The sequence below is a fragment of the Salmo trutta genome, chromosome 24, assembly GCF_901001165.1.
Source record: "Salmo trutta chromosome 24, fSalTru1.1, whole genome shotgun sequence".
Classification (NCBI taxonomy): Eukaryota; Metazoa; Chordata; class Actinopteri; order Salmoniformes; family Salmonidae; genus Salmo; species Salmo trutta.
In genome coordinates this window covers 28,870,598-28,942,686 of record NC_042980.1, presented here as the reverse complement: position 1 = coordinate 28,942,686, position 72,089 = coordinate 28,870,598, and the positions used below count along the sequence as shown (strand labels likewise).

General features: G+C 43.9%; 2 protein-coding genes across 7 annotated transcripts; both read right to left on the bottom strand.

The window, feature by feature from the left end:
* Positions 1–13,239: 13,239 nt before the first annotated feature.
* On the bottom strand, positions 13,240–23,895 carry LOC115161051 (tumor necrosis factor ligand superfamily member 11). 2 transcript variants are annotated; one of them, XM_029711738.1, is made up of 4 exons: positions 23,576–23,895; positions 21,240–21,275; positions 15,586–15,745; positions 13,240–15,404 (listed from the first exon to the last, which is right to left on the bottom strand). In XM_029711738.1, the coding sequence occupies exons 1-4, from the start codon at positions 23,768–23,770 to the stop codon at positions 14,941–14,943; spliced, it is 855 nt and encodes a 284-aa protein (XP_029567598.1). In that variant the 5' UTR covers positions 23,771–23,895; the 3' UTR covers positions 13,240–14,940. The 2 variants fall into 2 exon arrangements, with proteins under 2 accessions (XP_029567598.1, XP_029567599.1); XM_029711739.1 differs by having other exon boundaries at positions 15,610–15,745; positions 23,576–23,892.
* Positions 23,896–38,696: 14,801 nt separating this feature from the next.
* Positions 38,697–67,235, bottom strand: LOC115161050 (A-kinase anchor protein 11). Of its 5 annotated transcripts, none has more exons than XM_029711733.1 (14): positions 67,146–67,235; positions 63,623–63,719; positions 63,384–63,494; positions 63,246–63,299; positions 63,020–63,151; positions 59,376–59,622; positions 55,575–59,236; positions 55,267–55,425; positions 54,837–55,162; positions 50,594–50,740; positions 48,787–48,870; positions 44,168–44,214; positions 43,215–43,411; positions 38,697–43,088 (listed from the first exon to the last, which is right to left on the bottom strand). In XM_029711733.1, exons 2-14 carry the CDS (start codon positions 63,680–63,682, stop codon positions 42,915–42,917), a joined length of 5,400 nt encoding a protein of 1,799 aa, XP_029567593.1. In that variant the 5' UTR covers positions 63,683–63,719; positions 67,146–67,235; the 3' UTR covers positions 38,697–42,914. The 5 variants fall into 5 exon arrangements, with proteins under 5 accessions (XP_029567593.1, XP_029567595.1, XP_029567594.1 ...); XM_029711735.1 differs by having other exon boundaries at positions 59,376–59,619; XM_029711734.1 differs by having other exon boundaries at positions 67,100–67,228.
* Between the last annotated feature and the right edge of the window lie 4,854 nt (positions 67,236–72,089).

Sequence of the window (72,089 nt, the reverse complement as noted above, 5' to 3'; positions counted from 1 at the left end):
CTATTATTGTTAAACACCCCTTCTTCCCCTCAATTCATAATAGTTCAATAAGTCCATTGCCAAATGTTGGAATGGATATTCTACCAAAAAATGTTTTGTTTAAGTAATTATCCTAACCTTTTCTATCATACTTCCCCCCCTATTGATACATGGCTCAGCCCATGTATGAATATTTCTGCATATCTAAACAATGTTTTTGGTAAAATTAGTAAATTATCCTTATGTCAGACATGTCCAATTCTCCCTGGGGCATTCATCCTTGGCTATCCTGTAACAATTCTCTGTCAAGTGTCTTATCGTCTTTAAGATTTAACAGAAAAATCGACATGTCTATAGTCTTAATATCAAGATTATTCCATAGCTACTTAAATTTATCTCGATACCTTCAATGATCCTGGATCACCTACAGATATCATATATTCCTGTCCCGTTAGCTTAGAATATATCCTAAATACTTGACATAAGTCTACCATTAATAAACTTATTCAACAACAAAATATAATATTACTATTATATCAATTCCACAGCCTTGTTGTGTTCTCTTCCACTGAATACAACAACATCTGACTACCTAAAGGAAAACACTTATCTAAATAATGTATAAAAATACTACTACTGGTCAAAAGTTATTCAAATAACATAATCAGATCAAAATGACTAATCTGAACTACTCCACAAAGGAAAATTATTGTATCCTTATCGTCATTCTGTCTTCTCATTGGTTCAAATTACCAATGTGTCTAAAAACTTTAAACTCCATCCTAATTAACAGTTATATAAATTCCCTTAAAATTAGTATTACAAATGACCTTAAATTCACTATCCAAATGGCTTTCCAATGAGGCTGATCAGACCGCAAAGGAGGGGTCAAAAGTCATACCACCCTTTCAGAACCGTGTTTCTTACTACAGTAGACATATGAAAGCTACGAGCTTTATCTACATTTTGTATGCCAGGTTCCCATGACTTAATTAAAACTCAGAAAACAAAACTACTATGATTCCATGTGTGTGTAACTTCTTTAAGATATCGCAGCCCTACAGCAAATGGAAATCTCACCAAACCCAAAAGAAATAGTACACACAAATCCTAAACATAGTATTTTAAAAACTCCAACAAATAGTTATACACTATTTGTTGTGTGTGGGTATTTGCTAACCCTGGTTACAAACAAACAAACCATTTCCAGGCTTTTTCAATTTGGTAGAAATATGTCTCCATCTCCCATAACAGTCAGTGTAAAGTATGGTTTCTGTTCCAGTTGTAATGCAAGGTCAATGGTTGCCAATTCAACACCTCACAGTCTGTGTCCTCTGAATCCTCACTGTCATTCCCCTCATCTAGTCATGCCTGTTCTTCCTCATCCTCGGACTCCTCTCGCTCTCTCATTCGCCTACGTTCCCTCTTCTGTCTATCCTCACAGACCCTATTTATTTGTTTAACCATTGATTCCAATTTTTCAACATTTAAACAACCATCAAATTCGTACTGCTTCCTCCATTTCGGGCTAAAATCCTCTTATCTTTTCCCAGCATAAAACGTTCATCTCCTGTTAATACCGGGATCCCCTTTGAGGAGTTACGAATTTGCAAAACGTATGATATGTTAATAATTCTAGCTAGGTGGCTAACGTTAGTTAGCTGACTAACATTAGCTAGTCTAGGGGTTAGGGTTAAGGTTAAGGTTAAGTTTAGGAGTTAGGTTAAATGGTTAAGGTTAGGTTTAGGGGAAGGGTTAGCTAAAATCATTAAGGTTAGGGGAAGGGTTAGCTAAAAGGGTTAAAGTTAGGGGAAGGGTTGGCTAACGTGTTAAGTAGTTGCAAAGAAGCAACAAATATGTAAGCCGTTGAAAAGTACCTAATTGGCTACAATGCTAAAGTTGTCCATGATGAGATTCGAACTCACAACCTTTGTGTTGCTAGACGTTCGCATTAGGGTTAGCTAACATGCTAGTAGTTGCAAAGTAGCTAAACAGTAGTAAGTTGTTGAAAAGTACCTAATTAAATAAAATGCTAAAGTTGTCTGTGATGAGATTCAAACTTACAAACCTTTGTTTTGCTAGAAGTTTGCATTATACGACCACCCAACCACCCCGATCAACCTCCCTACCTTCGTTTCTGTCTTATGTAACCATACCAAACGTAACATATTGTATTTTACTAATTTCAGAATCTCGGATTTACATTTACTATGTTAGGTGTAGCGCATGGGAAGGAGTAGGAGGTTTGATTTTAAGATTGATTATTCATTCTGTTTCAATGGAACTTCAATCAACTCAGAGCTATTGCAATGTAGTCACACCCCGCTGAGATTAATGTGGAAATCCACAAATGACTGCAATGTGCATATGTGCACACGCACAAACTGATGCAGCCTGACTGTACTTACTGACACAGAGACACACACAAACTAAAGATTCCTACTGTCTGCACCTAACCACCTGTATATAAAAGTTTAAATGTTATTTAAGGATAGGAAAGGTCATTGGATAGTATAGTTTGAGGAAAAAATAAATGTACAGTAATGAAAATGACTGACTATTTTTGTTGAAAAGGAAAATAATAGATTTCACCAGCGAAAACAGAGGACAATTCTATTTTTTATGACATACTGGAATAATCTGCCATGTGGAGAGAGAGAGACGTATGTGGTTTTGAGGAGCTGGTTTTCGGGCAAATGGATGACAGCCAGTAAGTGATTGGAAGTCTGGTCTCTGTTGACCTTACCTCACAGGACATGAGAGAGGTCATCTGTAGCACCACATCGTTAAATGGCTACCTCACCAGGGACGTTTAGCAACCCTCCATCATTACCTCACTGTCTCCCAGATGGGCCGGAACCTACTGGTGGATCTCCTCAGACTCCCTCAAGGCAGTAGCTACAGAATGGGTTCTAACAAGAACCATTGGTTTGGTTTATCCAATGGATCTCGGCTCAGGAGAATTACAGAAGCCTTTAAGGGGTGTTGGAGCTCAAAAAGACTAGGAACCCCTGCTCCATATGACCCCAGAAGGCAGCATGTTATTTCTCTATGGTTCAGTGTTCAGGTTGTGAGCATGGAGGGGAAATGTGTGGAAATGTGTGTGGTGTTCAGAGAAGATCCTGCCTGTTCAGTAATTTGGACTTGTTTCAACTGTAAGTTTGTCGAGTTTTTCCAATGCAAACATAGTTTAACTAGGTAGGCCTAATTGCAGATGATCTTGACTTGTTTCACTTCAGCTTGTTCAAGACTACTGAAGGCTTGTGTTTTTAAGTGTTCATCATTCCTGATCAAGGTCCAAATCCATTTACAAAACCACAACTTTCTTCTGAACCTGATGAACCTGTTTTAAGCGCTATCGAAAAGTGAAATTCTATGCCAAAGGTGACGGCTCTTAAACTAGTTATAAAATGAGTGTGCTGAGAGCTCAGTGGCATGATCAGAGAACACCGGCTAGGCCGCTCAGAGACAGGAGATTCCACAGACAAGACCACGAAGATCAGAAACTGCTAGACTGTGTTCCAGATGACGAGCAGGAAATATGCATCAAACCTCAAGCAATAAACAGTGCAGTTGGCTGACATCGGCCTGGTTTGACACAGACATACTGTAAAGAAAGATCCACAGGGGTGATTTGAATTCCCCTTCAGAGTTACAGCAAAAAGGTCTCATTATGAGTTATGGTAGAACACAATGGAAACCTGCCTGTTGCCTTTCCAGCTCCACTGGGCTTGTCACGTTCATCTTCCTTATGTTGAGAAGAAATGCTGTGTTGTGCATTGGCTACAGAGAAACATGCTTGGCAACAACACTGCTCTCATTTTGTGTTTTAGGCTTGGAGCAATTAAAAACATCTGTATATATAACACGTAGCTACTGAGGGCTACAAATTGTATCTGGCAGTCTTAGTCTCCATAGTTATTAAGGGGAAACATAGATTAGGGGATATAGCCAGTGTTTGCATGCGGCAGTGGGTAGCTGTCTGTGCAAGCAAATACCAAGCTGGAGATGAGCCATCCCTACTCTGGATCCAACAATCTCTCTCCTCCCTCCGCATAGGATGGAAAGAGGGGAGGGATGGAGGGATGGAAGGGTGGAGGGAGGGGGGAAATCAGGACCATATGAATGACATTCCTGGTCCTCTGGCTGGGCGTGTAGCTTGTTGTTGGTGGTTTGGGAAGTCTGGGAGCCGCTGGTTTGGGTCTCAGACGTTGACATTGTCCTGGCAGAACCCTTCACTGAGTCACTGCCATTGCTGCAGTACGTCACACAGGTCACACTGTATACACCCACACATTTGCACACGCGCATATGTGCGAACTCACAAACTGATGCAGTCTGAGTGTGCTTACTGACACAGAGACACACACACAAACTAACACACACTGACAGCTAGTAAATACTGTACTGACTTTTTTGACATGCTCATCTGATAGTCTTCTTCTTGGCTCTATTTAGTCTTGTTCTTACAGTGACATTATGCTTGCAGAAGGACTGCACACACTGCCAAGTCTAACTAAACCCACCAGTGTCCATCAGTAGAGAGATGTCTGTTGGCCACTGACTCCATCCTGCATGCACATTCACCAATGTTCCTCAGCATATGTACTCATCCCCATCACCATTAATACCATAATCATCACCATCATCACAATTAAAACGATCACTGCACTGTGCGTGGAGATATCATTTTCCAACAGTTTGTGTAGTTGTAGTAAATCAAACAGGTGTTTATGGCTGAACCTTTGGTGACCTCCGCATGGTTTACCTCAGTGAGTGAATGAAGACGCTGAGTATAAAATATCTTTGTTACTTCCCAGAACCAAGTGCTGATGTGTATCCTGAAATGTAAGCATGTTGCTGTTTGAAGTGCCAGGCCTCCCCTGAGATAAGTTAGAGTTTTAGCCACACGGCAGGGATTTATGGGTTACTACAGTAGAGGAGAGAGGGGTAAGTTGAACCATGGTTAACATCCAGCAGCATCAATATGTAAAGGGAAATATAGCATTCTTTCTAACAAAGATACATATATTGCCGGATGTTGTGTATCCCTGTAAATAATTAGAATCCATGTAAATATCACAAGTGACACTGATTCTTACAAAACTAGAGACTGTCATTCTCTTTATATTGTGAATCACCATGTCTTATTAATTGATGTCATGCCTATTTATGAGTGCTTTTTAATCATGTGTGCTGTGTTTACAACGATTTCCTTTTCCCTTAATTCCTTATATTCTTACGTGTGAAATTGGAATGCATCGCATGGAGAAAAAAATATTGCTTGCATGGTATGCTGTGATTCTGCAGATTGGCATGGACTAAAGTGACATTGAGACAGCTTTTGCCAATTCCCTATAACCTCCTCCCTCCCCAAACAAATTCCTAAACAAGCCCCAGAACTAGAGTCAAAAGGAACTGGAACTTACTTTCAGGGCGCCCTTCGGACCAGGGACCTCTCGACTGACGGACGTCAACATCGTTGCTGCTCCTCTCCAGCTGCTGTGGGAAAAATACACAAATCACAACACTCCATATAGCACTACTAAAGGAAAGTGCTTGTTTCAAACGTGTGAGAAACAGCCCAGCAAACAGCCACCAACAACCGAGCCAGGCTACCAAGAGTTAACTCATACAACGCTCTCAATAGAACAACTAAAGGAAAGTGCTTATTTCCAAGGTGTGAGTGTGAGTGACTCCAATTGCTGGCCAGTACATGCTGTAATTGTATGTTTTGTGTCCCCCATGACTACAGACACCGGGGATACACCCGACACAGCTGTGAGAGGCTACACCAAACGTTACCACTCAGCCGGGCCAGTGCGTAGCGAGGAACAGCCGGCAACCTGCTACTGACAACAGACTCACCCATCAACTTCCGGACCAACCATTGACTAACGACCCCTGCTCGGGAGGAAAAGTCGAACCCTGCTTGGGTAGAGCCAAATGAACATTGGCCACCGCTCTGTGAGTGAATCAACTGCTGTGTTAGTTTGACTTGGTGCTCATAGTTAGCCTGTAGCCATAAATCCCACCCTTTTTCTACCTTTCTAATCTGTCTGTAGTGATACTGTGTATTGTCATTTTTGGAAAAGCTGAGTTTATAAAGAACCTTTCATTGTACTTTGGCCTGTCTCTGTGGTTGTTTGCCGTGGGATTTTAGACCTGCCTCTGCAGGTACCTGTTTTTATTTTGTGTCAATGTACCTCAGTGTCATTAAGTCTATATTTCCATCTCTTACTGCTGCTTGAATTGACATCTTCTCTCTTCCTCCATGGCGCTAGACCCCTGCTTGTTTTTCATTGGTTTACATGGGGCATGATATCTGCTCTGTAACAGTAATGCATCGAGTTCATATGCATGACACATTGCAAAAATATTATGCATAAAACTGACCAAATGTAATCATTTGTATGGGGTATAGTGGCCATTGGCTCAACTTGCCTTTCCAAGGCAAACATTTTGACTATTAGCCCACACAGCTACAAGGATTCACTTTCATGCTAGGTTTAGGACCTCATATTGTAGCTTATAGAGACCCCACTGATGTATTAAACAATCTACTTTGGTTTAGATACAAGCATTATGAAACCTATAATGCAAATGTGGATTCAGTTTTTTAGACATAACTTGCTTACTTCTTCTTCTGCGGGTTTTAGAGGACTACAACCCAAAAGGTGTATTGCCGCCACCAACTAGACGGGTTGAATCCCCCCCCCAAATTAAAATCCATACGTAACAGTGTTGATGTAGTCATACCCCAATAAAAATAGTACATTGCCAAAACAAACACATCTGACACTATTCCTCCTTTTTAATTCTCCATATCTCTCTTCTCAGGCTCTAGGACCTGAGGGTGGTACGGCTTGTGCCAATATTCCATGTAACTCCTTCGCTGAGAAATCTTTCCGCCCCAGGAACCGCTCTGCTGCATCCACTATGATTCTATCTTCCTGGACCTTCTCTCCACCTTGGCGGTGCCATTAATTACCATAGCTATAAAGGCCACAAAGTCTACCTTCTTAACCTTTAAAATGTCAGGAACCTGTAGTCTGCAGTGAAGGCCTATCCACTACCATAGACTCTTCTGGTGCACCATTCAAATCCTCAACCTTTTTCACAGCTGCTGCATATGAAATGCTCTGTACAACCCTGACTTTGGCCACCTCATTCTCTTTCACCCTTGTGGGGCATTCAAAAGACGTGGCTTCGTGGTTCCCATCACAATTGCAACATGTCACATATTCATCACTTTTATAACACATATGATCTTTTCCACAACTTGGACATCTCGGCTTCTCCCTTCTGCAAACACTTGATACATGACCAGAAGCTTTACAATGATCCCACTGCATTGGTCTTGTGATAAATGCTCTGATTCTGTAGTTAACTAACTGCACGTGAGTAGGGAGAGACTCAATATCAAAAAACAAAACACGCTTCACTTTTTCACCACACGATTCATCCGACGCGCTTCAATCAACCCAGGAATATTTTTCATATCTTCAAAATTGACTTCCCACGAGACGCCAGATATAACCCCCTTGATGGGTGCCCTGTTCAGAAGAGACGCACACGACACTTCAAACTTATCAAATCAAAATATCTAAACAAGCCCGCCTCTCGTGACCCTCACAGCCTTCACTTTACCCAGCACTCTCTCCATCAGTTTGGATAACTAAAATGGTTTCTTCAAGACTGGTACTCTGCTCAGCTGCTCATCATTAACAAACTGTACTCCTAGTAAATACGAAGGGTCATTCTCATCACTGTACACTACTTTTTCCATTCTTTTGGACAATACTCCAATTCTTCTTGATTCTACCGCCATTGTATTCAGAATCCACTTCATCCGCTTCTGCCATCTTTCGTTCCCCCACTGTGCTGTCCCTCCACCGCCTGCACTGAGTGAAAGCGTCAACTTGCGGGATTGTCACTTACTTAGCGCTTTTTCCATTTGGTTTCTTCTTTCAGACTTCTTGAAATTATGAGATGTTCCAAAATGTTTGGTTACATGATTCATTTTGTGTTGAAACGAGGGGAGGCTCCACTAGGCCTTTGGCTCAACTTACCCCACTCTCCCCTAACTGCTTCCTGGAGAGCATATCAGCATCACACCCTCAGGTGTTTACACCAACACACTATCTACTATAAGAGTTCCTCATCCTTTTTACAATAATTTAGCTGTTTGATAGTAAAAGGAAGTACATCACCATTCAATCCAGACCCACCATCACACACACTCAACCTTTTACAGCCCCCGGCCTTTCATTCACACAATGCTGAGATCACAGACCAACAAATAACTGCCAAAATAAAGGAATCACCAACAAAGTGTCTTAATAGGGCGTTGGTCCACCACGAGCCAGAAGCTCTTCAATGCATAGATTCTACAAGTGTGTGCAATTCTATTGGAGGAATGTTGATGGTGGTGGAAAACGCTGTCAGAATCAGTTGGGCTGAGATCTAGTGACTGAGACAGCCATGGCATTTGGTTTACATTGTTTTCATGCTCATCAAACCATTCAGTGATCGCTCGTGTCCTGTGGATGGGGGCATTGTCATCCTATGGTAGTCAAAACAATGACCTTGAGCATGATGGGATGTTAATTGATTAATTAACTCAGGAACAGCACCTGCTTTCAATATACTTTGTATCCCTCATTTACTCAAGTGTTTCCATTGTTTTGTCAATTACCTGTAGGTTGAAATGCAGATGAGCACATGAAGTGTCTGACTGACTAATTGACTGTTTTAGTCACCGGTTGTTATTTAATCTGAGTGGAGCGCACCTGATCCAGGGATTACAGTGAGATTAATGCAACATGTTTGTGTGACTCAACTGGGGATTCCCACTCTCTTTCTCTGTGTGTGTGAACCCCACGCTTTCCTGTTTTGACATTATTACAACCCAAAAAGACCTCTGGGTATAATTTCCAGATGTCTGTCTGTGGGCAATTGATCACAAAAAGTAGCACAAGGGGTTTTCAGGGACTTGTTTATGGAATTTGTTCAATTAAAATGTCATTGAAATAAATATTGAGGGTGTATCAAACCCAAACCAATTTTTTTGTGATAAATGTAAACCTCGATCCAAGCTAAACAGATTGTGATGGAGACATGTCATATTGGTTTGATGCTCTGCAGTCTGAAGCCATAACTAATGCTACTGACATGTCTGTAAGATTTACAGGAACAGAGATGAGGACAGATGTAGACATGATCTCACCAGGCTGACTGAAGACCACACAGGCTCCTGCTAAGCCCAACAGGTGGTGAGGAGAGGACACACATATCGTAAACCCCTCTTTCATATCTTGTACGGATTTATCAGTTGTAGTCCGTCCATCTAATGAGTAACTTTAATTCAATACAACTTTATTAATCCCCGAGGGGCATCTAAGGAGTCGGCCAGTAAGTAGTCATCCAACTGGAGCTCCATTGTCCTGAGATATATATAAATATATATATATGTACGTAGACGTCATCAACTCACCCAGGCTCTGACAAGGGCCCTTAACAGTCCTCTTATATTCGCACGCCCAAACGTCTACACAACGTCCTGTAAATCTCCCACTGTTATTGTTTTAATTGTACTAATGTTAGTATTATCACAGTTGTAAAAATGTCAGCTTCAAACAGCCAACTATGTCTGGGCTCTACTGGGGCAAAGACAAAACCAGAGAGCATAGTTTGTGAAAATAGCTGGCCACGCTGACTCAGCGCCAGAGGAGTGAGTGTGTGTGTGTGTGTGTGTAACCGTGCAAATTGCTAAAGAACCTGACGGTACATAACAAAGCATCCAGCTGCTTCGTAATCAGCTATTTCCCCCATACCACAGAACCTCATTAAGTCAAGCACCCATAGTTTTCTAATGGCAAGAGGAGAAGCTGTATCAATGCCTCTGATATTTACTGAGGAAAACACCCCCGTAGTTACAAAACACCCCTAGTGTTTCAAACCTACTCCACCTCTCAGCTGAGACATTATTCTCTTCAATAGAGGAGACATTAAAATCATGTCTGTGACCTGAAAGAACTAACAGTTATTTGGAATAGTCATGAGTCAAGTTGAATATGTCTTTGGAGTGTATTTAGTATATAGTCACGGAACAGTCAACTCCCTCACACTGGAGACGTAGTGAAAATGCCAGTCAGCTGTAATGCATCTCTCAAAGGACTGTAAAAGGTTTTATGTCCTGTAGTGTAAATTCCATATTGACATGCCTTGGCAAATGACCCTTCATTGCTGTAGAGCTTTTACATACAGTATGTGAACAATTTTATTTTTATTTAACTAGGCAACTCAGTTAAGAACAAATTCTTATTTACAATGACAGCCAAACCCTTGACGACGCTGGGCCAACTGTGCGCCGCCCTATGGTTCTCCCAATCACAGCCAGATGTGATACAGCCTGGATTTGAACCAGGGACTGTAGTGACGCCTCTTACACTAAGATGCAGTGCCTTAGACCGCTGCACCACTTGGGAGCCCAATAAAGTGAGATGCTAAATTCTTCAGCTTTGCCAAATGTGGATATTTATGTATTTTTTTTGTTTTTTTGTGTGTGTGTGTGTGTGTGTGTGTGTGTGTGTGTGTGTGTGTGTGCCCGCACACACGTTTTGGGCAAGCCTGGCACAAATTTTACTGACACAACACATTTTAATGGTTTCTTGTCAGTTCCAGACATTGGGAAATCAAGTGACTTCAAAATATAATGAATCATTGTGGAAGTGTGTCCTCAGTCTATTTAAAATTCAAATGCAATACCCTTGTGAAACGCACATTTAAAGTGTGCAGAGAGCTGAAGGTACTATAGCTGCCAAACATTGTGAAACTTTGTAAGCATTGTTCATGAAGTGCATGGTTTGTCTAAAAGGGTTTGACAATTTCTGAACAACAGTCTCTTGGCGCCAAAGTACCTTTTCTGACTGCACAACCTCTCATATGCAGGAACCAACCTCCCTAAAAATGTGCAATTGTTATCCGACAGATTTAATATGAGAAGAGTGGGACCGTTTTGGAGCAGAATATATAATCCTAGAAATCAGATCTCTCTGAGAGAAATGTTGTAATTCAACCTAAACAACTCCATTTACACCTTACCCACATTTTCCATTACAAATCACTCCATCATCAACACAGGGACGGCATTGTTTAGCAACGTGCTGCAAGCCTTTGAGGTCCCTCTGTATGGAAGTGTAAAGAAAAGAGTCATCTCCAGACCATATGCTTGTTAAACATCTCTCAGACCGGACCCAGAGAACCAGCTTCACTGTTCTGGTCACATACCCCAGGAACACACTACAACCACCCACATTTCCCATACACACACTACATGTACAGTATATTCCATACACATATCCCAAACACACCCATGTAATAAACGTAATGAATGTGAGTCATTTTCATTGTCTCCAATCTGGTTCTGTTTACTCCCCAGGTCCCCTGTGGTTCAGATATCTACACTGAGTTATTGGGAGAGTGGGTTACACCATATGACAACAGACGAGGGTTACACCATATGACAGTAGCTGTAGGGTAAAGACGAGGGTTACACCATATGGTATAATGACTGGAGCTGGGAATGACCAGGGTAGACCTTTGGTTTGGTCACATGTCATTTTAAACTTTCTGTTTAAGTCCGTAAAGGATGATGTGACACATCATCTACGATTCATAGCGTTATGCATTTATGTTAAAATGGCGCCAGAGGAGATGGCCGCCATTTTACGGGTCATGACCTATTTTATGGGTTTTTTTGTGCTGTTGTTTTTAAACTTTTTTGTAGATAATGTTTCTGCCATCGTTTCCTTCTGGACTTCAGAACAGCGATTACTCACCTTGGACGAGGATTTTTTCTTTAATGAATCGGATGTGAAGGATATACTGCTCTTCCCAGACCAGGCCCAAATCCCCGTAATTTGTAAGAAGGGGAGACGCCGCTACAGAGGTCGACGAGCCAGATCCTACCAACGGGACATTAACTGTAATACCTACATGTTTCAAGCAGACAACGCCCCTAATTTACAATAACAGGGCTGTAGTGGAGTGGATCGAGAGCTTCAAGTTCCTTGGTGTCCATATCACTAAGGACTTACTGTATCATGGTCCAAATACAGCAAAACAGCTGTGAAGAGGGCACGACAATGCCTATTCCCCCTCAGGAGGCTGAAAAGATTTGGCATGGGTCCTCAGATCCTCCAAAAGTTATACAGCTGCACAATTGAGAGCATCTTGACTGGCTGCATCACTGCCTGGTATGGCAACTGCTCGGAATCTGACTGCAAGGCACTACAGAGGGTAGTGTGGACGGCCCAGTACATCACTGGGGCCAAGCTTCCTGACATCCAGGGCCTCTATCAGGTGGTGTCAGAGGAAGGTCCTAAAAATTGTCAAAGACTCCAGCCACCCAAACCATAGACTGTTCTCTCTGCTACCGCACGGCAAGCGGTAGCTGAGCGCCAAGTCTAGGACCAAAAGGATCCTTAACAGCTTCTACCCCCCCCTAAGCCATTAGACTGCTGAACAGTTAATCAAATGGCTACCCAAACTATTTACATTGACCACCTTATTTTATTCTTATTTAATATATTTTTCTGCACAGACTCTCTTGCACAGGCTCAATGTACACTGACCGGACTCTAACCACACACATACTACACTGATACTGCAAAACACACACACACACGGTCGCGCCCGCATATGTGGGCTCCTGAGTGGCGCAGCGGTCTAACGCACTGCATCTGCTAGAGGCGTCACTACAGACCCTGGTTTGATTCCAGGCTGTATCACAACCGGCCGTGATTGGGAGTCCCATAGGGTGGCGCACAATTGGTCCAGCGTCGTCCGGGTTTGGCGGGGTAGGCCGTCATTGTAAATAAGAATTTGTTCTTAACTGACTTGCCTAGTTAAATAAATATAATATTGATGCCACACATTCACATTCCTTCACATTCTTCACATATGCTGCTGCTACTCTCTGTTTATTATCTATGCAGTGACTTTACCCCTACCTACATGTACATATTACCTCCACTACCCTGTACCCAAGCACATTGACTCGGTACTGGTACTCCTTGTATATAGCCTTGTAATTGTGTTACTGTTTTTCTTTTTAGTTTGTTTAGCACATTTTTCTTACTTTTTTAAACTCTAAATTGTTGTAAGTAAGCATTTCACGGTAACCTTTTGTGTTCGGCGCATGTGACAAATTGATTTTGATTTGATGATAAAATAATCGAACAAACGTCAAACCTATATAGAAAAGTAATGATTTTATTAGTTAAACTGACATAAATAAACATCACATTTTTGAAAAAAATTACAAGATGAAGATTTTTTTTTAAGTTTGCTACAATCTTATGATGGACAGTATATTCTGCTTCGGCTAGGCAAGTGCACACAGAATTGTCAAAATAAAAAATACATAAATACAGATTTCAACATTAAGCCCCTGTGTTTGAACAAAAAAAGCGCATCTACTGATAAACTAAGTACTGCCTACTGTAATACAGACATAAAATATACATGATTTTAAAGCAGACAGATCATTTAACCAATGGTACATATCTGCATTTTTATGTCTAATAAATAAATACATTTAGTGCATATTCCCATTTACCTTCTCGAAGAGTAAATTGAAAAAAAGAAACTATAAATTAAAGGTGGACCAAAGTCAATCTGGATCCGCTAGTTTCATAAAGACAAGAATATTTGCTCTCGTCCCCTACGGTAAGACAGGCCAGCTATCTTCAGTTTGCGTCGCTACATCAGTTGTTTTTGATTATCATTACTCGTATAAACCACCAAAGACAGGGCAAGGAGAGTTCAATACTATGTAGTTTGGGGAAAAACAAATCAAAATAAGAAAACAAACGTTTGATCCAAACCACAACCATGTTCCCCTCAGTTACTGTGATGAGGGATTACACCAAGTCTCTCCTGGATAAACTAAATCAATGCAGTTACTGTGATGAGGGATTACACCAAGTCTCTCCTGGATAAACTAAGTCAATGCAGTTACTGTGATGAGGGATTACACCAAGTCTCTCCTGGATAAACTAAGTCAATGCAGTTACTGTGATGAGGGATTACACCAAGTCTCTCCTGGATAAACTAAGTCAATGCAGTTATGGAGCCATTAGCTGCCTCTTCTGTACTCACTTTTCTGTATTTTCTTGGAAAACAAAAATGAACAGTTTTATATCTGTTCTTACACAGCACATTATGTAATGTTAAATGTTGCCTGAACGGACAATAGTACTGTGTTCACTACTGAATAACATCCTATTCACCCTCTAACCTCCACTTCATCCTTTCCCAAGAGAGACCGAGGAGCATGATTGGTGAAAACTCTACTCAGTTAAAAACAAAGTACCCCAGCTGTGCTTCTGTTCAAGACGATGACAATGTTTAGTAAACTATGAGGGGCCAGGCTAGGGATGAGGAATGACTGTGTCGTTAGCCGATAAACAGAAACATTCTCAATAGGATTCATACTACTACGCTTGAAAAAAACATTGTACAAACATTTTCAAAAGCGCTCCCTGGAATGACAAATATCAACAATCTTAAGTGGTTGATAAAATGTTGTATAAAATCAGCTGTATAAAAAAGTCTACTAAAAAGCATCCAGTGTAGTTTTGGACCATAAGGAAAATGGTTGTCTTGTTTAAAGTATGTGTGCACGGCATATTATGTGGTTTGTTGAAGGCCTAGTGAGTGACCAGAGGTATCCATAACACCTCATCTAAATAACTGCCTATCCTCATTCTCTATCGGGTAAGAAGGCTATCTGGTGAAGAGCAACATAGCCCATACCCTTTTCAATACAAAAACAAATCAAACACAAATTCAGTAATCTCACATGCAGTTAAGTGCTCTGTCTCTCTCTGTGGTTGTTTGGCAGTTACGCCTGCAGAACATCCAGTAGCACATCCTCCTCCTCTGTATGTGGGTTCAGTTCCCCATCTTGATCGCCCCAAAGTACGTCCCCTCCGGTTCAGGGTCCAGCATCCAGGCGTTGGACACGTTAACAAACAGTCCGTCCCCGTGCTGTAGCATCACCCCCCTGCCCTGCTGGGCACAGTACATGTTATACTGAGAGTTATTCCAGCGCATGGTGCTGCCTGTCTTCATCAGCACCACAGACTTGCTGGGCGAGGACGTGTGTTTCTCCTGGGAGATGTACTGGATGAGCTGGGCGTTGTTTACGTCCACGGTCTGGGGTGTGGCGAGGGCGTGTCCAGGGGCGTCGCTGGGCTCTGTCTCAGGTTCCAGGTCGTAGTAGCGGAAACAGGTCTTGGCGTAGACGTAGTACAGGCCTGGCTCATCCACCAGGAGACGGCCGTCATGGTAACGCATCTTCTTCAGGTGGCCCTGCGCCTCGTCCCAATGGATCATAGCTGCTCTCAGCTCCCCCTCTGGAACAATAATACATCAGCAAGTCAATCAGTTGATCAACTAATCAGCAAATAAATCAATCAGTCAATCCATCAGTCAGTCAGTCAGTCAAAGATCTGTCACATAGTTTTGCCATTGTACTGTAAAATGAATATTGGTTGCAGTAGACTAGTTCTAATCTAGCTGTAAACTGTGGCTTACTGTTGGCTACTTCTATGAGCTTACTCTTCACGTAGTCGATGGTCACTTTGATTGGTAGATGAGCTGATGGAAGCCCCTCCCTCCCCTGGTTTTTGCAGCGTTGTCTGCCTTTTCTTGGGTCCCTCAGGGCGTCAGCAAGGATCGGTTCTGTCTGCACTTCCTGTGGAAATGGAAAGGAAATGGTCCTCAACGGAACGTTACACATGCCAGAGCAGGGTGGAACTGTAAAGGCCTGGGAACTCCGGCATCAACAGTTTTAAAAAAGTAGTCACTGAGAGGAAGGATGGATACCACAGGGTCATTTTGTAGTGTAGCTTGTACAGTAGTTTGACATCCTTCCCTTCAAATCAGACAGAGTGAGTGACCGTCCAGCTGCAACCCACTATCTGGAAGTGATTTATCATTAGCCCAATCATAATGCTTTCTAAGCAGTTGCGACATGTTTCAACAAATGCTTATTTCATTGTCTATTTTAATTTGTGTGTGTGCTTGCATGTGTTTCCCACACACTTCTCCCAGTAGTTCTGCCAAGTGAACCTCTAAGCAGCACCAGTCATTGTGGTGTGGTTCTGTAACCCTAGGGCTGCTGGTTAATGTCACCTTTCAGATGATGTTCCTTTCACAGTTCTGGCACCACTTCCAACTTGATTAGATTCAACCCTGGAGTGGTGCGATGACATACGTATCACCAGTCTGAGCTATAGTACACAGACTGGAGACAAGACGCAGCACATAGACAAACAAAACAGAGTCTCTATGCAGGTAAACAGACAGTTACCCAGCCTGCCTGACTGAACGGGTCCGTGTGAAGACCGACCGTCTGCTAGAGACACTTACTTCCAGAACAGAGACATCCTGTAGATGTTTCAACTTGTTTTGTAATTTCCTACATTTTGATCAGCCCTGGTATGCCTGATATGCCATCTCCCCTCCATCCCCAGCCAATGTTGAAATGGAAGAATGTTCTTACATTTCCTGAAAACCACACACAACACCTCTGAATAGAGATGGCACAGAACATTAAATATAAAACAGACTATTGCCCTGAAATGATCATCACTGTGGTTTGCAGCACCATTATTGCACCTGCATGACACTAATATTAAGTCTTCTATATTTACTCAGAAAACAACAGGAGCAGACAGACTTGTAGACATTGAGTCCAAGATTAGTACTGTCTCTCTGCTAAAAACCATTTGCGTTTAAACATGTTTACAGAAAAGTGGTTTCGAATTAGACAGGGTAAACAAGTCTGGCCAAGGCTACGGCGAAATAATGGTCTAACTCCCCCTGGCCCAACACTGTGGCATTTGGCCTTGATTTGTGGTGAGACACTCGACCACAATACCCCCTTCCAGGAAATAGAGGATTACGTTAGCTGGATAGATACAGAGCTGGGATGGTTACTGGTCTACTATATAAAACTTACTACTTCAGTGTATTCAGACCCAGGCCTACGGCTGTTTCTGTTTCATTAATGTCATTCATTAATGTCATTTATTGGCCAAATTCCCATCACCTGGTGTCCTAGGTCTGAATCAGTCACTGATTTAGAGGCGAAGGGTCAAAACCAGTACACTCTGTGTGTGGCCATCCAGGACTATAGTTATCCACTCCTGTGTTGTACTATACTGTTTTACTCTATTGTATCACCTTTCACACAGTTCAGTCCACAGTGCAATAGAAGACTACAGCCCAGCACTGCACAATAGTGTGCAACACTGTACAATAGACAACAGCCATGAGTCATCCATTCCAACCCATTGAGCTCTGAGTATCCTGTGCTCTCTGACCCTCTGGCCATCAGGCTGACCACAGGTCCCACTGTAGGCCCAGCCTGGCTCGATCCTGCATCAAATCAAAGGGCACCTAACAAAAGCAAACATGAGACATGACAGCTCTTAGTAAGGCCTGGTCTTTTAAAAAAACACAAATTTATCAGCAAAGTAACACTGGTCCCAGGGAAGACTGTCACAACACACACACACACTCTATGATAACACAGTAGGAGCCAAACGGACCTGTCAGCCTCACACCTCATAAAGCCTAGAGCAGGGTTCACTCTGGAGGCTGGACCAGGGTTGAGACTACAGCATGGGAACCATCCCTGTCTGAGATGTCACTGTGGAGGCTGGACCAGGGTTGAGACTACAGCATGGGAACCATCCCTGTCTGAGATGTCACTGTGGAGGCTGGACCAGGGTTGAGACTACAGCATGGGAACCATCCCTGTCTGAGATGTCACTGTGGAGGCTGGACCAGGGTTGAGACTACAGCATGGGAACCATCCCTGTCTGAGATGTCACTGTGGAGGCTGGACCAGGGTTGAGACTACAGCATGGAACCATCCCTGTCTGAGATGTCACTGTGGAGGCTGGACCAGGGTTGAGTCTACAGCATGGGAACCATCCCTGTCTGAGATGTCACTGTGGAGGCTGGACCAGGGTTGAGACTACAGCATGGAACCATCCCTGTCTGAGATGTCACTGTGGAGGCTGGACCAGGGTTGAGACTACAGCATGGGAACCATCCCTGTCTGAGATGTCACTGTGGAGGCTGGACCAGGGTTGAGACTACAGCATGGGAACCATCCCTGTCTGAGATGTCACTGTGGAGGCTGGACCAGGGTTGAGACTACAGCATGGAACCATCCCTGTCTGAGATGTCACTGTGGAGGCTGGACCAGGGTTGAGACTACAGCATGGGAACCATCCCTGTCTGAGATGTCACTGTGGAGGCTGGACCAGGGTTGAGACTACAGCATGGAACCATCCCTGTCTGAGATGTCACTGTGGAGGCTGGACCAGGGTTGAGACTACAGCATGGGAACCATCCCTGTCTGAGATGTCACTGTGGAGGCTGGACCAGGGTTGAGACTACAGCATGGGAACCATCCCTGTCTGAGATGTCACTGTGGAGGCTGGACCAGGGTTGAGACTACAGCATGGAACCATCCCTGTCTGAGATGTCACTGTGGAGGCTGGACCAGGGTTGAGACTACAGCATGGGAACCATCCCTGTCTGAGATGTCACTGTGGAGGCTGGACCAGGGTTGAGACTACAGCATGGAACCATCCCTGTCTGAGATGTCACTGTGGAGGCTGGACCAGGGTTGAGACTACAGCATGGGAACCATCCCTGTCTGAGATGTCACTGTGGAGGCTGGACCAGGGTTGAGACTACAGCATGGGAACCATCCCTGTCCGAGATGTCACTCTGACGACACAAAGGCCTCCTTAGTCCAAGGCAGGACAGAGCAAAGTGAGTGGTTTGTCTAAGCACTCTTTTGGGGCAATGAGAGCAAAGCAGAGCTGCTAACTTTCTTTGTGTTTTACTTCCTGGAAAGATTTGGCTGTTGCCGGTGGAAACCTGTGCCAGAGAGATGGTAGAACATTCCAAGAAGTAATTACAGAAACTCCTGTCTGACCTCAACAATGGTGCATTCCACCACTATATACCACTGTTACTGATGAGCAAAGGTTTACTCAAGACAAACTGACTTTGCAACTGCCTCTGCCAAACCATTATATCATCTGATTGGTGCCCCACTACAGTACAGCAAACTACAGGCCAAACTGACTCTAGACCTACCCCCCCAATCCTCATGTTATTAGGGTGATGACTGGCTTGACCTCTCTACAGGCCCCAGACCACACTGGGGTTAGGGTTTGAAGCTGGATTTGGCATAGGGTGTAAAGCTGCTGGGGTATGCACAACAAGCTTTCTGCTCCTCACTTTAAAAACAAAAGCATGGGAACAGCACGACATAGCACAAATTTGAGAATGGGTTACCTTGTTTTTGTTTTAATATAAAAGTTTGTTTTTAAAGTTTTAAATACTGAATTGTACACCACCCCATGCTGATAATACTGTTCCTTCCTATTTGCAACTTATAGGAGGAAATGCCTTGCATCAAAACATTGTTGGAATGCCTTTACTCAACCTACAAGGTGGAATGTTGTAACACTTTTTTTCCCTTAGTGAAATTCAATGGCTGAACATGCACACCAAGGTGGTTACCCAGCAGTTTCCCCTAGCTTTTACTGATATTCTGGTTTGACCAAACAGGACTGCCATAGGCTAACTCACACACAGGACAAGGATGTTACGTGTCAGAGAATCAATGAATGAAGCCAAAAAGGAAACAGAGCCTTGGAATTTATATCCTGTAGATCAGGGATCATCAACTAGATTCAACAGCAAGACAATTTTTTTTCTTTTTTGTTTCTTGAGTGGATGGTCAGGGGCCCGGAACATAATATACAAATAATTTGTAGACTGCAAATTGACCGCAAGAACCCCAAACAGATAATATTTGACTAAAACATAATAGTTTCAAACCTTGTTTACATTTGTATGCAATCACATACCGTATATCTCTTTATTATGCGTGGGAATACTTTGGAGCAAATTTCCAAATGTAAAATCCCTTGGAGCTGATTTGCTGGTGCTTTTACAGTCTTATGTCCACCCAAAAAAGAAGTATGTGGACACCTGCTTGTCGAACATCTCATTCCAAAATCATGGGCATTAATATTGAGTTGGTCCCCCCTTTGCTGCTATAACAGCCTCCACTCTTCTGGGAAGGCTTTCCACTAGATGTTGGAACATTGCTGAGGGACAAGAGCTTTAGTGAGGTCAGGCACAGATGTTGGCCTGGCTCGCAGTCTGCGTTCCAATTCGTCTCCAAGGTGTTCGATGGAGTTGAGGTCAGGGCTCTGTGCAGGCCAGTCAAGTTCTTCCACACCGATCTCGACAAACCATTTCTGTATGGACCTCACTTTGTGCACGAGGGCATTGCTGAAACAGGAAAGGGCCTTCCCCAAACTGTTACCACAAAGTTGAAAGCACAGAATCGTAAAGAATGTCATTGTATGCTGTAGCATTAAGATTTCCCTTCACTGGAACTAAGGGGCCTAGCCCGAACCATGAAAAACAGCCCCAGACCATTATTCCTCCTCCACCAAACTTTACAATTGGCACTATGTATTGGGGCAGGTAGCATTATCCTGGAATCCCACGAAACCCAGATTCATCCGTCGGACTGCCAGATGGTGAAGCATGATTCATCACTCCAGAGAACTGCTCCAATGGCGGCGAGCTTTACACCACTCCAGCAGACGCTTGGCATTGCGCTTTGTGATTTTAGGCTCGTGGACAGACACACTGAAGATCACTTAGCTCTTCATTAAGGCCATTTTACTGTCAATGTTTGTCTAGGGAGATTGCATGCTTGTGCGCTCGATTATATACACCTGTCAGCAACGGGTGTGGCTGAAATAGCCGAATCCACTAATTTGAAGGGGTGTCCACATACTTTTTTATATATAGTGTATATATAACTTGGGGGGGACAAATTATTTGCCCCCCCCCAAAGTTGTATGTATCTATGTAATCCTCTTTCACAGTAATTAGCCTATTTATCTGGTATTTCCTCCAAAACAGCAATTACCTTCTTAATTACATTACCAGATAAATACCATCTGAAAAAAAATTAGAATATAAAGTGTCATCCGACAATCTCCTGAGCTTTAATGACAAACATATGCCTATTAATTGTACCTTACCAGGAAGTACAGAACAACATACAGTTAAAAACCCTCTTTGAACCAATGAGAGGGCTGGTTATTATGATCAGACAGGGGTCAACTCACCTCTATTGGCTGCTGTGGGGCAGAGGAGATGTCTACCTGGAAACAGAAACAAACACTGGCGTTAAGAAGACGAATATTACCTAACAATCCCCCTAATCTATCAGAGTAAAACACACACATTGTTGACAGGTAGCCCCAAGGGTGTCACAATGAATTGACTGAAACCTCGAAGACCATGTGAATTGACTCTCTGGCCAACCATTAATGACATGAATTGATCAAATGGTTAAAGAGGACATATTGTAAGAACTGAACTTTATAACTACAACTTCCATCCCTGCCATTATTGTGCTTTCTAGCATGGACATATAGTCTAGTGAGGCACTGTATCCGTAGGTTCCAGGTGCCATTTCTCTGTACTGGTCATCACCAGACCTCTTCAACCATTACCTATAATACCCATTCCCATCCTGATTCCCATCCCTATAACTCTATCTAGAACCAGATGTCCTGTACATCCTGGTCTCTCAGACCCTCAGAGTCTGAGTGTTTAGAAACAGCCTTCAGCAGCACATTCCTCCTGAGGCAAGGAGCTGTGCTGCCTCCTGCTCCCTCATCAGATACAGTAACTCCTACAGGTGTTCAGACAGGGAGACTGGTGTAGTACCAATATCTGGTACTACACCAGTCTAAAGTGCTACCCTATGGGTCTGTCGTCGGGAGGACCGTTTATTCAGAGAACGGCTCAGTGTCTCGTTTTTCTTTCTCTTCGCTGAGTGGAAAGCTAATTCAGCCCAATCAGATGCTTTCTCACTGCAGGACCAGGGAAGGCCAGTCTGAATGGGAGACTTTTAATATGGAGTTTGATGGCTCACAGCAGAGATCTTCTTTCTGCATCCATTTCCTAACACAACCTGGTCCTCGTGCCAAATACAGCTCTAAGACACTCTCTCTTTTCCTACTCTGACTTGTCTCCAGGAGTTAACAAGCTACCGGCACACACCACAACACTTTATTTATGGCAAAAGATGGGTCAAACAAACATTGACATTATTCTGCAGCATGCTCGCTCTCTCTCTTTCTCTCTCCAAACACACACACACCACATGCTGGACTTCATTAGGCCTGCGTGTGAAGACTGATGGAGCATCGTGATGGAACTGAAATGTTTTCTTGTTGTTTGGCTTGTTGAAACATGAAACCATTCAACTCCACAAACCACCATACAGAAAAAATAACAACCCAGACCGAATGTTAATGCTGTCTTATACAAGACTGATTGTGCATGGTGATAGGGGTAGCTGACAGGTTAGCCACCTGACTGGCACTGAAGCACATAAATGTCACTGAAAAGTTATTCTGTCTCTTTATGCTGAGGGCTAATGGCTTGCCTGGAGAAGACCTGGAGATAAGAGAAGTGATACAGGTTTATTTTGTATATGGTTGCTTAGGCAATACAAATGTAGTATTTTATTTTGCCAATAAAGTATTTTTGAACTTTGTTTTGAATTTCAGAACAGCTAAAAATCTTTAGGAGAGATTCTTGGTGGGTTTCTGAAACCTGGCTATAAACTGTTGCAGCCCACCTCCCCAAACTACATAATAAACTTTAAGAAACATCTGTTTATTCTCAGTATTCAACGGATACCTCTAAAAACCTCAAATAACAGAGTAAACACCCCCAAAAATGCCTGCAATAAGTAAAAACAGCTGTATTTTACAAACAAGATTGCTTGAATGACAGCTTTACAGTATGTTCACTATCCCCATCTGCCTGGCTTTCGCTGTTGAGATTTATTGTTGTGAAAACGGGAGATTGCTTTGATAAGGTCTGTAACAAATGGAAAATACTGTATTGCCGAAATAACTGTTAACTCCCTATAATCTGGGCGGGAAATCTCAGCAGTACAGAGAGATGATAGATAGATGATAGATAGGCTATGTAAAACAGAGCGCTGACAGCTTGTTTTACTGTTGGGGACAAGTTCACAGAAGTACGGTCACTTGCAGCCCAGAGAAAGAAGTACGGTCACTTGCAGCCCAGAGCACAGATTGTTCTAAGAAAGTGCTCACGCTCATCAGCCGCAAGTTTCTCAAGAAGTGGCGAGCCGGAACTGAACCTGCGAGGTTCAAACCTGTGCTCTTCAAACTGCAATATGTCTTGGTAGCCTATTCCAGGAAAGCAATGCGGAACTGACAACTATTTAATAAACGACAATGTTGCATATTCATATTGTTACGGCTATTGTTAGGTTGCTTATTTAAAATCAAAGTGAAAGCAGGCAACCCGCAGCTCCACGTTAAAATGTTGACGGGCACTAGTGTCGCAACTCGCATGTGTGTCGCATAGGCCTAGTTATATTATCACCCGTTGTGCACCTTGAAAAGTGTCTTACCTCTTGAAGATAACCTGTCAAGTGTAACAAGATCGCCACACTCGATGCAATCTGCAGCAATCCCATAACAGCAAGAGTTCCGAATATAAGCGGTCTATAGGTGGGTTCCGAGCCATGGGACGTGTGGTAGCGGGGCTGAGCGCTCTCTGTGTCGGAGTGGTTCCTCAGGTAGCCTCGGTAATCATTAGCTGCCATGGTGAGACCTGGTGCTCTGGATGAATAGACTACTTTGAGTGGAAGGAAGGAAATTCTGACCGAGGAGAGCTATAAACAGTGGGTGGGCAGAAGACTAGCGGCTCCCTTTGTAGAGAGACAGCCAATCAGACGAAAGTAATCTCTAGTATAGTGTGTGTGTGTGTGTGTGTGTGTGTGTGTGTGTGTGTGTGTGCTGCCTGTCAAGACGCACGCACACACACATTGCCATAACAGGTTAAACTAGACCGGACTCTTTATAACACACAGCCCAAGATCACTCCTGCCGCGATGGAATGATTGGTATGGGGACATTTGCTGGATAAAAAAGAGTTATAAGCACTTTATGACCATAGGAGTCTGGCAGTTATTTTTACCCTAAAGGTTTTCTTTGCAGAGTAAATGTTCCCTAGTTGATGAATTGTCTCATTAGAGAAGTCATTCCCAACCCAAATATCTCTGTTGAGGGATTCACCATATAACACCGGATATGACACCGGATGTGTGTGTGTGTGTGTGTGTACCTCTGTGCATGCCAACACCTCAACCACATACTGTCTTCCACTCATCGAATGTGAACACTGACACAATAATGACCACAAATTGGAGCTGTCACTGTGTCTTACTGGTGTTCGACACATAACGAAAAAGACATTACAGCCAAAGACTTTGAAATTTACATACAGTACCAGTCAAAGGTTTGGACACACCTACTTATCCAGGGTTTTTATTTTTACTGTTTTCTACATTGTAGAATAGTGAAGACATCAAAACTATGAAATAACACATATGGAATCATGTAGTAACCAAAAAAGTGTTTAACAAATACATTTTATATTTGAGATTCTTCAAAGTAGCCACCCTTTGGCTTGATGACAGCTTTGCACACTCTTGGCATTCTCTCAACCAGCTTCATGAGGTAGTCACCTGGAATGCATTTCAATTAACAGGTGTGCCTTGTTAAAAGTTAATTTGTGGAGTTTCTTTCCGTCTTAATGCATTTGAGCCAATCAGTTGTGTTGTGACAAGGTAGCAGTGGTATACAGAAGATAGCCCTATTTGATAAAACCCAACACACGTCCAGGCTGTGTAAGGGCTATTTGACCAAGAAGGAAAGTGACGGAGTGCTGCATCAGATGACCTGGCCTCCACAATCACCGGACCTCAACCCAATTGAGATCGTTTGGGATGAGTTGGACCGCAGAGTGAATGAAAAGCAGCCAACAAGTGCTCAGCATATGTGGGAACTCCTTCAAGACTGTTGGAAAAGCATTCCAGGTGAAGCTGGTTGAGAGAATGCCAAGAGTGTGTAAAGCTGTCAAGGCAAAGGGTGGCTACTTTGAAGAATATAAAATATATTTAGATTTAGCACTTTTTTGGTTACTACATGATTCCATATGTGTTATTTCCTAATTTTGATGTCTTCACTATTATTCTGTAATGTTGAAAATAGTAAAAATAAATAGAACTCCTGGAATGATTAGGTGTGTTCAAACTTTTGACTGGTACTGTACATTTAAAAACATTAACATGTAGTGTGTGTGTGTAACAGTGTAGGTTCCGTCCCTCTCTTCGCCCCAACCTGGGCTCGAACCAAGGACCCTTGCACACATCAACAACTGACGCCCACGAAGCATCGTTACCCATCGCGCCACAAAAGCCACGGCCCTTGCAGCGCAAGGGGAACAACCACTTCAGGTCTCAGAGCGAGTGACTTCACTGATTGAAACGCTATTAGCGCGCACCCCCGCTAACTAACTAGCCATTTCACATCGGTTACACTCACCCCCCTTTTGACCTCCTCCTTTTCCGCAGCAACCAATGATCCGGGTCAACAGCATCAATGTAACAGTGTAGGTTCCGTCCCTCTCTTCGCCCCAACCTGGGCTCAAACCAGGGACCCTTGCACACATCAACAACTGACACCCCACGAAGCATCGTTACCCATCGCGCCACAAAAGCCGCGGCCCTTGCAACGCAAGGGGAACAACCACTTCAAGTCTCAGAGCGAGTGACGTCACTGATTGAAACGCTATTAACGCACACCACCGCTAACTAACTAGCCATTTCACATCGGTTACACGTGCATCTATCAGTTATGCATAGGGTACATGTCAGTACATACACACAACAAGTAGGTTAAGGTTAGGAGTTAGGTTAAAGGATTAATGTTAGGGCTAGCTAACATGCTAAGTAGAACCAAAGTAGCTACAAAGTAGTAAGTAGTTGTTAATTAGCTAAAATGCTAAAGTTTTCCATGATGAGATTCGAACACGCAACCTTTGGGTTAATTTTAGTGATTGAATTCAATGATGAGTATGAATGTGTTTAGCAGAATGCATGCTATTGGGCTATTAAAGTCAGTACCAAACCCAATAAACTTTACAATCTAGTCCAATACAATTCAATAAAATGTTCTGTCCCCTTACGGCAATTGGTTCCTCTATGCTGCCTCAGCTTCTTTACTGTGAGCATTACAGGGTCTAAACTGTATATAATATCAACATCCCAGTGGTCCTCCTCTGGCCAGGATAATTATACTGGAATAACCTCCCTGCTCTACTGGAATAACCTCCCTGCTCTACTGGAATAACCTCCCTGCTCTACTGGAATAACCTCCCTGCTCTACTGGAATAACCTCCCTGCTCTACTGGAATAACCTCCCTGCTCTACTGGAATAACCATGCTCTACTGGAATAACCATGCTCTACTCTGTTTTCTGATGACAGCAAAAGAAACAACATCATAGTATTTGAAAACCCAGCAGAAAGAAAAACTCTGTTTTGAAACAAAGGTTATTTTAGGCAGACACTGTGACAATAGAAAGGGGGGATGGAGAGGGGGTAGGTTGGTGAATTTGCAAAATCCAAGTGAATCTCTGGGTGCCAGTGGAGTTCATGGGAGAAATGTGGCTATTTTACGTCTTTAGCCCTAAACCAGAAAACCTCCTGGCGCTAGAAACAAGTAATACTCCGTCATTATGGGCTTTTTGATTTTCACAAAACCACACACACATGATTTCAGTTATGTGTAGTAGAACTATATTTAATTTGTATGCAATGGATGCTACCATTGTAGGTGAGCAAAATACATCCTACTTCAATAACCTTCTGACCTTAGGTTTGACCTCCCTGACATGGTTTGCAAACCTGCCTCCCATTGGTAGACATTTACCTGCACTCATCTGATAGGAGAGGCAAACACTGACTTTGAGTAAAGCCAGAGTGTCTATGTATCCGGATGACTCAACACTACTGTATACACATCAGCTACTACAGCAACTGAAATGACTGCTACACTTAACAAAGAGCTGCAGTTAGTTTGAGTGAGTGGCAAGTAGTACGTTAGCCCTAAATATTTCTAAAACTAAAAGCATTGTATTTGGAACAAAACACTCACTAAACCCTAAACCTCAACTAAATCTTGTAATAAATTATGTGGAAATTGAGCAAGTTGAGATGACTAAACTGCTTGGAGTCAGTGGCGGTTCTAGACCATTTCAACTGGGGGGGCCAAGCTGGGGCCAGTTGTACTGTTAGAGGGTCCAGTTACATTAGACGTTATTGTTGTCATATCGTTTTCTTCACTGCATTGCAGGCATTAGCAGGCAAAAGACCATGTTCATAATCATTAGTGTTCCGCGTTGCCACTGTCTAATAACGGATGAAAAAAAGAACAATAACACATTTTTGCTATGTAAAAATTATTTCATACTCCACATTTAGGGGGGCCACAAGGGGGTCCAAAATTGTTGTCACAGGGGCACTGGCCCCCACTCTATTCCACGTCAAATAACTGACGTAATCAGTTAAAAAACATCTTATGTAACAGCGGGGACTGTGAAGCAACACAAACATTGGCACAGACGCATGCATACACACACATATACACACGATAACATATGCACTATACATACATATGGATTTAGTACTGTAGATATGTGGTAGTGGTGGAGTAGGGGCCTGAGGGCACACAGTGTGTTGTGAAATCTGTGAATGTATTGTAATGTTTTTAAAATTGTATGAACTGCCATAATTTTGCTGGACCCCAGGAAGAGTAGCTGCTGCTTTGGAGCAGCTAATGGGGATCCATAATAAATACAAATACAAACCCCCTTCCCTTCCTCCATGACCTTTTGAACTTGGCTGCCTGTGCCCCTGGCCCTGTGCCTCTGGCCCTGTGCCTCTGGCTCTGTCTGTGGCTCTACCCCTGCCTCTAACTGTGATCCTGTTAGCTCCTCTCCCGGTCAGGGGTGCTTAATACACCGTGAGAACCTGTGTTTAGCTGTGGCTTTCCTGCTCTACCCTCAGCTATTTCCCCCCAGCCCAGGAACCTGGACTAGCGGCCTGCGGTACAACAAAGGTTTGGGTGGTGTTGTGTTTGTGTGTGTGGTATTCCTCTGTGTTTTGCCATGTGAGCTGTTCTGGTCTCTGCCAGAGAGGAGAGGGGCGGACCGAACCCAATGCTCCTTTCCGGGGTGGGGGGGGGGTGGCTAAAGCTGGAGAGAGAGAATTCTGTGTTAAATAGACCCCCTAGTGTTCTATTAGGGAGATTGGCAGGAGTGGACATACATACAGACCTTTATAACCATTCATATGAGTTTAACAACTCACCTGCAACCAGTAAGCCTTGTCCTAACCTTACCCACAAAGAATATATATAAAGATGTTCTACTTGCTCATCAATTCTGACAATATCGCCACTGACCTTTCTACCGTGGCCATATAGTGACCATCTGATTACTAGCCCTCCCATAGAGCACAGTCTAAAGTAAGAGGTGTGGGGTTAAAGGTCAGGACCTCATCCCTAGTATGTCAGACTGTTAAGTCACAGTGAGAAGAGGAGGTTCCGGTAGTCTAGACTTCTCATGGCTATTTCAGTTTCAAAACAACCAGCGTGATTTCACTGGATTCAGGTTATTTTGAAGCCCACAAGTGGGCAGAGATTTTAAATTAGAGTGGCCAAATAGTGTATAATAAGGAAGTGGATGTGTATTTATAGTTTGGGAGTTTTGGTCTGTGATATTTGTAACCCCGTCCCCAGGCTCAATTGCTACCACACATAGAGAGCCAGCTGGGTGGACTTGATAATATTGGTGACATGCGTTTTTGTGTGCAACATTTCCCTCAATTGCTAATGGAGTAGCTTGTCCTTGATTTGATTGAGCAGTCTAGAAAATGTGTCATTTGAGGGTTTCTGCTAACCAGGTTATTTGGAGGTAAACAGTTGTGTACCCAAGGTATAATAGATGTGTGTCCTCAATTTATTCAGAGTCTGAATTAGAGAATGAATTACAGTTGCCTTGTCGAATGAAGAGTCACGACATGCATTGTCGGTCTCTCCCCTCTCTCCCACATCCTCTGTGGTAACAATTTCATCCCCAATCTGCCATCACACACACACACACACACACACTTGTGCATAAACACAACTTTTCAGAGAGCATACAGAGGTAGACAGACTCCACCAAAGCTCTGTCTTCTGTCTCCTGGATTATTACATAGCAACCTGCTTAGCAACTAGGATATATACAGTGAAGTTCAACCTCCACTCCAACACACACACTCTCCGTCCACATCTCACATCACAATGCTCAGTGGTTTAATCAAAACTATACATTTTAAAAAGAACATTTGAGAAATTGTAGTCTAAGTAGGGATATTCCTGCTTATTAGACCCATGTACACTGTACAAAAATAAACGCAACATGCAACAATTTCAAAGATTTTACTGAGTTACAGTTCAAATAAGGAAATATGAAAATTGAAATAAATTCATTAGGCCCTAATCTATGGATTTCACAACTGGGAATACAGATATGCATCTGTTGGTCACAGAGACCTTTAAAAAAAGTAGGGGAGTGGATCAGAAAACCAGTCAGTATTTGGTGTGACCACCACTTGCCAAATGCAGCGCGACACATCTCTTTTGTATAGAGCTAGTTGATCTGGCTGTTGATTGTGGGCTGTGGAATGTTGTCCCACTCCTTTTCAATGGCTGTGCGAAGTTGCTGGATGTTGGCGGGAACTGGACCAATCTGTCGTACACGTTGATCCAGAGCATCCCAAACATGCTCAATGGGTGACATGTCTAGTGAGTATGCAGGCCATGGAAGAACTGGGACATGTTCTGCTTCCAGGAATTGTGTACAGATCCTTACGACAATGGACCTCAGGATCTCGTTACGATATCCCTGTGCATTCAAATTGCCACCGATAAAATGCAATTGTGTTCGTTGTCCATAGCTTATGCCTGCCCATACTATAACCCCACCGCCACAATTTATTTAAATGTATTTTATTTAACCTTTACTTAACACTGTATCATATCTCCAGGGCTGTGGTGTTTGAAGTGACCACAGAGAGGAAGAAGAGGTTAGGTTAAGAGGTTTTGGGAGGGAGATTGATGTCATGTACCGGGCAATCGGTTCACAATGTTGACATCAGCAAACCACTCACCCACACGACGCCATACACGCTGGCTGTCATCTGCCTGGTACAGTTGAAACCGGGATTTAACTGTGAAGAGCACACTTCCCCAGCGTGCCAGTGGCCACTGAAGTTGAGCACTTGGCTACTGAAGTCAGTTACGACACCAAACTGCATTCAGGTCAAGACCATGGTGAGGACGATGAGCTTCCCTGAGACGGTTTGTGACAGTTTGTGCAGTAAATTCATCGGTTGTGCAAACCCACAGTTATCAGCAGCTGGTCTCAGACGATCCCACAAGTGAAGAAGTCGGATGTGGAGGTCCTGGGCTGGCGTGGTTACACATGGTCTGCAGTTGTGAGACCGCTTGGACGAACTGCCAAATTCTTCAAACGACGTTGAAGGTGGCTTATGGTAGAGAAATTAATATTAAATGCTCTGGCAACAGCTCTGGTGGACATTCCTGAAGTCAGCATGCCAGTTGAATGCTCCCTCAACTTGAGACATCTGTGGCATTGTGTAGTGTAACAAAACTGCACATTTTAGAGTGGCCTTTTATTGTCCCCAGCACAAGGTGCACCTGTAATGATCATGCTGTTTAATCAGCTTCTTGATATCTGTCAGGTGGATGGATTATTTAGCAAAGGATAAATGCTCACTAACAGGGATGTAAACAAATTTGTGCACACAATTTGAAAGAAATACTCTTTTTGTGCTTATGGAACATTTCTGGGAACTTTTTATTTCAGCTCATGAAACATGGGACCAACACTTTAAATGTTGCGTTTTATATTTTTGTTCAGCATAGTTTTAGATTGTGGGCGGGTTTATGAGTGGGTGAGTTGGGGTGGTGAATGCAGAACATTATTAGAGCAGACAGTGGGTTGTGGATAGAATCACAGTCCCCTGGTGGAGATACAAACATGACATCAGAATCACATTCACTGTTTATTTACTAATGATGTTTCAGTATTAATGCTGCTGGTAGGGTTTCCTACCATGGGACAAAACGTTTCAAGAGAGCAGTATCACACCATGACCATGACTCCCATCAGGATGTGTATGTGTGTGGAGAAAGAGAGTGTGAGTGTGTGTGTAGGGGAAGCAGCAGTCTACTGCCCTCTGAATGACCTCTGGTTGAGAAATATGAATGTCTACAACACACACACACACACACACACACACACACACACACACACACACACACACACACACACACACACAAACATTTGCCTGCAAAAAAAACAACACGAACACACACCAAGAGAAATGCATCTCAGCTGAAGAATGCTGTGGGTCTGAGGGCTGCCCAGCCTGTAATTATCCTACTGATGTAGTTGTGTGTGTATGGTAAACATCATCTCTGTGATTCGCCTGTCAACATGACATAAACACAGCCGGTCTTTGCTTCACCAGGACCCCTGCATTACATCACTTCTTTCATCTGCCTCTTCATCTCTCCATTTTACTACTCCCTCATCCCTCTCTCCCCTCTGAAGGTTTCCTGCCTGTGTGGATTGGTCACACTGTGCTCCAACTGTAACACTAACAATAGTGAACCCATAAGCTAACTACAGTAACTACAGCAAACATCGATCTAAACTGCTGCCTGTGTCACTATGTTTGGCCAATTGTCATTACCTGCCATAGTATATTACGACTGCTTATGGCAAGTGACAGAACACCTGCTGCTCTGTGTGAACTGTGAGAGAAAAACAAAGAGAGAGAAAAATATATGTGAGAGGCTGTTACTGACTGGAGGGATGTGAGGAGGCATGTTCTGTGTGTTTGTAGCTTTGGATTTTTAAGTTGACCTACTTAGTGCCGTTCATCTTCAAACCACATCTCTCTGGTGAAACATTAATTCAGACAATAGGATGTCTGCTGCCAGGCCAGTTCCAGCTCCACTACAGTAACCTGCTCTTCAGAATCTGGGAGGTACAACTCTGGGGCAGGATCAACAATGACATCAATCTCCCTCACAAAACCTCTGAACCTAACCTCTCCTTCCTCTCAGTGGTCACTTCAAACACCACAACCCTGGAGATATATGGCTGTGATGTGTGTGTAATGTACAAGGTGTGTGTGTGTGTGTTTGGGATGTGCAGGGAATGTGATAGTGGCCTGATGTCATGGAAAAAGGTGAGTTGTTGAGGGGTATGCCTTTTTAAAACAAAAACACACATTTACCAAGCACGCATGGATGCACACACGCAAACACACACACGCCGAGTCAGGCTTGGCATCATTGGCGCATACTGTGTAGGTTGATCAGAGGAAAGGAACAGACAGTTCGTTTTTCAGAGGATCTAAGTGAAACTGAATTATTATCCCTCCCCATCTGCTGTTTTCAGTCACCCTAGTCAAAACATGGGCTTCAGTCACTGGTTAAGGGAAAACACTAACAGGCCCACTTGACAGAGATATTTCCCCTTCCGCCAAAGGTCTTCTCTTTCTCATCTCATCCGTTCACACGGTGATAATGACGAGAAAGTGTTTCCCTCCTTTTAACATAGTCAGCTGCTCCTCTAACCAGACCTCCTATTTCCCTCAGATGAAAGAAAACACTCTTCCCAGGTGTTGGTGGTTTCCATAGTAACCAGGGTCAGGTCGTGTTCGTCGTTGGGGCTGTGAGAGAGCCACTGCTCGTTTCCGTACGGAACTGCCCTGAACACAAACAACACACACGTATGGTGCTTTCAAGACAACTGGGAACTCGGTAAAAAAACAAGGTCAAATCATGATGTCAGTGATCTTCCGGGCGGAAAGTCGGAGCTCTAGAAAGATGCCCGAGTTCCCAACTTGAAATTCCGAGTTGGATGACCGTTCAAAGCGATTATTCCCAGTCGGAGCTCATTTGTTCCCGACTTCCCAGTTGACTTGAAAGCACTGAAGTCGGAAATCGGGGATTTTTGTGTTACCGGTTGTTTTGAATGCGACAACACACACAAACACTCACCGTCGCACTCTCTGAACTCTGAAGACTTCCTGGTTACCACGACTACTATCCACTCTGTAGGCAACTCTAAAACAATGTTCTGTGGTCACTCCTGAAATCAGATAAAACAGTTGGAATTTGTAAGTGTTCTCACTGATAAACAATTACTAACACTGAGGAGTGGTGGGCATTGTTCTCTTTATGTGTTGAAAGATGAGTGGTGACTCGGGGATCGCTCATTAGGATGTTTCATCTATGCTCCAACAGTCATTAAGTCAACATGATTAAAGGAGACTCATGTAAATATGTATGACATAATTTATCACACCATCAATAATAATTTTCATATAAACTTTTAGATGACCCTGTAAGAAGAAAAGTTCTTAAAATGTGGACGCCGCAAAACAGGGCTACGATGCTGTTACATAAGTGAAGTGGTCTGTTAACCATAAAACCTTCATAGATTTATTAAACCCAGAAAGGATATGAATCTATTTGATTTGCAGAAAATGCATCCAATGTGATCTGCCATGTTTTTCACCTCTGTAGAGAACACAGGTCACCCACAAACTCCCCAGCCTTTCTGCGTTCCCTAATTAACGAAACACCCACACAGAATTATCAAGACAAAAACTCCACCCACACAAGAAAAACAGAAGCGAGGGTGAACAATAGAATAGTGTGTAGAATAGATTATGCTTCCAGGAAAAGGAAAATACAGTGCATTTGGAAAGTATTCAGACTCCTTGACCTTTTCCACTTTGTTACGTTACAGCCTTATTCTAAAATGGATTAAAAAACAACAATTTCGTCATCAATCTACACATAATACCTCATAATGACAAAGCGAAAACAGGTTTTTAGAAATGTTTGCTAGTTAATAAAAAATAAAAAACATACCTTATTTACATAAGTATTCAGACCCTTTGCTATGAGAATCGAAATTAAGCTCAGGTGCATCCTGTTTCTGTTGATCATCTTTGAGATGTTTCTACAACTTGATTCAGTCCACCTGTGGTAAATTGAGATGATTGGACATGATTTGGAAAGGCACACACCTGTCTATATAAAGGTCCCACAGTTGACAGTGCATGTCAGAGAAAGAACCAAGCCATGAGGTTGAAGGAATTGCTGTAGAGCTCCGAAACAGGATTACGTCGAGGCACAGATCTGGGGAAGGGTACCAAAAGAATTCTGCAACACTGAAGAACACAGTGGCCTCAATCATTCTTAAATGGAACAAGTTTGGAACCACCAAGACTCTTCCTGGAGCTGGCCACCCGGCCAAACTGAGCAATCGAGGAGAAGGGCCTTGGTCAGGGAGGTGACCAAGAACCCAATGGTCACTATGACAGAGCTCCAGAGTTCATCTGTGGAGATGGGAGAACTGTCCAGAAGGACAACCATTTCTTTAGCACTCTACCAATCAGGCCTTTATGGTAGAGTACCAGCCAGAAGCCACTCCTCAGTAAAAGGCACATGACAGGCCGCTTGGAGTTTGCCAAAAGGACTCTGACCATGGTCTGATGAAACCAAGATCAAACTATTTGGCCTGAATATCAAAACGTCAACCTGGCACCATCCCTACGGTGAAGCATGGTGTTGGCAGAATCATGCTTTGGGGATGTTTTTCAGAGGCAGGGACTGGGAGACTAGTCAGGATCGAGGGAAAGATGAATGGAGCAAAGTACAGAGATCCTTGATAAACAATCAATCAATCAAATGTATTTATAAAGCCCTTTTTACATCAACAGATGTCAAAGTTCTATACAGAAACCCAGCCTAAAACCCCAAACAGCAAGCAATGCAGATGTATAAGCTTGGTGGCTAGGAAGAAACCTAGAGAGGAACCAGTCTCTGAGGGGTGGCTAGTCCTCTTCTGGCTGTGCCGGGTGGCGATAACAGTACATGGCCATTAAGGCCAGATTGTTCTCCAAGAAGTTCAAACGTTCATAGATGACCAGCAGGGTCAAATAATAATCACAGTTGTTGTAGAAGGTGCAACTGGTCAGTACATCAGGAGTAAATGTCACTTGGCTTTTCATTCAGAGGTCGAAACAGCAGGTGCAGTAGAGAGAGAAAGTTGAAAACAGCAGGTCTGGGACAAGGTAGCACGTCCGGTGAACACGTCAGGGTTCCATAGTCGCAGGCAGAACAGTTGAAACTGGAGCAACAGCACGACCAGGTGGACTGGGGACAGCAAGGAGTGATCAGGCCAGGTAGTCCTGAGGCATGGTCCTAGGGCTCAGGTCCTCCGGGAGGGGAGGCAGAGAATTCGAGGGAGGATACTTAAATTCACACAGGACACCGGATAAGACAGGAGAAATACACCAGATATAACAGACTGACCCTAGCCCCCCAGCACATAGAATATTACAGCATAAAACTTGCTCCAGAGCACTCAGGACCTCAGACTGGGGCAAAGGTTCACCTTCCAACAGGACAACAACCCTAAGCACACAGCCAAGACAACGCAGGAGTGGCTTCGGGACAAGTCTCTGAATGTCCTTAAGTGGCCCAACCAGAGCCCGGACTTGAACCCAACCGAACATCTCTGGAGAGACCTGAAAATAGCTGTGCAGCAACGCTCCCCACCCAACCTGACAGGATCTGCAGAGAAGAATGGGAGAATGTCCCCAAATACAGTTGTGCCAAGCTTGAAGCGTCATACTCAAGACTCAAGGCTGTAATCACTGCCAAAGCTGCTTCAACAAAGTAATTTGAAAAGGATCTGAATATTTATGTTTCAGTTTATTTATAAAATCCATTTAAAAAAAGGGTCTGAATACTTTCCGAATGCACTGTACCTGTCTATTTGTGGAAAAATCCCCCTGATTAACTCTTTAGTCATATCCCATTTGACCTATTTGCTTATGGTCTTGTCTACACCCAGTGATCTGTTTTTGAAATAAAATTTTAAAAATCATTTTATTTGGAACGGCAAGCCAGACCAAAATTAAATGGGCCTATTTATATAATGAATATGAAACAGAGGGCAGAAATTATTAAATATTAACGCATTAGACCTCTCACTAGAAGCTTCAGTCATACAAAAGTTGTACTTAAATCCAAACTGGTTCTCTAGCAGATTAGTCAGAAGGTCTCACCCCATGTTCAAGAATGGCCTTTTCCCCTTTATTCAGATTACAACCTCTCACTCGGTTATTTGAATATAAAATAATCTCCAAAATATCTCTATTTTTAAAAATAGCCATATAAAGTTGGTTGCAATTTCAGTTTAATCCACCAGAAAAGACAGAACAAATAATACAACAAATAGTGTGGTTAAACGCAAATGTACTAACTGATAAAAAATAAAAAAATTCAAGTAAATAAAATAAGTATAATCTTTGTAAATTATATCATAAATAGGATTGGTGGAGTTGTCACACATGTTGCTAACAAAAATATGGAAATTACTGCTCTACCCAAAATTACAACCAACTAATTGCAGCATTACCACAAAAATGGAGGAGGCAAGCAGAAGGGGGAAAATGTAAAGAACTTGTCTGTTGGCCCTGCATTAAAGACCAAACTTGGTTAAAGAAAATTATGACAAATAAAAAAGTATACCAGTTTAAGTTAAGGAACAAAAAAATGTACAGCTACAGATTGCAAAATAGTTGAGATTTTCGATGTACCGATTCCATGTTACATGGTTTATGAACTGATAAAAACAACGCCTGATTCAAAACTTAGAATTTTTTGCAACCAATATGTTATATTGGGGATACAACCATCCCAGCACCGCAAAATCTGTTGCGAAGAGACAATCATTAGAGCATTTGTTTTGGTGCTGTCCATATGTAGTTTGTTTTTGGTTACAAGTCCAGGAATGGCTGAAGAATTGCAACATTTACCTGGAGCTAATGCTGCAGATAGCAGTACTGGGTGATTTGAAAAGTCATAGACAATCAATAACATAATACTTTTAGCAAAATGTTTATTTAATTTACAATCTGTAGAAACTATGAGAATAGAAAGGTTCTGAACTTTTGTAAAACATCACAGCACAGTTAAAATAGGGCAAATAGAACTCCAATATGGATGGTGTTAAGAGAGAGATTGGAGGGGTTGAGTGGAGCTGAAGGGTGGGACTAATTTTTTAAAATTATTTAACCTTTATTTAACTAGGCAAGTCAGTTAAGAACAAATTCGTATTTACAATTACGGCCTAGGAACAGTGGGTTAATTGACTTGTTCAGGGGCAGAACAACAGATTTTTACCTTGTCATCTCGGGGATTCGATCTAGCAACCTTTCGGTTACTGGCCCAACGCTCTAACCACTAGGCTAATAAGATAACTCATGTAAAATATACTGTGTCCATAAAATGTATATAGGTTCAGAACTTTTGTGAAACAGCAGATAAATATGGCAAATAGAAATGGATGGGAGGGGTTGAGGGATAAGAGTAAAAACAAAACTATTGTAAAATACATTGTGTCCGTAAAATGTATTTAGTATGTATACGCGGAAAGTAAAAGCCTAAGTGTTATTGTTCATTAGTTTACTCCAATTCGGGGAGGGGTAGTAGGGTTACTGGGAAAGAATAAAGGGAAATAGATTTAAAAAAAGATGAATAGATGATGTAGCTGGAGTTCCCCTCACAGACACAAAGCCCTGAGCCTGTATGTAATGGATTCCATAGGCCTGACTTAAACCCCCCTCCTCCTCTCCAGTGGTCTCTCCCCACAACCTTGCCGTTTGTTGGTGTAAGGAGGGAAGTGATGTCACTGGCCTGTTGAATCACGGCCGACCCAGGGGTGGATTCCAGACCTGGGCCCAGCCCGTCTGACGTCAGAGGCAGACCACACCAGTCACAGCCTGAGAGTCAGATATCAATAATGTAAATAACAAAATACCGAATACGCACCCGAGAGGGTGAGGCGCTGACTAACAGAACTTTGTGGTTCCAATAGCTCAGTTGGTTGCACATGCGCCGCTCAGGCCCTGAGGAGTCCGATGCCCATGATCAAATAAGAACGCACACCCTACAACATGAGGTGCTGACAGACTATGATAAAGATATGGAAGTCCTCATTGCAGCGCAAGTTCATTCACTTGGTCCCACTTGAAAATCCAGGCTTCTCTGACTGGCAGAGATGTGCCTCTGTTACATTCCAAAGCTTGTGTATCACAGTGATAAGCCTGCAAATAGCTCCCCCGTCAGAAAGACAGACACTAGCTACCATTCATCTCAGGCCTCTGGGGCAGAAAAGCACAATGACAGTAACACTAATGCCTAATTACAGACATATGGATGGGAGGGAAACCATGTGTAATTACATACAGTACCAACAATGGCTGTCTGTGTGGCAGCATGGATGAATAAACACCTCCAAAAAACACTTGTCAGGAACAGAAGAGTTCGGCTTGGTTAAGTAATCTCACGGTTTCCTCTTAGAATTACAAATGATCCGTTTGTGGTACAACCGTTGACATGACGCAAGTGAAGCTACTGCTTGTTTGAATGGCAGTTCTGAGAAAAAGCACCCCCCCCCACTCCAAAATAAGCCCAAAACACCTGGACGAGGTGCATGCAAGACCAAAAGCAAGTCTTACTTAAAGTCAACTTTAATGATTTCCAGCATAGCCTAAAAGGGACAACATTCTCTACATCACACAAATCTGTATACTAGGTAGATAATTAGGCAGAATCAGAATACCAGAGCACATGAAAAAGCTTTATTGTTACACACAGCTTAAACAATGACAAATAGTGCTTCGACGTCAAGCTTAGAATGTGTGAGCTTTTTAGCAATGTCACTAGAAGGGGACTAGTAGTGTTCTCACTGTTATAACTTACATAAATTAGCATTAAATATCTTATTTGACAAGATTTTACAAAGAAGCAGGAAAAATACAGGATCGAGTAAACACAGGTTGCCTTCTGCTGTGCAAGACAGGATGATAGTAACACTGCAACACTGACAGTAACAAAACAGACGTATACACCTGATAGTACATTTGATACTGTGGAGTCATTTCTCTGCAGACGCACATTCAGCTTTAAATAACACATAGGGGCAGGCAGGCGGCCAGGCAGGCGGCCAGACAGGTGGCCTGTGAAGGAAAACATAGGAATGTACAGGTACACTAAATACATTGATCGATACAGGAGGGCCAGACAGATGAGCTGTCTATATGTTTACAATCACAGGACTCAGGAAACTGATATAATGTAGCATAGTTGGCTAACTCTTACAGGTTCTATATACTCTCTCCTCCATACATTCCTCTTTGATTACATAGATTTTCTCCTATTAATACCTACTTTTCCCCTATACATTTTGGGAATGTTTTTTTTTACTACACCTTTTTAAAGTACTTTTGATTAAGTGTTCAGATACGTTAAGGTAATAAACAATGTGAAACATTTCCTTCATATTTCACATGGATCAGCAACATTTGGCAGCTCAGAGAATCAGTGTTAATACACAAGGCATCAGCAGTGGCCTACTATTGTACTGTATGCTGTCAGGGAGTTTGACAAGGTGGAATCTATACTGTATGCTGTCAGGGAGTTTGACAAGGTGGAATCTATACTGTATGCTGTCAGGGAGTTTGACAAGGTGGAATCTATACTGTATGCTGTCAGGGAGTTTGACAAGGTGGAATCTATACTGTCTGCTGTCAGGGAGTTTGACAAGGTGGAATCTATACTGTATGCTGTCAGGGAGTTTGACAAGGTGGAATCTATACTGTATGCTGTCAGGGAGTTTGACAAGGTGGAATCTATACTGTATGCTGTCAGGGAGTTTGACAAGGTGGAATCTATACTGTATGCTGTCAGGGAGTTTTAACTGGGGATATTGCACAGCTGAAGTGTCATTGGGGCTCATTCAAGGACAGGCAAGTCAATATAATAATATTCAAGTGATGAAGAGCATGAGGATCAGGCCATACTGCTACTAAACACAGAACAGCTCTGCTGATGGTGTAGCTATAGTACAGTGCAGAAATATAGAAAGGGTTAATGAACTAGAATCTGTTCCCTTGTTACCGTGACGGCAGCAGCAGGACAGACAAACTCAACGGTTCAATGTGGGCATGCAGACCATGGTATATTTAAGCAATAAGGCATGAGGAGGTGTGGTATATGACCAATATACCATGGCTAATGGCTGTTCTTATGCACGTCACAACTCAGAGCGCTTGGATACAGCCCTTAGTCATGGTATATTTGCCATAAACAACAAACCCCGGAGCTGCCTTATTGCTGTTATAAACTGGTTACCAACATAATTAGAACAGTAAAAATAAATGCTTTGCCATACCCGTGGTATACAGACTGTCAGCCAATCAGCATTCAGGGCTTGAACCACCCAGTTTATAATACAGCGTAGAGATGCCACAGCATGGTCAATATCCCCATAATTTCACATTGTCTGAAATTCCCTTAATAATACAAATCATCATCACAGCGTGTCACAATTCCAGAGAATCCTTTAGGGTCTGTGTGTGTTGGCTACTGTGGTTGACTGACTGTGTGTGACTAAGGTTAACCTTAACAGGATATGGGTCCACTCACTCAGAAGTGTCATCACATTGTGGTATCATCTATAAGGAGGCAGAAGCCTGGGGCAACCAGAGTGGAAATGCCCATCCTCACCTCACCTCCCTAAAAGTGCATTCATAGCAGGAGTAGTGCCGGATGTGTGTGTGTGTGTGTGTGTGTGTTTCTGTGTTGGGGGTAAGAGAGGGAAGTTGCGGGGGTCAGATGCCCTAAGCTGTGTGTGCCCTGAGCTAAAAACCGGTCAGTTGTGGTGGAGAGGTGCAGACTGAGAACATGTCTTTAATTAGGACAACTACTGTGTGTGTGTCATAGGATGTTCCCAGCAGTGGACAAGGCCCTTCTAGATAACCAGCGCATCACATGGATAAAGCACGCACGCTATAGTAGGAAGTCTCTACTGTAGCTAATGGCAACATACAGCTCACTGATAATCAAGGCTTCCTTCATATAATAGAGCACTTTCTCATATTTCACTTCAATCTTAAAAAAATCTTAGTAACATCCTTTAGAAATAAAATGTTTGATAAACAAATCTGCTGCTAGGTTCATTGTGTATTTTACACAGAGCATGGGAGACACAGATACTATATCATGAAATGTAACCCATTATATTGAGACCACTCATATGTTGTAAACAATGATCTTTTCAAAGGACATGTGATCTTAAACTCAGTTATACTCATCGTAAAGGCGGTTAGAATCAACATGCACTTGTATTCATGTGAGTCTATTTGTGTGAATATTCGTGTATGTGTAGTCATTCGAGGTTGAGTGTATTCATGTGAGTGCATTCGTGTGAGTGTATGTGTATTCGTGTGAGTGTATGTGCATTCGTGTGAGTGTATTCGTGTGAATGTATGTGTATTTGTGTATTCATGTGAGTGTGACTGTATTCATGTGAGTGCATTCTTGTGAGTCTATTTGTATTCATGTATGTGTATTCATGTGAGTGTATTCATGTGAGTGCATTCGTGTGAATGTATGTGTATTTATGTGAGTGTGACTGTATTCATGTCAGTGCATTCATGTGAGTCTATTTGTATTCATGTATGTGTATTCATGTGAGTGTATGTGTATTCATGTGAGTGTTGTTGGTCCCCAATCATGTGGAAACACCATCACAGAGGAGAGCTAAGGTGATGACATTATCTGGCCTGCAGCTATGGGGATTCCCTAACAGAAAACACTCAATTCATCACTTCTCCCTCCTCTCCCTTTCACTGACATTTCTCAACCCCTAGCTCTCGATCTAACACGGTTCAGCCCCCCGTGTCCGTATGTCTGTCAGGTTTCCCTTTCTCTCTGTAACAGAGGTTAAGGTTACTCTCTCCCTCTCCCCTGGAACAGAAGGTTCCTGTCTGTAACAGAGGTTAAGGTTACTCTCTCCCTCTCCCCTGGAACAGAAGGTTCCTGTCTGTAACAGAGGTTAAGGTTACTCTCTCCCTCTCCCCTGGAACAGAAGGTTCCTGTCTGTAACAGAGGTTAAGGTTACTCTCTCCCTCTCCCCTGGAACAGAAGGTTCCTGTCTGTAACAGAGGTTAAGGTTACTCTCTCCCTCTCCCCTGGAACAGAAGGTTCCTGTCTGTAACAGAGGTTAAGGTTACTCTCTGTAGCACCAGGGAGGGAGCGCTTTAACAAAGCCAGTCGTCAACGACAGCACACTAATCAACATGTGATATACAGACCAATATTAAAGGGATACTTTGGGATTTCGGCAATGAAGAGTCAGATAAACCAATGGATACCGGATATGCCTCTGCGTGCAGTTTGAAAGTTGCTAACTAGTGTTAGTGCATTTGCTAACTAGCATTAGCACAATGAGTGGAAGTCTATGGGTAACTGCTGGCATGCTAGTCATTGCGCCAATGCTATCCGGTTGTTCATCTGACTGAGGAAGTAGAAAATCCAGAAGAATCCCTTTAAAAACAACCACAACAAAACCAGAGAAGAGAGAAGAAAATACACAATTGCTTTCAGTCACGGCATTCAAGATGCCCACAATAATAAGAATAGCTGTTTTTAATAGCGCCCTCTGGGTAACGATGGGGGTACAGCCCTATAAGGGACAGGATCCACAGTACGAGGAGGATAGATTGGGGGTTCGGCAGGTACGCTGCACATCACTGAGAAGTGACGGGAATCTTCATAGGGTTTAGTTTAACAGGTAGTGCTCACTATGTAGCAGGCTTCACAGATATACTGTACAGTAAGCAGTGTTGGGGAGAGGTAAGGAGGGAGGGGAGGTAGGAGAGGTGCAGTCAGCCTAAGCGTGCTCCAGGAGCCACGGGAAGAGGGGAGTGTGGTGGGATGCTCTCCCCGCCTCTCTGGGTTCAGACTGGGGTGGGGCGTGGGTCTCCTCACAGTAACGCAGCAGGGCTTGGAGCAGCTCTCCCACCTTCCACTTCCTCTCCTTCAGCCTCTGGACCACCGCAGGCAGCTGGAAGGGCAGACAGAACAAACCTCAGCAAGCAGTAACTAATACACACCGCAGTAATGACTGAGGTACCACTGTGTGTGTGTGGGGGTGTGTGTAATCCTTTGGTCGTGGGTTAAGGTTACTCACCTGCTGCAGCTCCCTGCTGTCACTAGGACTCAGCTGAACCATGGGCAGGTCAGCCATGGAGGTTGCCGCCCACTGCAGCATGCTCCTGAGCTGTGGGTCAAAGGTTATGTGCTGTGGGTCAGGGGTCATCTCCCTGAGCTCAGAGTTTACCACCAGGAGGTGCCTGTAAGCCTGAGCCTGGCCCACACGCACTGAACCTGAAGGGGGAGAGAAGAGATATCAGCTTCCTCGCACTCCTGTCTCTGTCTGACAGTCGTCCCTATAGTACAGTAATATATCATCCCAACCAGCTCTCCCTGCGTTTCCTCTCCTCTGGTGGTGGGCCAAGCATGTTTCCCACGCTCCCTCCCCCACTTGGCTGGCTGGGCCTGACACAGCCTGGAGCCTTAACCCCTCAGTCCACTGGGGAATCTGGTCTGACAGGCAGAGACCTCAGGCAGAGACCTCAGGCAGAGACCTCAGGCAGAGACCTCAGGCAGAGACCTCAGGCAGAGACCTCAGGCAGAGACCTCAGGCAGAGACCTCAGGCAGAGACCTCAGGCAGAGACCTCAGGCAGAGACCTCAGGCAGAGTCCTCAGGCAGAGTAGATGAATGAGTGGCAGTGTGGCTGAATGTGTGGGTGGTGGGTGAATTCCCCTCCTAGCAGCACAGACACACACACAGTGCCAAGTCTAACCACTCTTAATCTATAGCAGGGAACTACATATTACCACACAGGACTTAGGACAGGGATGTCTTCATGCTGCTCAGGTGCATGCTGAGGCGGTTCTGTTTGTAGTGTGGCTGTGCAACATGGTAAGGTATGTAGGTAAGGTATGTACTGTTTGCAGCTGATAGGGACCAAGTTACTATCAAAAGGTTTCATGTAGAAATTAGAAAGATAATATAAAGCAGCCTATTTGCCATCGATATCCGGTGCAGTTAATGATAGAAGTAACTAACTATGTCATACCGCAGGATTCATCCTTGGTCTCGAGCTCCTTGTCCTCAGTGCCTTCGCTGTGGAATGAGAAATATTACACTGGTAAGAGAACTGACCAGCACAGGACCATTGTAGACACAGAGAGAAGAGAGGGAGAGAAAGAGCGTGCAGAGAGAGAGGGACAGCAGATAGAAAACAGGAAGGAGAGTGAGACAGAGCAGATAGGAGAGAAGAGAGAGGAAGAAGAGTGAGAGAGAGAGCAGATACAGAAGAGAGAAGAGAGGAGTGAGAGAGCAAATAGAGAGCAGATAGAGAGAGGAGAGAAGAGTGAGCAGATAGAGAGAGGAGAGAAGAGTGAGCAGATGGGAGAGCGAGCAGGCAGACTCTGGAGCCACACAGCATGCAAGAGGATACTGCGAGACAGACCGCAGCTCCCAACATGCAAATTGGCATATAGCAAATCTGAATTCCATATAGGTTATAGTGCACTACTTCTGTCTGCAGTACTATCTATTCCTTAGGACATTACATTAGTGAACTAGACCTGGGCAATATTGACAAAAATCCATATCGCGATAAATTGCCTGAATTAATGCGATAACGATAAATAGAACAATAAGTTTATAACAGTAATGTGCATGACTGTTTTAATTATCCTTTAAAAGTACTAGTTTGATGGTTGTAGCCATCAACTGTCCCGTTAACAATCACACATATTAGCAAACTTATTTCATTTCCAAAATTCACATTTCTCTAGTACAGGCTACTTCTCGTAATGAACAATATCAGCATAATCCCTGCGATAAATGATTGGTATGGTTGGTGTCGATCATTTGATTTATTGTCAGCAACTCCCAGCATGCTCATCTCTCCCAGTCCCCTGACTTTAGCTCTCCCCAACTGACCATGACAGTGGAAACAGTCAGAGCTTCTCTCATAGTCCTACATTCCTACCCTAGTGACTATTCACTCTTCACTATGCTTAACCATTAGCAGGAGACTTATAAAATCATACTTTCCATATCTCTACTGTACATACACTACCAGTCAAAAGATTTAGAACACCTACTCATTCAAGGGATTTTATTTATTTTCACATCGTAGAATAATAGTGAAGACATCAAAACTATGAAATAACACATATGGAATCATGTAGTAACCAAAAAAGTGTTATACAAATCAAAATATATTTAAGATTCTTCAAATAGCCACCTTTTGCCTTGACAGCTTTGTACACGCTTGGCATTCTCTCAACCAGCTTCACCTGGAATGCTTTTCCAACAGTCTGGAAGGAGTTCCCACATATGCTGAGCACTTGTTGGCTGCTTTTCCTGCTTTTTGCTCATCCCAAACCATCTAAATTTGGTTGAGGTCCAGGGATTGTGGATGCCAGATTATCTGATGCAGCACTCCATCACTCTCCTTCTTGGTCAAATATCCCTTACACAGCCTGGAGGTGTGTTGGGTCATTGTCCTGTTGAAAAACAAATGATAGTCCCACTAAGCACAAACCAGATGGGATTGCGTATTGCTGCAGAATGCTGAGGTAGCCATGCTGCTTCAGTGTGCCTTGAATTCTAAATAAATCACAGTGCCGCCAGCCAAGCACCCCCACACCATAACACCTCCATGCTTTACGGTGGGAAATACACATGCAGAGATAATCCGTTCACCCACATAAGGACATGGGGTTAGAACCAAAAATCTCCAATTTGGACCAGACCAAAGGACAAATTTCCACCGGTCTAATGTCCATTGCTCGTGTTTCTTGGCCCAAGCAAGTCTCTTCTTTATATTGGTAGTCTTTAATAGTGGTTTCATTGCAGAAATTCAACCATTAAGGCCTGATTCACACGGTCTCCTCTGAACAGCTGATGTTGAGATGTGTCTGTTACTTGAACTCTGAAGCATTTATTTGGGCTGCAATTTCTGAGGTGCAGTTAACTCTAATGAACTTATCGTCTGCAACAGTAGTAACTCAGGGTCTTCCATTCCTGTGGCAGTCCTCTTGAGAGCCAGTCATCATAGCGCCTCATGGGTTTTACGACTGCACTTGAAGAAACCTCCAAAGTTCTTGAAATATTCCGTATTGACTGACCTTCATGTCTTAAAGTAGTGATGGACTGTCGTTTCTCTTTGCTTATTTGAGTGGTTCTTGCTATAATATGGACTTGATCTTTTACCAAATAGGACTATCTTCTGTATACCCCCCTTACTTTGTCACAACACAACTGAATGGCTTAAACACATTAAAAAGGAAAGACATTCCACAAATTAACAAGGCACACCTGTTAATTGAAATGCATTCCAGGTGACTACCTCATGAAGCTGGTTGTGAGAATGCCAAGAGTGTGCAAAGCTGTCATGGCAAAAGGTGGCTATTTGAAGAATCTCAAATATATTTTGATATGTTTATCACTTTTATGGTTACTACATGATTCCAAGTGTTATTTCATAGTCGATGTCTTCACTATTATTCTACAATGTCGAAAATGGTAAAAATAAAGAAAAACTCTTGAACGAGTAGTAGGTGTTCTAAAACTTTTGACCGGTAGTGTATACATAATGCAAATATTTACAGTGTGATGTGTCAAGTGGTAAACTTGTAAAACTAAATCTACAGTTGTACATTTGTTTACAGAGCCCAGGACGACAGACAACAGATTCCATTACACTTGGATCATTAACCTCTCCCAATGTCTAGCCTATACGGTATATAGATAGGACTTTCCTCCTGAAGTAGGGTGGGTTTCTCATTGTACTGTCTACTGGCTAGATATCCCTTACCGCAGGACTAGGGTGGGAGGTCTAAATGAGTCTGTTGTCATCAGTTTCCACTAGTTGAGGAGAGTCTGAGGAGAGCTCTGGTCAGGGTGTCTGCTTCTCACTCAGACATGCAGCATGCAGACAGACAGACAGAGAAAGCTGCTTCAGCCCTTCCCACAGCTACTTCAGGACACATGCAGTAGGCTTACACACACACACACACAAGAAAAATTATGTGAACCCTTTGGAAATACCTGGATTTCTGCATAAATTTAATCTGATCTTCATCTAGGTCACAACAATAGACAGTCTGCTAAACTAATAACACACAAACAGTTATATGTTCTCATGTCTTTATTGAACACACCGTGTAAACATTCACAGTGCAGGGTGGGAAAAGTATGTGAACCCTTGGATTTAATAACTGGCTGACCCTCCTTTGGCAGCAATAACCTCAACCAAACTTTTTCTGTAGTTGTGAATCAGACCTGCACAACGGTCAGGAGGAATTTTGGACCATTCCTCTTTACAAAACGGTTTCAGTTCAGCAATATTCTTGATGTCTGTTGTGAACTGCTCTCGAGGTCATGCCACAGCATCTCAAAATCGGGTTGAGGTCAGGACTCTGACTGGGCCACTACAGAAGGTGTATTTTCTTCTGTTGAAGCCATTCTGTTGTCGATTTACTTCTGTGTTTTGGGTCGTTGTCCTGTTGCATCCCCCAACTTCTGGCGAGCTTCAATTGGTGGACAGATATCAAGACATTTTGCAGGAGAATGTAAGGCTAAACTTGGGAATTTGTTTTTCCGTCGATGATAGCAAGCTGTCCAGGCCCTGAGGCAGCCACAAACCATGATGCTCCCTCCACCATACTTTACAGTTGGGATGAGGTTTTGATGTCGGTGTGCTGTGCCATTTTTTCTCCACACATAGTGTTGTGTGTTCCTTCCAAACAACTCAACTGTAGCTTCATCTGTCCACAGAATATTTTGCCAGTAGCGCTGTGGAACATCCAGGTGCACTTTTAAAAACATCAGATGTGCAGCAATGGTTTTTTTGGACAGCAGTGGCTTCTTCCGTAGTGTCCTCCCATGAACACCATTCTTGTTTACTTTTGTAACCATTTCCAGCTTTATGTAAGTCAACAATTCTTAATCTCAGGTCTTCTGAGATCTCTTTTGTTCGAGGCATGGTTCACATCAGGCAATGCTTCTTGTGAATAGCAAACTCACATTTTGTCATCTCATTGATTGGACTCCAGGTTAACTGACTCCTGACTCCAATTAGCTTTAGGAGAAGTCATTAGCCTAAGGGTTCACATACTTTTTCCAACCTACACTGTGAATGTTTAAATTATATATTCAATATAGACAATTAAAAATACAATAATTTGTGTGTTATTAGTTTAAGCACACTATGTTTGTCTATTGTTGTGACTTAGATGAAGATCAGATCACATATGATGATCAATTTATGCAGAAATCCAGGTAATTCCAAAGGTTTCACATACTTTTTTCTTGCCACTGTACACACACACAGATTCCATTGACTAGGCTAATTCCACTAGTGTGTTGACAAAGTGGCGACACACAGTGACAAAGACATGCTCTGTCCTCTATGGTTATCTAGAGGGATCTGTAGAGGGTAGAAGCTGTTGTCTCATACACAGATACACAGTCACATTCTACAGCTTTGCTGATCACAGCTCTGACATCATGCAGTGATTAGGGGGTGTAAGCAGAAGTTGGCCCTAACTACTGAGACAGGGTCAGATGATGTAATGGTAACGGTTAGGATATGGGGATAGGATCTGATCCTAGATCTGGAGCTATAAAGAGACTAGCGGTTAGAATTAGCACTGTTAGCTGTATGTACGGACCGACCTGTCGGAGGGAGAGAAGGACAGGTGCTCTTCATACACCTCTCCCTCTAACCCCAGGCTGCTCCAACTACTGCTGTTCCCATTGCTGCAAGAGACAAGACCATTGCTCAACACTGGGAGCTAACACTGGGCACACACAAACACAGTCTGAGGCGATGGAAACACAAAGGTCTTCCTAAGCGTTATCAAGCAAGTCTGTCTTACCTGGAAAAAACAACTGTCCATTATTAATATTGTCCATCTAAATGTGAGGCTTGGTATAGGCTTGGTCCTGAAAGAACTGTCAATCAAAGCAACAACTGATGACTGCTAATGATGTGAGATCACTGCATTCTCCACCAGGACATCCAGACGGCAACTAGAGCACCACATCCATCACAACACACTGTATCACTATAATTAGTCCCCATTATCAGGCTGGCTGGTACCTGCTCTGGTATGGAGAGAATGATGTGGCAATCTAAAAATAACTCCACCCATGTCAATTAGCTCATTAATGACCCAGCTAAAATGGAAGTGTCTCGGGAGCTGTGGTTTGTGAGAGTGGTATGCTGAAAGGTCGTTCAAGTTTGAATCGTTTTCAAATGGAGCCGTACCTTTCCTGGGTTATTTTGTTTATTTGTTGACAAATGGGAGATGGTTGGATAGGTCTTTTGATGGACTTTGTTCCTGTGGAAAGGGCCTGGGGCAGAGAAAGAGTTAGGCTGCTACAGACACAGCCTTTAGTAAATATTATGATACCTTCACTAGGCCCTGTTGGCCAACGTAACTAGCTGCTCTCCTCACACATTCTCCCTTTCACTATCTGGGGAGAGAAGTGTACATGTGTACTGGGTCTGTTCCATAGAGATCGCAGACTGAGACTTGGAATGTCAAGAACTCTACTCCTACCCTGAGACTATAGACTGGTGAGACCACGTCACTCTCAGAGCATTACACCAGATTCACACCAACAGACCTGCGTGTGTGTGTGTGTCTATCAGAAAGGAAAAGACATTTCTCTTAAAAAGCTAGACATTATCCTTATGCAGTTACTCAAACAATCTCAGCAGAACTCGGCATTTAACAGCCATTTAAAATCTAGAACATTGACACGAGGAGAGACTATATTTGCTCAAATCAGAGTTAATCGTTTCATGGCAGGGGAAGGTACTAGAGCCCTCAAACTCAACTCTGGACCTCAAAGCCAGTTCCTTTGCGTTTTTTTAATCGTTCCCCTCTAACCAGGGATTGATTTAGACCTGGTAAGAGCGTAATAGCACTATTCTAGAGGTTTCCAAATGATACATTTTGCTGTCAGTGACCTAGTGACTTCACATCCTCCAGAGGCCTGCTAACGACAGCCTGACAGGCAACATGGAGGAACCTGTCTGGTACCGATCTCAACTCAGTCTCACAGGATCAAACCAGCTAATCACTAAATCACCACAGTCACCTTAAAACCACATGGGAAACACCATTTCATCTCTCGACTGAAAAATACATCTATTTCTCATTGGCAGTGTAGCCAAAGCGATGACTGACTTGCATTCATTAGTTTCAGCATTCATTTAAGTCTAGGCTGAATGCCACAACCATAGTCGAAAGCTCTACTATTCATATCATCCATCTGTGGACATTGAACATGGGTTAGAGTCATTCGCTGGTGTGAGAGAGACAACAGTGCTCATAGACAATAGAGAAGTGTTTCAAGAGGTGAATCATTAGTCAGCTAATCTAGACTAGAGACATTTAATTTAGCCTTCAGAGAAACTAAAAGAACAGAGCAGAATAGTTTGCGACTACATGATGTTCAGTGTGTTCTCTACCTGTCGCTGAGGTGAAGGAAGCTGCTGGTCTCGTCAGGGTGTTCGTCCTCGAAGCTGAGGCGGGACCAGCTGCCCAGGCTGTCATCTCCCACACTCAGACTGAGCTGCTGGGACACCGAGGACTCTGTGGCCTCCCTGCCTGGGAAACTACCACAGGGACAGGGGAGGGAACCAGACACATTAATAAATCATTTTTATACATAGGGATACAGAGAATAGTTATCAAGATGGTGAACCCCTTCTTGGCTCCTTTACTATGGTTGCGTAAGCTGGTCAAATACGGAAAAGAAAAATGTTTGGACTCACTCTACAATGAATTGACCAATATGGTGCGTCACAAGAACTTGCCTTACCTATTACTAACCATTGCAGTTAACCCATAAGGAAATCCATGTGAACAGTCATAGAAACTTACAGAAATTGTCTCCGCATGTGATTGTAACATTAGTGCTAGTCACAGAGAGGTGGTGTTGTGTCTTAAAAATGTTTAAAAGGAGAGCCTCACACTCTAGGAGCTCAGATGCAATCATTTAACCTAATAACAAGCTGTCTTTATCAGGGTATAATGACAAACACTGCCTGTCACTAGTTTATATAGTGTCAAAGGACACACACAGGTGTGGCTTGATATCATTGGTTGATTTACAGATATAAATAGAACATATAAGAAGCATGAATGGATAACCTACGATCATAGATACAATTTAGGCCTATAAACATGTACAATGAATAGGAAAATCACAGTAATCACAAGAATGGCTTCAGATCAAAGTCTACGTTGAGACTGAAGGGAGCAAGGGTCTTTAAAGATCCAGGCAGCCTCTCGTTTTAACAATACATTGTCAAGATCACCCCCTCTCCTAGACAGGGTGACGCGTTCGATGCTGAAATAGTGAAGGTTTGCTTCCAAAAAGTGGGCCGCAATTGGTTACGTCGAGATTTTGCACCTAATGGTGCTACGATGTTCCGAGATTCATACTTTTAGTTCGCGCTTTGTTTTACCCAAATCATTTTTACCACAAGGACCAGTTAGTGGCAACAAAAAGTATGTGAACCCTTTTGGAATGACCTGAATTTCTGCATACATTGGTCATAAAATTTGATCTGATCTTCATCTAAGTCACAACAAAAGACAAAAACAGTCTGCTTAAACTAATAACACACAAACAATTATACATTTGCATGTCTTTATTGAACACACTGTGTAAACATTCACAGTGCAGGGTGGGAAAAGTATGTGAACCCTTGGATTTAATAACTGGCTGACACTCCTTTGGCAGCAATAACCTCAACCAAACGTTTTCTGTAGTTGTAGATCAGACCTGCACAATGGTCAGGAGGAATATTGGTCCATTCCTCTTTACAAAACGGTTTCAGTTCAGCAATATTCTTGATGTCTGTTGTGAACTGCTCTCGAGGTCATGCCACAGCATCTCAAAATCGGGTTGAGGTCAGGACTCTGACTGGGCCACTACAGAAGGTGTATTTTCTTCTGTTGAAGCCATTCTGTTGTTGATTTATTCCTGTGTTTTGGGTCGTTGTCCTGTTGCATCCAACTTCTGGCGAGCTTTAATTGGTGGACAGATAGCCTTACATTCTCCTGCAAAATGTCTTGATAAACTTGGGAATTCATTTTTCAGTCGATGATAACAAGCTGTCCAGGTCCTGAGGCAGCACAGCAGCCCCAAACCATTATGCTCCCTCCACCATACTTTACAGTTGGGATGAGGTTTTGATGGCGTGCTGTGCCTTTTTTTCTCCACACATAGTGTTGTGTGTTCCTTCCAAACAACTCAACTGTAGCTTCATCTGTCCACAGAATATTTTGCCAGTAGCGCTGTGGAACATCCAGGTGCACTTTTACAATCTTCAGACGTGCAGCAATGTTTTTTTTGGACAGCAGTGGCCTCTTACGTAGTGTCCTCCCATGAACACCATTCTTGTTTAGTGCTTTACGTATCGTAGACTCGTCAACAGAGATGTTAGCATGTACCAGGGATTTCTGTAAGTCTTTAGCTGACACTCTAGGATTCTTCATAACCTCATTGAGCATTCTGCGCTGTGCTCTTGCAGTCATCTTTGCAGGACAGCCACTCCTAGGGAGAGTAGCTACAGTGCTGAACTTTCTCCATTTACAGACAATTTGTCTTACCGTGGACTGATGAACATCAAGGCTTTTAGAGATACTTTTGTAACCCTTTCCAGCACATCGATCACTCCAGTGTTAATGCTAAATTGTAATTATTTCTTCACTATGGCCTATTTATTGCTTTACCTCCCTGATCTTACTACATTTGCACACACTGTATATAGTTTTTTTAGATTGTGTAATTGACTGTACGTTTGTTTATGTGTAACTCTGTTGTTTTAGTCGCACTGCTTTGCTTCATCTTGGCCAGGTCGCAGGCCTACCTGGTTAAATAAAGGTGAAATAAAATAAATAAACAAACACCAGGCAATGCTTCTTGTGAATAGGAAACTCAAACTGTGAGTTTTCTTTTTAATATGGCAGGGCAGCTCTAACCAACATCTCCAATCTCGTCTCATTGATTGGACTCCAGGTTAGCTGACTCCCGACTCCAATTAGCTTTAGGAGAAGTCATTAGCCTAGGGGTTCACATACTTTTTCCAACCTACACTGTGAATGTTTAAATTATATATTCAATATAGACAAGAAAAATACAATAATGTTTGTTATTAGTTTAAACACACCATGCTTGTCTATTGTTGTGACTAAGCTGAAGATCAGATCAACTTGTATGACTAATTTATGCAGAAATCCAGGTAATTACAAAAGGTTCACATACTTTTTCTTGCTACTGTCTAAGATAAATAACTGCCTTATCGGAGCATGTGATAACACCTTTGATTTGGATCTGTTTCCCTGTTTGAGAGTGTTTGAAGGATCTACATTTGTAAGTGCCATTGCATTGAGCACAGCCATTACACTTGTAGTTTCCATCCGGTAGAGGTGCAAATAGACCTTGCGCAGGGGTATTTTGGTGTGGTAAATCAGAGTTTACCAATTGATCTCTGAGATTTCTGCCCCGCGAGAATACGACCAAGGGAGGCTCCGAAAACACATGACCGATACTGTTATCGTATTTTAGAATGTGCCAATGTTGTGAACGATTCCCTTAATTTGTTCAGAGCGCTTTGAGTAGCGGGTAGTTAGAACGCAAGAATGCTTCTTTTTGCGAGACTGTCCTTGAAAGAGATCATGTCTCGATTTGTTTTGGATTTTCTCAATGACAGTATTAATCTGAACATTTTTGTACCCCCTCTCCTTGAATTTTCTTTGCGTCTCAGACATATTTCTGTCGAAATCTGATCGTTTTTTGATAAATTCTTTTGATTGGACAGAATTGGCTGCAGGGCAAACTGTTTTTCAAGGGAAGCGGGAGACAACTATCAGCCCTCAACAAACTGTTAGGATCAGTAGGTTTCCTGTAAAGATCAGTGTATAGAACATTATCAACAACTATCAGCCCTCAACAAACTGTTAGGATCAGTAGGTTTCCTGTAAAGATCAGTGTATAGAACATTATCAACAACTATCAGCCCTCAACAAACTGTTAGGATCAGTAGGTTTCCTGTAAAGATCAGTGTATAGAACATTATCAACAACTATCAGCCCTCAACAAACTGTTAGGATCAGTAGGTTTCCTGTAAAGATCAGTGTATAGAACATTATCAACAACTATCAGCCCTCAACAAACTGTTAGGATCAGTAGGTTTCCTGTAAAGATCAGTGTATAGAACATTATCAACAACTATCAGCCCTCAACAAACTGTTAGGATCAGTAGGTTTCCTGTAAAGATCAGTGTATAGAACATTATCCTCACACAAAATCAGAAGACAAAGAAAACTGATTTGACGTGTCAGATTGCATAATAAATCTCAGGTGCTCAGAACAAGGGTTAAGAAAAGCATGGAATGCCTGGAGCTGTTTTGCATCACCCCTCCATAGAACAAAAATATCATCAATATACCGTTTACAAATAATAATGTTAAGCAATCATTTTTGAGAGGACTAAGAATTGACTGTTTCTCCATGTAACCCACATACAAATGAGCATAGTTACCCTTCGTCTGAATAAAGAAATCATTTAGAAACATGAAGTAGTTGTGTGTGAGTACTATTTCAGCCAATGTTAAATTGCATGCACTGGAAGGTAGTTATATTCCATGGTTTCAATACCGGTGTTGTGCCTTACAGACGTTGTCACAGTGTATTGGTACCTGAGGTTGGTGGTCTGGCATGTGTTGGATAGTGCTGACGTCATGATCTCGGCGGTCAGGCTCTCGGCGAAGCTGTACCCGTCGTGTCCGATCCCGCTGTCGGCGTTCAGGCTGGTGTTGCTCAACTCGCGCTTGGCCCCCTCCATCGCCGTAGTGACCATCTCCTCTGCGAACACGGCCCTGCGGTCCAGATTGATGTGGATCTCAGGGATCTCCAGGCCGCATACCCCCACATCCCCTTCCAGCCTCCCCCTCCTCCTCTGGCCTGCTCCTCCACCGAGGAGGTGCTGCCTGTTGGGCCGTGAGCAGAACAGACACTCCCTGACCTGGAAAAACAAACAACATGCATACTCAAGGACTGTACCTAAAACAAAAAATGGTGGGTGCTAGATCCTCATAAGTAATCCATAGAAAACAGAGACTTCCTGACCTGGCAGTACTGGCAGGTTGTTTCCCCCAGTGCAGAGCCCACTGCTCGCCTCTCAGAGTGGTGGTGTCTGTATGGACCCTGCTGGGCTGGGTTTCCTGCCGAGGCCAGGCCCATCTCCAACGTGTCATCCACTATGTTCCTGGCATAGTGCTCCAGGACCTGCAGAGACAAACGCTGGGAATTAGAGCAAGCTGATGTGATGCTACAATGCAATGATGATAGAATGAATCAGACTTCTTAATTTAACATCTCCATGTTAACAGTATCTTTCCCTATTCAAATACAAATATGAAATAAACCAAACTAACCTCCATGACTCCACTGCTGTAGCCGCCGTCGTACAGGCTGCCTGTGCTGTGGTACTGCCTGCTATTCCCCTCCTTGGACAGCAGGGGGCATGAGAAGGAGTTTCTGATCAGGCTCTCTGCCATGTCCTCCAGCTTCGACTTCTTATACAGACACGAGTCAGTCCGGGACTTGGGTAGTCGGACCGACGGCACACAGAGTTTGCGTGTGACATCGCAGGTGATGTTGCACGCCAACGACTCTGCGAAGTTCACCAGCTCCATGTACTCCCTCTGGCTCCCATCGTCAATGTCTCTGGAAGGAGATCCCACTCTCCCTGCTTCGTCCCTGGGTACGGATGGCTCGGCATTGGGTCCCCTGCAGCCATTCTGCTGGAGCCTCCTGGAGTGGTGGTGCCTGGAGGAGGAGGGTCTCTTCATGTTGCGGGCAGCATGGGCCAGGCCCAGTTTGATGGAGCGGTAGGCCAGACGGCTAGCATACTGATCCAGGACCAGCTCCCTGCTGCCTCCCTCTTTCTTTAGCACCCTGATGAGGTAGCCAGCGTACTCATCTGTCACACTCTCACAGCTGGGGTAGTCAGAGGACAGGCCAGAGCTGGGGGTAGAGGTGGATGGGTGGAGGACAGACGAGGTGTCATTGGACCACTGTTCAGCCAGACGACCCACCCTGCAGTCTTTGCTGTGTTCACTGGGCTGCTCCTGGCTGCCTTGTTTGAGCGCACTGTGGTGACACTGACCTGACCACATTATCCTCTTCACGTCGCTGATCACCTCTCCCGCCACCTCGCCAGCGTATATCCACAGCGTGTTCAGGGTCTGCGCTGAGAACTGGGCCATGCCGTCTCTCCGCTCCTCCCTGCCCTCCACCGTCCTTCTACCTTCATCATCCACTCCTCCCAGGGTGTCTATCTCTGTCGCCATGGAGACGATGTGGCACGCCAGGCGCTCTGCGTAATGGAGGGCTCCCTTGTCGGCCATCTTGTGTCCTCCATCCAAGAGGTTGAGCTCTGGCTGCATACGGCTTCCTGTCTCAGTTACAGAGTTAACCCCTTCTACTCTACCCTCTTCCTCCTCCTCCTCCTCCTCCTCCTCGTTCCCGTCTGCCTCCTCAGACAGAGACCTCATCAGTTTGAGCATGAAGTCAGCCTTGTCTGTCTCAGAGGTGGATTCTTTGGGCTCGGGCCCTGGCTGGTAGTGTGGGGTGGGAGGAGGGGTGGCGGTGGAGAACTCCTTGGCCAGTTTGCCTTTCAGCTTCTTGGAGAACTGCTTGATCTGTTTCTCCTGGGACACCTCGCTGGGCTGCTGGGGGGTCGAGGGGGGTGTACCAGGGGTCCTGTTGGACTTGTGACCAGGGCTGCGAACCATCTCCTCGCAGGTGGCCATCTTCCTGCCTCCCCAGCCTCCCATCTCCAACCCTGGCACCTCTAGAGTGTCCATCATCACAGGCCGGGTCTCAGCAACTGCTCTGCTGGTCTTGGAGCCTGACTCAAAGTTCACTCCTCCCGGGGTCTGAAAGGGAGGGTGGAGAGAGTAGAGGGAGGTCTGGTCAGTGACACTACCCTCCTGTCCGGATGGAGGTCCCCGACCAACTATGGTCTTAGAAAGGAAGTCGGCACAGTCCTCCACCTTCTTCTTCATCTTCGTGGCAGTCATCAGTTCACATGCTTCACTCACTATCATATCCACCATGTTGCCAGAGAAGTTGTGAAAGCGGGTCTTTGACAGCAGGTCAGTTTGTGTGGCAGCAGTAGCATCAGAGGACGTTGTGGTCACCACTCTGTTCTCTGAGCTGCAGCTCCTCTTGGGGCTGGTCTTACACTGGCAGATCTCCTCTGAGTCGTGGAGGTGGGAGATGGCCTGGCCTGCCTGGGGGACCGGTACACAGCTGGCCATTCCAGACACACAGAACAGCGCCTTCTTCACCGTACAGCCATCCTCGCCTGATGGACCTGGGCCTTCCTCGGCTGGGTTAACGTGGAAAGCCTGGTGGCCTGTGGCGGTACTGCAGGTGGTGTGTGTGTCGACAGCGCTGACGTAGCAGATGTTGTCCACAGAGACACTGATGGCTGCCTGGGTACTAAAGGCAACATCAGCCTGGGACAGTTCTATGAAGGCCTCCTGGAGGACAGACTCTGAGAGGTCCGAGGCATAGGAAGACACCACTTCCTCATCGTCGTCCTCCCCCACCCCGAAGGACCAATCGCTGGGGGTGAGGGGGGTGGAGGGATGGGAGAACTGACATACTTCCATCATCCCCTCAAACACCAGCTCCTCTGCCAGGTCAGCGGCAAACTGCGTCACCGTGCTGTTGAACATCTGCTTCTTCACCATCAGGAAGTCTTTCAGAGCCCCTGACACCGCCTCTCCCACCAGGAACCCAGCCAGTCCGTTGATGGCCCGTTCCTTCAGGACGTAAGCATGGCGCATGCCGATCTCCTGGAAGGCCATCTGGAAGACAGACGAGGTGAGTCTGGCGGCCAGGTGGCAGAGCGTGGTGGTGCAGGAGGACATTCCCTTCTGCAGGTCTCTTAGGGCGCTGCCCAGGCTCATCTCTACCAAGTCTGTAGCGAACCTCTGGATGCCGTCCTTCAGAGACTGGGGCTTCTGCTGCAGCTTGGAGAGAGTCACCGTCTCCTGGATCTCAGACAGCTTCATGATGTGTCCAGACTGGTTCTGGAACTCCTTGTGACAGACACAGCTCAGGTTCTTGTTGTCGTTGAGGTTCACGGGAGACTGGTATCCACACACGGAGCCCAGGATCTCCTTGGACAAACTGCTGGCAAAGTCTGAGTAGGTCTTGTAGAGGGTACACAGGTCCTGGGGTTTCCGTAGCTCTGAAACGTCTCCTACCTCTCCCTCAGTCTTCCAGAAGAAATCCAGAGCTCCTCCGTCTCCCAAAGGGCTGAAGGCTGAGGAGCTGACAGGGCTGAAGAGAGGACCTCCACTCTCCTCACAGGAGGTCCGGGCCGGCCGGGGGGAGTCAGGGGATCCGAAGGGAGAGCCAGGGGGAAGGGGGCTTCTGAGCGGGGTGGGTTTCTTCACATTGGCCGGTAGGGTGCGCTGGTCGAAACGGTGGGGGTTCATGGTGGAACAGCTTCGGGACACTTTCTTGGACCCCGACTTGCCAGTACCAGCTTCAGAGTACTTCTTCTTCTGGTCTAGGCTGGTGGGGGTAATGGAGGATGTCGGGTCTAGAGGTAGAGTGAGTGTACAGCTCTCTGAGCTCAGTTCGTCTAGGTCATCAAACTGGTCAAAGCTGTCGAAGAACTCGCTGACCTCAGAGTCAGAGTCCTCCACCCTGTCTGTTGGCCCCCCAGGAATCTGAGGGATGTCCAGTGTCGCTTTGAGACTCTTCTGGTAGCCAACCTCATCTAGAAAGATGATTGGACTAGGGCTTGAGCCGTCCGATTCCTCTGAGTCGCTGACAGGTCGCGTGGGGGAGGGGAGCTGGGCTCTTGGGCTGTAGAGGGTCCACTGGGACTCTGCTCCTCTGGAGTGCTGTACGGTAATGGACACCTCTGGGGGAGACCTGCGATTGGTTAAGGACTTCCTGGTGGCAGAGCTGATTATGATCCTGGAACCTGATAGATCCTTGTTTCTCTTGTGGGCGGGGACAGTCTGGGAGGCCACATCACGCTGGTTTCCATGGAGATAAGAGCCATTGGCTAGGGAAAGAGACAAGAGGGATAGAGAGCAGTGGTAACCGAGACTGTCTTAATTTAAAAAACACTTCAGATTATGCAACAGTAAATGAACACATCAAGCTCTATTGAACATCCGGCTACATAGTTGTGATGAACCTACAGTTGTCCTCCTCCTCCTCCAGGTGTTCCAGAGCGGTGACAAAGTCGTCTTCGATGGACGACACAGACTGGTTGGTGTTATCGTCCTCGGGCTGGCAGGACTCAGCTGTGCCCTTGTGGAGGGCCTGGAGCTCCAGAGCATAGCGGACCCCCGCAGCGTAACGCCCCAGAAGGCCCACCAAGACACCAACAATGGCCTGGCTGGGGCTGGGTCTCAGAACACACACCGCCTTCAGCCAGCACTGCTGCTGTGGAGGAGAGAGAAAAGACTCAGTTTGCTGGCTGCCTTGTTGATTCTTACTGCAAATGAACAATCAGCTCTTTGAGGAATAAAAAACTAGAACACTTGCCACTGGTAAACAGAGTCTGCAGACTGTCAGTGCCTGCCATGTCCGGGAGTGCATCAGACCAAAGCTTTCTAATCATGAGTGTTTCTGGATATGTAAACTCACAGGAATTCACAAAGGAGTTTTCTATTCTTCTGTCTGTGTCTTACAGAGAGAGAGAGGGGCTCTACTGGGACAGCCCTGTTATGTCTGCATGTGGTCTGATGCGTTGTTGAATATGCAGAATAGAACACTCTGCACCACTATTATCTTGGCCACCGTGGGTAGAGGGGCTGAGTTTTAGTTGTACTGCCTTTCTGTTTATCTGTCTGTCACACACACTGTAACCACACATATGTCTGCATGTCTGTCAGTCACAAACAATGTAACCACAAAGCTGCAGAGCCAGACTGAACACTAGCAGACACAAGGCAGGACAACGTGGCAATCACTGGTGAGAAAACAAGCAGCCACACTATCCCAGAAATCTGTACACCTGGTTCTGGTTAACAGGGTGAAAACACAGAATCTCTCAGACCTTTGCACACAGCCTAAGAAAGGTCCTATGAATCAGCTTGAAAACTACAGTACCGGTCAAAAATGTTGACACCTACTCATTCAAGGGTTTTTCTTTATTTTTACTATTTTCTACATTGTAAAATAATAGTGAAGACATCAACACTATGAAATAACACATGGAATCATGTTGTAACCAAAAAAGTGTTAACCTCTCTTGGGTAGGGGGCAGTATTTTCACGTCCGGATAAAAAACGTACCCGATTTAATCTGGTTATTACTCCTGCCCAGAAACTAGAATATGCATATAATTGTTTGATTTGGATAGAAAATACCCTAAAGTTTCTAAAACTGTTTGAATGGTGTCTGTGAGTATGGGCGGAAAACAGTAGGGGATTTGGAAAGTGGTCGATCTGAGAACAATGACATGGGTGCGCACATGAAGACACCATTTTCTTCTTTCAGTCTTTGAACGAAAACAACGTCTCCCGGTCGGAATATTATCGCTATTTTACGAGAAAAATCGCATAAAAATTGATTTTAAACAGCGTTTGACATGCTTCGAAGTACGGTAATGGAATATTTTGAATTTTTTTGTCACGACATGCGTCCGCGCGTCACCGTTCGGATAGGGACCTGAACGCACGGACAAAACAGAGGATATTTGAACATAACTATGGATTATTTGGAACCAAAACAATATTGGGTGTTGAAGTAGAAGTCCTGGGAGTGCATTCTGACGAAGAACAGCAAAGGTAATCCAATTTTTCTTATAGTAATTCTGAGTTTAGTGAACGCCAAACTTGGTGGGTGTCTACTCTACTCAGAATATTGCAAAATGTGCTTTTGCCGAAAAGCAATTTTAAAATTTGATACCGCGATTGCATAAAGGAGTTCTGTATCTATAATTCTTAAAATAATTGTTATGTTTTTTGTGAACGTTTATCGTGAGTAATTTAGTAAATTCACCGGAAGTTTTCGGTATGTTTGCTAGCTCTGAACGTCACATGCTAATGTAAAAAGCTTTGTTTTGATATAAATATGAACTTGATTGAACAAAACATGCATGTATTGTATAACATAATGTCCTAGGAGTGTCATCTGATGAAGATCATCAAAGGTTAGTGCTGCATTTAGCTGTGGTTTGGGTTTTTGTGACATTATATGCTAGCTTGAAAAATGGGTGTGTGATTATTTCTGGCTGGGTACTCTCCTGACATAATCTAATGTTTTGCTTTCGTTGTAAAGCCTTTTTGAAATCGGGCAATGTGGTTAGATTAACGAGAGTCTTGTCTTTAAAATGGTGTAAAATAGTCATATGTTTGAGAAATTGAAGTTATAGCATTTTTAAGGTTTTTGAATTTCGCGCCACTCGATTCCACTGGCTGTTGACTAGGTGGGACGATTTCGTCCCACATACCCGAGAGGGGTTCAACAAATCAATTTTATATATTTGAGATTCTTCAAAGTAGCCACCCTTTGCCTTGATGACAGCTTTGCATATTATTGGCATTCTCTCAACCAGCTTCATGAGGTAGTCACCTGGAATGCATTTCAATTAACAGGTGTGCTTTGTTAAAAGTTAACTTGAGCAATTTCTTTCCTTCTTATTAATGCATTTGAGCCAATCAGTTGTGCTGTGACAAGGTAGAGATGGCATACAGAACATAGCACTATTTGGTAAAAGACCAAGTCCATATTATGGCAAGAACAGCTCAAATAACGACAGTCCATCATTACTTGAAGGCATGAAGGCCAGTCAACGCGGAAAATGTCAAGAACTTTTAAAGTTTCTTCAAGTGCAGTCGCAAAAACCATCAAGAGCTATGATGAAACCACCACAGGAAAGGAAAACCCAGAGTTACCTCTACTGAACTTATCCTCTGCAGCAGAGTTAACTGCTCCTCAGATTGCAGCCCAAATAAACATGAGAAATGGACATTAGACTGGTGGAAATTTGTCCTTTGGTCTGATTAGTCCAAATTTGAGATTTTTGGTTCCAAACGCCGTGTCTTTGTGAGATGCAGAGTAGGTGAACGGATGATCTCTACATGTGTGGTTCCCACCGTGAAGCATGGAGGAGGTGGTGTGGGGGTGCTTTGCTGGTGACACTGTGATTTATTTGGAATTCAAGGCACACTTAACCAGCATGGCTACCACAGCATTCTGCAGCGATACACCATCCAATCTGGTTTGCGCTTAGTGGGACTATCATTTGTTTTTCAACAGGGCTGTGACCCAAAACACATCTCCAGGCTGTCTAAGGGATATTTGACCAAGAAAGAGAGTGATGGAGTACTGCATCAGATTACCTGGCCTCCACAATCACCAGCCCTCAACCCAATTGAGATGGTTTGGGATGAGTTAGACCGCAGAGTGAAGGAAAAGCAGCCAACAAGTGTTCAGCATATGTGGGAACTCCTTCAAGACTGTTGGAAAAGTATTCCTCAAGAAGCTGGTTGAGAGAATGCCAAGAGTGTGCAAAGCTGCCATCAAGGCAAAGGGTGGCTACTTTGAAATATCTCAAATATATTTTGATTTGTTTAACACTTTTTTGGTTACTACATGATTCCATGTGTTATTTCATAGTGTTGATGTCTTCACTATTATTCTACAATGTAGAAAATAGTAAAAATAAAGAAAAACCTTGGAATGAGTAGGTGAGTCCAAACTTTAAGGGTACTGTATATTGAACTCTTATCTACCTGTGAAATACCGTATTTCCTCTGAAGCAGTCTACAGACCTGAGAAACACAGTCTCTCCCCTTTACCTATTAGAAACTTCCTCTCCTGTCATGTTAACCTGAGTAGAAGAGTCCCTCCTGTCGGCTGATCTCCTGCTGTCCTTCAGTAGCAGCACCTCTTCGTTTCTCAGGCTGGTGACATGGAGAGACCTCAGCAGCTCCGCCAGGTCCCCCGGGAGAGAAGACAGGGCCTGGGGACAGAACACACAAATAACACATTTATAACATCAATTAATAAGACATTAATTGAACTACAGAAGTCAGAGCTGGTGCAGTAACTGTCACCTGTAGAGTTAGATCCTCTCCTTCAGAGTGGCCAGGCAAACACACAAAATGGATCTGAGGGAAGAAAGGGACAAGTCAGGGAAATTCTGCATATCATGAAGTCATAATCAAAGTGTGGGTGAGAGCTGTGACACATACCTCAGTCAAGCATGGAGTGTCTCTGGTCTGCAGCTCCAATCCCACGCTGCACAGCTCCTTTCTGCTGCTCAGAAGGCTCTTCATACACGGAGTCCCGCCGTCACGCACCGCCTACACACAATTAGAGGTTAACTCAGGTTACACACATGAACGGCCTCACACACAGCACCAAGCCATCAATAATTATATTAAATCAACCAATCGATCAGTCAATCAGAAGATGGCATTCTGACTAGAACCTCTTTCCTGGAGGCTCTGGTCCTGAGAGGAACTCCTCGGATACGGGCACAGGCGTCCATGGCAACGCAGGCTCAGCGTGACGGACTAGCCACTCACCTGTAGAAGGAGAGAAAGAGGAGAAGGAGAGAGAGTTGAGATGACGCCAAATATATTTTGATATCATTCAATTCTGACTTACTAACAAGTCTCAAAGATAAGAATGAAAAACAGTGATAGGAGCTATAGGAGGATGGGCTCATTGTAAAGACTGGAATGGAACGGTATCAAACATACGGAAACCACGTTTGATTCCATTCCATTGACATCTGCTCCATGCTTCTGCATCTGCATTGCTTGCTGTTTGGGGTTTTAGGCTGGGTTTCTGTATAAGCACTCCGCTGATGTAAAAAGGGCTTTATAAATAAAATGTTATTTGATGATTGATTCCATTCCAGCCATTATAATGAACCTGCCCTCCAGGGACTCCTCCCACCAGCCTCCTCTGCTGTACATAGGTTAGAAAGACATGCTGCAGGTCCTATCTCCACACATAACTGTAAGGGGTCAGTAAGGAGCAAGATTGGCCAACATAAGCTTTCTGTATCGCTGCTACATGCTACTCTGCATCACAGCATGATAAAGCGGGTAGTTCCCACTGCCAGCGTAGTGGGAATAGTGAGATACTGTTAAGACGATAAGACTGTTCATCCAATCAACACAAAATAGTGAGATAGGCCTACTGATGGATGACAAGACTCCGTCTTTATCCAGTCTTAACACAAACCCTGAGAAACACAGTCATAACAGGAAGTCAGCTGTAGAGGTCAGATGTACAACAGCACAGCCCTCAGTCACCTCAGTAAAATGTAGACTGGTGGAGATGAACTGAACTGAGGCACTGAAACAACACTCAGATGAAGTGAAATACATTTAGAGATCAGGTTTCTGTCAGGTTTCCAGCAGCCTTAGATGTTGGCATAGTAACTATGTATACCTGACACCCTGCTTCAGGCCCAAGGCCTGCATGGACGATCAAACAGCCGTAGAGAGAACTGGGGTGTGGACCTGGAGTCTGAACACTAACCCAGGGAAGAAAAAATATTTATAGTGAGTGAGGAAGAAAGTTTCCCAAGAAATGTGAGCTGTTCTTTGACGTGCTGTCCAAAGCAGCTGGTTGAGTATGAGTCTAGACGATTAGTCTCTGACAGGATCACTGTCCTCTATGTATGGGAACCAACCAGCAGAAATAATGGACAGCCCACTTGCTCACCCCCCCCCAGGCTGTTCTGCTATGCACTGACCCCAATGAACTAGGAAGTCTAACAGGTGTCTGATCTCTCGGTTTCTATGTTGCAAGTTGTATTTCCTCATGATGATGGTTTGATGATGCTCAGTTCATGTAACCTATAGCATTTTAGTAAAATAAATAAGACATTTAGGCTTACATTCATATTCAAATCACAGACTGTACCCACGAATGTACTGTTATGGAGTGTAGGCGAGCCTAGTCCTTTAACATCCAAGCTTTGCCACTGGGCGGCAGACAGGTTTGTGAATAGACGGTATATGTTTTACATTACCATCTAAGAATGGGCTAACAGTGCACAAGAAGCCAATGCAGAGACCATGTCAAACTGTGGGGATATGGCAAAATAGAAACCTACTACTGGTTTAGGGTCTTTGTAAGCAGCTTTGGAGATGTAGCAGCACAATCTGCCATGGCAGGAATTGTGTAAGAGCTAAAATAGGTCAGTCTGAGGTGTTTCAGCATGAATGTGTGGCTATGTGGGTGGAGGGGTGAAAGGGGAAGAGGAATGCAGCAGCACACAGGACTGAAACTACAGCTGACAGTATTCAGAGAACCCTTTCAGTGGACCGTATATGCTACATGACCAAAAGTATGTGGACACCTGCTCATCACACATCTCATTCCAAAATCATGGGCATTAATATGGAGTTGGTCCCCCCCTTCGCTGCTATAACAGCCTCCACTCTTCTGCAAAGGCTTTCCTCTAGATGTTGGAAAATTGCTGCGGGAACTTCCTTCCATTCAGCCACAAGAGCATTAGTGAGGTCGGGCACTGATGTTGGGCGATTAGGCCTGGCTCACAGTCAGCGTTCCAATTCATCCCAAAAGTGTTCGTTGGGTTTGAGGTCCAGGCTCTGTGCAGACCAGTCAAGTTCTTCCACACCAATCTGTACAAACCATTTCTGTATGGACCTAGCTTTGTGCATGGGGGCATTGTCATGCTGAAACAGGAAAGGGCCTTCCCCAAACTGTTGCCACAAAGTTGGAAGCACAGAATTGTCTAGAACGCCATATGCTGTAGCTTTAAGATTTCCCTTCCCTGGAACTAAGGGGCTTAGCTGAACCATGAAAATCAGCCCCAGACCATTATTCCTCCTCCACCAAACATTACAGTTGGCACTATGCATTGGGGCAGGTAGCATTCTCCTGGCATCCGCCAAACCCAGATTTGTCCATCAGACTGCCAGATGGTGAAGCGTGATTCATCACTCCATAGAACGCTTTTCCAATGCTCCAGAATCTAATGGCGGCAAGTTTGACACCACTCCAGCAGAGGCTTGGCAATCTTAGACTTGTGTGCAAGACAGGACAATGATAGATCTGAAAGCCCATGCATGCCAAGCTCCTATCGTACAGCTGTTGTTGGTGTAGCTACAACATCATCTGCTGGGCTGATACTAGGAACTGCATTCAATAAAGTCTACTGAAAATAGGGGGAGTGGTAGCTAGCTACTTTTGCTAGCAATCTTAATTCTTGCTATTGTGTGATGAGGGACGAGCGGGGGCTATTTACATGGAAGCTCGATTCAAGATCAGGCTGGAAAATAAAGAATATTGTATAGCAATTTCCTAACTACATATTCACATTGTATGGGGAGGTGGTGACAGGCCTACGTGCTATGAAACCACAATCACATAACTAACTGCCATGGCTGACCACAACAAGCACGCTAGCTGATCAAGCAACGAGCTAGCTAGCTTAATTTACCATTAGAATTTACTCCAAATACGTTTGATTAGTAAACAACGTTTAGTTTTTTCTAACGTGTCTTTAGTCAGTATCTTATTAATTCATAACTGTAGCCACATATTGCTAACTGGCAATCAAGCTTAACGTTGTGGCAGGCCATCACACGAGCAGTGTCGCATTTTCACACAGGATGGAAATGGAAATTATTTATTTGACGTGACATCCCAATACACAGCTGTGTCTGTCACATTTTGATTCAGCGTCGACGCTGCGCAAATCAATAACTTATTTTAGCGAGCTACTTAGTTAGTGTCAACAAGATAGCGTGACTAACTGTCAAACACTTTAACTACTAACGTTAGCTAGCTAGCAATGGGCCTCTGTCCCATCATCGTGTCACGTCACACTAACGTTAAAACAGCTGGCGTTAACATATAGCTACAAATCATTGCATAACTGGCTACATCCTGAATATACAATAATGTATCGTCAATTCACCACAACATTGTCTTTCAACCTCCCACTCCAGTCCTGTTATTCCCACCGTTTAGCAAGTGTTGAAGCGAGATGATGTTCCAACAAAAGTTAATTCCATGAAAACAAGACTGATTCAGGCAGTAGTAATCACCCACAGCGCTAGCCACAATAAGGCTTAGCCACAATAGTGGAATTTGCGGTTTGCCTTCAAAATAAACGTCCCCCATTGACAGTGATACAAATAGTGCCATCATGCTGTATTTGGACTAGATAACGCTAAAAAAGGTCAGCATTTTGTTATTTAACTTTAACAGAAGACAATAATTGGCTAATTTGACACAAAATAAGAACAAATCTGTTGAAATCACACTGTGGATGTATTAGACTTTTCAATTGCGTTAGGAGTACACCTACAGTGATCTCCGAAAGTATTGGGACAGTGACCATTTTGTTGTTTTTTTGGCTCTGTATTCCAACACTTTGGATTTGAAATGATACAATGACTATGAGATTGAAGTGCAGAGTGTCAGCTTTAATTTGAGGGTATTTTCATCCATATCGGGTGAACTGTTTAGAAATTACAGCACTTTTTGTACATAATCCCCCATTTTAGGGAACCAAAAGTATTGGGACAAATTCAGTTATGTGTATAAAAGTAGTCAAAAGTTTAGTATTTGATCTCATATTCCTAAAACCCAATGATAACATCAAGCTTGTGACTACAAACATGCTGAAAGCATTTGCTGCTTGTTTTGGTTGTGTTTCAGATTATTTTGTGCCCAATAGAAATTAATAGTAAATAATGTGTAGTGTCTTTTTTGGAGTCACTTTTATTTTAAATAAGAATAGAATATGTTTCTAAACAGTTCTACTTTAATGTGGATGCTACCATGATTACGGATAGTCCTGAATTAATCGTGAATAATGATGAGTTAGAAAGTTCCCATGTAACTTCCCATGTTATTGTAATGGGAAGAGGTTAGCATGTCTTGGGGGTATGATTTTTGTGCATCTGTAGCTTTCTCACTCATCATTATTAACGATTTATTCAGGACTATCCACAATCATGGTAGCATCCACATTAATGTAGAAGTGTTTAGAAACATATTCTATTCTTATTTACAATAAAAGTGACTCCTGTTACATCTGCGCCTGCCACACCCTCTACTGCTCATCCTGTCTCCCTAATCTGCCGCCACTCCCCCAGTGCCCTCTCCCTCTGTCTGTCTGTCTGTCTGTCTGTCTGTCTGTCTGTCTGTCTGTCTGTCTGTCTGTCTGTCTGTCTGTCTGTCTGCCTGCCTGCCTGCCTGCCTGCCTGCCTGCCTGCCTGCCTGCCTGCCTGCCTGCCTGCCTGCCTGCCTGCCTGCCTGTCTGTCTGTCTGTCTGTCTGTCTGTCTGTCTGTGTGTGTGTGTGTGTGTGATTGTGTGGGCGGAGACAGGTGTGCTGGAGGCAGAGCAGATCCCCACCAGCTGCAACCTGTTCGATAATCAAGACCTCTACAAATACTCTGTCCTGCCACTTCCACGCTGCCAGATCGTAACCGCTGCTCATTCTGTCCGCTCTAACGCTGGTCCCTGTCTCCAGTCCCACAGCTCATCAGTCCTGCTACCCTGTCCTGGACCCAAGGTTTGAGGTAGCGTGCAATTGGCATGGTGACTGCAGGAATGTCCACCAGAACTTTTAGAGAATTTGGCTGTACACCCCCCCCCCCCCCCCCACCCCCCACTGCATCCTTGGATTCCTCTCTAGACCTGCTTACCCAGCCCCAACTCCCTCGCTCCATCCTCAGCACCTGGCTCCCTGCAACCCGCCTGAGCTTTCCCTGTCCTGCACCCCATCTTCCCTCTGTTTATCAATAAATACCTTGGTTACCTTATCCCAGTCTCCTCGTCTGAGTCTGCTCTTGGGTTCACCTGCTCCGGCCGTGTAACAACTCCAAAATGACACAATATATTATTTGAAAACAAAAAGGAGATCAGCACACTCTAGGAGCTCAGATACAACAATTGTATTACCAATGTTTTGACAGCCAAGCTGTCTTCATCAGGGTGTAATGACAAACACTGTGGGTCACTAATTTATACACACTGAACAAAAATATGAACAAAACATTCAACGACTTTACTGAGTTATAGTTCATATAAGGAAATCAGTCAATTGAAATAAAGTCATTAGGACTTAATCTATCGATTTCACATGACTGGGCAGAGGCGCAGCCATGGGTGGGCCTGGGAGGGCATAGGGGAGCCAGGCCCAGCCAATCAGAACTAATTTTTCCCCAAAAAAGGGCTTTATTACAGACAAAAATGCTCCTCAGTTTCATCAGCTTTTCTGGGTGACTGGTCTCAGATGATCCCGCAGGTAAAGAAGCCAGATGTGGAGGTCCTGGGCTGGCGTGGTTATACGTGGTCTGCGGTTGTGAGGCCAGCTGGATGTACAGCCAAATTCTCTAAAATTACGTTGGAGGCGGCTTATGGTAGAGAAATTAAAATTCTATTATTTGGCAACAGTTCTGGTGGACATTCCTGCAGTTAGCATGCCAATTGCACGCTACCTCAAAACTTGAGATATCTGTGGCATTGTGTTGTGTGACAAAACTGCACATTTTAGAGTGGCCTTTTATTGTCCCCAGTACAAGGTGTACCTGTGTAATGATCATGCTGTTTAATCAGCTTCATGTTGGTAGAATGGCGCTGGAGGGGATGGCTAACATTTTATGTGCTCCTAACCAACAGTTTTTCCAGTTTTTTTGACTGTGTGATAACGCTCTCGGAAGCCGATGTGAACAAGACTTTTAAACAGGTCAATATTCACAAAGCCGAGGAGCCAGATGGATTACCAGGACGTGTACTCAAAGCATGCGTGAACCAACTGGCAAGTGTCTTCACTGACATTTTCAACCTCTCCCTGACCGAGTCTATAATACCTACATGTTTCAAGCAGACCACCATATTCCCTGGGCTCAAGGAAGCGAAGGTAACCTGCCTAAATGATTACCGCCCCGTAGCACTCATGTCGGTAGCCATGAAGTGCTATGAAAGGCTGGTCATGGCTCACATCAAAAGCATCCTCGCGGATACCCTAGACCCACTCCAATTCGCATACCACCCTCGAACAGATCCACGGATGACGCAATCTCTATTGTACTCCACACTGCCCTTTCCCACTTGGATAAGAGGAATACCTACATGAGAATGTTGATAATTGACTACAGCTCAGCGTTCAATACCATAGTGCCCTCCAAGCTCATCACTAAGCTCAGGGCCCTGGGACTGAACACCTCCCTCTGCAACTGGATACTGGACTTCCTGATGGGCTGCCCCCATGTGGTGAGTGTAGGCAACAACACATCCACCACGCTGACCTTGAACACTGGGGCCCATCATGGGTGCGTGCTTAGTCCCCTCCTGTACTCTCTGTTCACCCAAACGCTGTCATTAAGTTTCCTGACGTCACAACGTGGTAGGCCTGGTCACCAACGACGATGAGACAACTACAGGGAGGAAGTCAGTGACCTGGCAGTGTAGTGCCAGGACAACAACCTTTCTCTCACCGTCAGCAAGACAAAGGAGCTGATCATGGACTACAGGAAACAGAGGGCCGAGCACGCCACATCCACATCGGCGTGGCAGTAATGGAGCGAGTCGAGAGCTTCAAGTTGCTCTGTATCAACATCACTAAGGAACTAACGTGGTCCACACACATCAACAAAGTCATAAAGGCACGACAAAGCCTCTTCCCCCTCAGGAGGCTGAAAAGATTTGGCATGGGCTCTCAGATCCTCAAAAAGTTATATAGCTGCACCAATAGGGAGCATCTTCGCTGGCTGCATCACTGCTTGGTATGGCAACTGCTTGGTATCCGACCGCAAGGCGCTACAGAGGGTAGGCGTATGGCCCCGTACATCACTGGGGCTGAGCTCCCTGCCATCCAGGAACTCTATACCAGGTGGTGTCAGAGGAAGGCCCTAAAAATGTTCTAAGACTCCAGCCACCAAAGTCATATACTGTTCTCTCTGCTACTGCACGGCAAGTGGCACATATCTGCATTATCATGTTGCCTAGTCACTTTACTCCTACCTACAGTACAATATACGTATATCAATGACCTTGTACACATCGACTCGGTACTGGTACCCCGTGTATATAGCCAAGTTATCGTTACTCATTGTGTATTTATTCCTTGTGTTTATTATCTTTCTATAAATGTTTTTTATCCCTGTGTTGCTGGGAAGGGCCCGTAACTAAGACTTATCTTTCTATAAATGTTTTTTATCCCTGTGTTGCTGGGAAGGGCCCGTAACTAAGACTTATCTTTCTATAAATGTTTTTTATCCCTGTGTTGCTGGGAAGGGCCCGTAACTAAGACTTATCTTTCTATAAATGTTTTTTATCCCTGTGTTGCTGGGAAGGGCCCGTAACTAAGACTTATCTTTCTATAAATGTTTCTTATCCCTGTGTTGCTGGGAAGGGCCCGTAACTAAGACTTATCTTTCTATAAATGTTTTTTATCCCTGTGTTGCTGGGAAGGGCCCGTAACTAAGACTTATCTTTCTATAAATGTTTTTTATCCCTGTGTTGCTGGGAAGGGCCCGTAACTAAGACTTTCACTGTTACTCTACACATGTTGTTTACGAAGCATGTGATTGTGGACTACAAGTAATGGAGGGTTCAACCATTGTCTCATTTTACCCCAAGGCAAAACATTTTATTATATTAGCCCACACAGTTACAAGAATGCACTTTCATGCTAGGTTTAGGACCTCATTTTGAAGCTTACAGAGATCCCAACTGATGTATAGAATAATCTTAAAATTATCTACTTTTGTTTAGACACAAGCATCATGAAACCTCTAACACAATAATTGCATTTAACTTGGTAAAAATCCGTTTTTTGGACCTAACTTGCTTACCACTTTTTCTATGTGGTTTCTTCTTTCACAGACTCCATGAAATTGTGACCTCTTCCTAAACATTTGGTCAAATTACAAGTTTTGTGTATGATGTCCTA

Coding starts and splice junctions, on each gene's coding strand:
- LOC115161051 (XM_029711738.1), bottom strand. CDS start 23,770: ATGGCAGCTAATGATTACCGAGGCTACCTGAGGAACCACTCCGACACA. Junction 21,276..23,575: donor TGACAGGTTATCTTCAAGAG/GTAAGACACTTT, acceptor TTCTGTTTCCAG/GTAGACATCTCCTCTGCCCC. Junction 15,405..15,585: donor GCTCATAGAAGTAGCCAACA/GTAAGCCACAGT, acceptor TTATTGTTCCAG/AGGGGGAGCTGAGAGCAGCT.
- LOC115161050 (XM_029711733.1), bottom strand. CDS start 63,682: ATGGACGCCTGTGCCCGTATCCGAGGAGTTCCTCTCAGGACCAGAGCC. Junction 59,623..63,019: donor GGAGGGACTCTTCTACTCAG/GTTAACATGACA, acceptor TCTCCTCCACAG/CAGCAGTGCTGGCTGAAGGC. Junction 48,871..50,593: donor TTCCTTCACCTCAGCGACAG/GTAGAGAACACA, acceptor TGTCTCTTGCAG/CAATGGGAACAGCAGTAGTT.